This window comes from Scyliorhinus torazame, chromosome 21 (assembly GCF_047496885.1).
Source record: "Scyliorhinus torazame isolate Kashiwa2021f chromosome 21, sScyTor2.1, whole genome shotgun sequence".
Taxonomy (NCBI): domain Eukaryota; kingdom Metazoa; phylum Chordata; class Chondrichthyes; order Carcharhiniformes; family Scyliorhinidae; genus Scyliorhinus; species Scyliorhinus torazame.
Window position 1 is genome coordinate 15,562,051 of NC_092727.1, and position 72,089 is coordinate 15,634,139.

Below are 72,089 nucleotides of genomic sequence, written 5' to 3' on the forward strand. Positions count from 1 at the left end.
CTCCTAATTCAAGCATTTGAAAACCCTTCTTAATTTTTGACACCTCAGCAGCTCTGAATCAAAAAAAACCGTAACTCCAGCCAATCAAAGGACCTTACTCTTTACAACAATACTCCTCCCAGAACGAGACATTACCTCTTAAGATATTAATGTAAACCATGAACTGCTGACTATTCATCACATCTAAAGAGGAAGAATGTGCACGGTTACAGGGCGACGTTAGGGGAAGTGACAGGAGGTGCATTGTTCATTCAGAGAGGTAGCGCAGACAATGGGCTGAATGGCCTCCATCAGTGCTGTAACAATTCTGTGACTTATCCTCACATGAGCTTCGGGCTGGGTCAGCAATCTAGTGCGTACACAACATCCAAAGACCAGGACTGTCTTCAACCAATTGTCCTCAACGTACTTTCTGTTTAAAAATTCTTGTGAATGCAAAAGTGTTGAAGGGTTCACTTTATGTTTACAAAACTTGTAAAGAATGAATATCCTGCCTTTGTTTGTGTGGCAGTGGTTCACAGTTTTGGGGCCTTTATTAAAAATTGTTTTGTTTACTGTTATTTAATTTTACTACTTACTGTACAGCTTGATTTCTGTTGTAACAGAAAACCGTTCAAATATAATAAAGTCCAAACTTTGCGTCTATGAGACTGTTATCTTTAGCTCTCTGATCTTTCATCCCTCTTGCGGGTATTGCTGTTAAAACCCCAAATGCAGGGGCCCACTATCTAGATCCTCTCCCAGATATTCATTCTTAATGTGTGAACACACATAGTACATTTTGGCAGGATATTCGATCTTGAAGAGAAATCACACCCGATCCCAGAGACACACAGGGAGAAATAAAAACTCGACAGTCACCCAAGATTGGATTTTTTTAATAATGATCTTTATTCTTGTAACAAGTCAGCTTACATTAACACTGCAATGAAGTTACTGTGAAAATCCCCTTGTCATCACACTCCGGCGCCTGTTCAGGTACACTGAGGGAGAATTCAGAATGTCCAATTCACCCGACAAACACGTCTTTCGGGACTTGTGGGAGGAAACCGGAGTACCCACGCAGACACGGGGAGAACGTGCAGACTCCGCACAGTCAGTGACCCAAGCCGGGAATTGAACCTGGGACCCTGGAGCTGTGCAGCAGCTGTGCTAACCACTGTGCCGGCCACAGGAGCAAACTACAAATAGACTGAAACGTCCTCGAGATGAAACACCTGCAATTTTGCAACGATTTTAACATAAATCGAGGCTTATTTGTAAATGTCATGGGCCTTGGTTTTGTGTACATCCATGGTACAATGTGTGTTATGTGAAATTTTCCAGGAACCAATCAACGAACACTTCCTTCACACTCTGTGCGATTGCTGACAAACATCTTGGCAAATGTGTTCACCAGTGAACATCTGACTAATCAACAATTAACTCTATTGGATACAAGTGCCATTTAAATCACTAATTAAACTGACTATCTCCTTGTGCTGAGTGCACTACACAATGTGGTAGCAATAACAACATAGGTCAAATTTTGTAATAGCCACTTCAATTGGGTTTAATGTGGAGCTAGCTGATCTATGGCAATATAATTAGCTTCTACTTCCCCGATTAAAAAGGAGAAAAGTCAGCCACGTCTTTATTCCAAGTCGCTATGCAATGACCGTCTTAATTTGATACTTGTGCAGACAGTTTGACAGGAAGAATTTCACCCCGGCTACAATTCTGTTAAAGCAGTCCCAATTATTTTTTACACATGTTGCCTCTCAATATTATGGGATGCATTTTTACCTTTGCCAGCTGGGCAATAATATAGGGTGGGGTGGGGAGGGAGCGCTCCCCCAATCTCACCTCCTCCCAATTTGTATCCCCTATGGATCCATAAAGGGCACCCACTAGATCAGTGTTTTTCAAACTTTTTTTACCAACCAGTCAACCTTCGCAACCCACGCCGGCCGATCTGCGCGACCCACCATTTTCTCTTACCTTGTTTGTTGCTGACAAAAATGGAGGGAATGATCCCTTTAGCCCCAATTGTCCCTTTGGCCCCCCCCCAAACTTGGAAAAAAGGCTGCGCCCATCTAAAAAAAAACGCGGCCGCACTGCGCATGCATGCCCGATCATCGGTGCGCATGCACGTAGTTTTGCAGATGCGCACCGATCGGACACGCGTGCGCAGTGCGGCCGAATTTTTTAATCTGTTCCTGGCCATTTTGAAGGCCGCTCGCAGCCGGCATTATTAAAAGCAGGCTGTTGCGCCCGGATTTGCGCGATCGGGAGCGCCGCGACGGACGGCTCCGCGACCCTCCCAACATCCGCCCGCGGGTCGCGCCCCTGGACTTGGCAGTGCCTGCACTAGATTGACTGGGAGAGGGGTGAAGACAGGTCCAATTCTGTGTGTTAATGAAACTAACATTGGAAACTCACAGGACTCTGAACTGGACATTGAGAGATGGCAGATGGAGTTTAATCCGGACAAATGTGAGGTAATGCATTTTGGAAGGGCTAATGCAGGTAGGGAATATACAGTGAATGGTAGAACCCTCAAGAGTATTGAAAGTCAAAGAGATCTAGGAGTACAGGTCCACAGGTCATTGAAAGGGGCAACACAGGTGGAGAAGGTAGTCAAGAAGGCATACGGCATGCTTGCCTTCATTGGCCGGGGCATTGAGTATAAGAATTGGCAAGTCATGTTGCAGCTGTATAGAACCTTAGTTAGGCCACACTTGGAGTAGAGTGTTCAATTCTGGTCGCCACACTACCAGAAGGATGTGGAGGCTTTACAGAGGGTGCAGAAGAGATTTACCAGAATGTTGCCTGGTATGGAGGGCATAAGCTATGAGGAGCGATTGAATAAACTCGGTTTGTTCTCACTGGAACGAAGGAGGTTGAGGGGCGACCTGATAGAGGTATACAAAATTATGAGGGGCATAGACAGAGTGGATAGTCAGAGGCTTTTCCCCAGGGTAGAGGGGTCAATTACTAGGGGGCATAGGTTTAAGGTGAGAGGGGCAAAGTTTAGAGTAGATGTACGAGGCAAGTTTTTTACGCAGAGGGTAGTGGGTGCCTGGAACTCACTACCGGAGGAGGTAGTGGAAGCAGGGACGATAGGGACATTTAAGGGGCATCTTGACAAATATATGAATAGGATGGGAATAGAAGGATACGGACCCAGGAAGTGTAGAAGATTGTAGTTTAGTCGGGCAGTATGGTCGGCACGAGCTTGGAGGGCCGAAGGGCCTGTTCCTGTGCTGTACATTTCTTTGTTCTTTGTTCTTTGTCCAGTTTTCCTAGCTATTCCCAATGGAAAAATGTGGGAGAGCTCGCTATCCTTCATGCAAAACCTCACATTCAGGCACCAGAGTCTAGAATAGACTCTGGCGCCTGATCACTCAATGCAGATCAATCCGATGGTGACATTAAGCTACAAACAGGAAGTTATAAATTCTTCTTTCTCTCTCCCCAACATCACACCAATTTGCCTTAAATCCTTGTGAGAAAAGGGCCATTTGTCCCATCAAGTCTGCACTGATCCTGTGAAAGAGCACCCTACCTAGCCCCACTCCCCAACTGTAAACCCACCTAACCTACACATCCTTGGACACTGAGGGCAATTCAGCACGGCCAATCCACCTAACCTGCACGTCTTTAGACTGTGCGAGGAAACCGGAGCACCCGGAGGAAACCCACGCAGACACGGGGAGAACATGCAGACTCCACGCATTCCACACACATTCGCCTGAGGCCAGAATTGAACCTGGGTCCCCGACGCAGTGAGGCAGCAGTGCTAACCATCGTGCCACACAGAAGAACCTTACCTGGTCTTGCCTACATGTGACTCCAGAACATCAGGAATGCAGCTGACTCCTAAATGTCCTCAGGGATGGGCAATAAAATGGCCACAGCCCATGAACCATCATCTCAAAGCTATGGACAGCCAATTAAGTACTTTTGAGATGTGACTGTTGTAAAGTATTACACCTGGGAAGCACTTTGCCCTCCGGTTAGTCAAAGCAAATCAATCAGGGAATTTTAAGAGCCCTGAATATATTCTACATCCTTTCTAAATCGGATTGAAGTTACTTAGACTTATTAGTTCAGTAGCAAAACTGTTTTTAAATTGGCAGCTTTATTGGCAGTAATTCAAGGTTTATATTTGCTACAGTTATTTTGTGTAACCACATTTCCCTGAAGCTAAGCTGTTACATCTAACCTATCAGTTAGAGTTGTTCACTCTCCATCCATCCACCCCTCACCCACCCCCAATATACAACAACAACAAAGAAAAGAACACAGTTGAAGCCCTGGTTGGTCATTTTAGCTTATATTAACCAACAATAGTTCAAATACGTTTTTCATTTCGGTTCTTTTTTGGTTACTCTGTGCAGTAGGTCTTCAACCACAGTAACCAGCAGCTTGATGTCATCACTCTGCGACATGCGGTGCTCGCCACCCTTTCGCAGGATGACATCCACGTCGTCACTCGCGAGTTGTTCCGCGACCTTGATGGACGTCTGCCAAGGGACAACCTCGTCCTTCATGCTATGGATGAGCCGCACTGGGCAGGAGATGTCGATGCTGCTTTGTAGAATGCAGTGCTCCTCTGCCTCCTTTACAAAGCCATACTGAATGGCGTAGACGCCGCCCTCAATGTACCTGGTTTGCCTTGTATACACACCTGTCTTCGCAGCTTCCATTCTCGCCTGACGACGCAAGGACAGAGGATAAGCCAACACCAAAATTGACTGTGTACATCGAGTAATGACATCCATTTGTAACAAACTCAAAGTCAGATGGGTCAAATTGGGGGAGACAGTGGCGTAGCGGTATTGTCACTTTGCTAGTAGTCCATAGACCCATGCTCTGGGGACCCGGGTTTGAATCCCGCCATAACAGATGGTGAAATTTGAATTCAATAAAAATCTGGAATTAAAAGTCTTAACGGTGACCATGAAATCATTGGCGATTGTCATAAAAAACCATCTGGTTCACTGGTGTCCTTTAGGGAAGGAAATCTGCCGTCCTTACCTGGTCTGGCCTACATGGGACTCCAGACCAACAGCAACGTGGTTGACTCTTAAATGCCCTCGGGGATGGGCAATAAATGTTGGCCCAGCCAACATTCGATCCCATGAACGAACAAAAAATAAATAAAAGCAAAATACTGCCGGTGGATGCTGGAAATCTGATATAAAAACAGCAAATGCTGCTGAAACTCAACAGGTCTGGCAGCATCTGTGAAATGAAATGAAAATCGCTTATTGTCACAAGTAGGCTTCAAATGAAGTTACTGTGAAAAGCCCCTAGTCGCCACATTCCGGCGCCTGTTCGGGGAGGCTGTTACAGGAATTGAACCGTGCTGCTGGCCTACCTTGGTCTGCTTTCAAAGCCAGCGATTTAGCCCTGTGCTAAACCAGCCCCTAGAGTTGGATCTCTCCAGGGATACTGCCAGATCTGCTGAGTTTATCCAGCATTTTCTGTTTTTATTTCAAAATTAGACAGACTTCGGCACTGTGGAAACACTTAAACGCAACTTAAAGGAAAATATAGTCTCGGAGGGAGGATCTTTAATTCATACTGGCCAACCCTGACATTCATTGTTCTCAATCTTTATTGTATTCGAACAGGGCAAGAGGCGTTTTCAAATTAACATTTTTACGCACATTTCTTTCCCCCCCCCCCCCCCCCCCCCAATATAAAATGGGGTTGCACTGTACTTGGAATAATAACGCCTGGGAACAAGGAGGAACCGTGACGTGGGCTGATCATAACTCCCTGATGACCGGGATGGTGTTTCGTGTCCTTAAAAAATAACCAGAGTTGCAATAAAAGTACAAGGTTTTAATAAGTGACAGGAAGTGTTTCCGGCTTCAGAATGTGTAGCACGAACCCTGCAGGAGTGAGAGCAAAGCTTAAATACTTCGTCACAGCTCAGTCCAGGTCAGTAAGCACATGTGCCAGAAATATTCTCACACCTCAAGCCTGCATAATGTGAATTATGTACTAAAATTGTACGTTTAGAAAAAGTGTCAAGGGAGTGAGTGAGGCCGATAGACAGATAGACTATATTTAGAGTGGGGATGTAATTACACACAATAACAACAGAAGTGGCAGCGAAAACGGTGTCTTTGAAAAGACAATGTTTTGAGTACGCGTCCTTTGTCACAATTTCTAAAGACTTGTCTGTCTTGGCTCTTTACAGAGACAAAATAATTCCAGCAACTTCCCGCCCTTGTTTCAGATCTACATATTTTGTGACATTCCCTAAACACCCCCCACCCCACACTTTTTATTCACAGAACTATTTAAATGCAGGTGCACTTTCAATCTCCTACCTCTGAGGGGAGCTGGTTGAAAGCAGTTACAAAGTGATCCGCTGCTGTTGCTATGCCGACCACTCCAGCCACTCTCTCTGGCCTCTCGAGGCAAGCCAATAACATGAGCCAACCGCCCATGCTGGAGCCAACAAGGATCTGAAATATAGACGTTAAAAGGAGGAGGGTCAAGTCAGTTCGGACACAAACGTATCATTTAAAAAAAATAAATTTAGAGTACCCAATTATTTTTTTTTTCCAATCAAGGGGCAGTTTTGCGTGGCCGATCCACCTGGCCTGCACATCTTTGGGCTGTGGGGGGCGAAACCCACGCAGACACGGGGAGAATGTGCAAACTCCATGCAAACAGTGACCCAGGTCCGGGATTCGAACCCGGGTCCTCAGCGCTGTAGGCAGCAGTGCTAACCGCTGGGCCATCGTTCTGCCCACAACCATCATTTTAACCCACAAACTGGAAGATTTCAAAGAACCGGTGTACAAAATGCAGGTAGCCCCTGTTGAAAGTGCATTCGAATAACGCATTTTTATTTTAGCCTGGTTTATAAATTAGGGCGGTTCTCCGCATAGTGCCGCCTCCATTTTTTTTTTGAGCACCGTTCCTCCGTCTCTCCAGTCCTTTTGTAAAATCAAACTGCCTCTTCGCTGACCACTCACAGCCCACACCCCCACCACCGCTTCCATCCCTTCCATCTTGTAGCTGCCTCTCCCACCAGAGCTCCCATTTACCGCCTCTTGTCCCCTGACCCTTCCGTTCGTCGCTTCGTCCCGCCCGCCACCCCTGTCCCGAGCCCAGGAAGAGGGGTGGCGAGAGGGAAGGAAGCGAGTTAAGGAGCTGGAAGGGTGGCTAGCGGGAGGGCCGGGAGGGGCAGAAACGGCAAGCAAGTGATAAGTAGCAATAGATAGTAAGGTCGTAAGTTAGGATAAAGTTATTAAGAGAAATGTGGGGCCAATTAGGATCAAGGCAAGGCAATGTGTTTTTAGTGTAACGATTACAGGACCATTCTTGGTTGTGGGAAATTGATTTTCAGGAGTACTAAATGAAGGATAGCTGTATTGGGATTTCCACCCCCCAATACAAGTCTCTACTTTTTCTAAAATATGTCAATTTTAGAGTGAGGTGCACAAGATTAAGTAATACCACTAACCTAGTAGAACCAACTCTATCTAGACTATCTCTACACATATAGTTGGCAATTTAACAGGATGGTCCCGAAGTGTGCGGCAATTAAAAATTAATCTCCTGATGCACAAGTCGGAAGAGAAAACATGAACAGCGCAGTGGTTAGCACTGCTGCCTCACGGCGCTGAGGACCCGGGTTCGATCCCGGCCCCCTTTCCGCGTGGAGTTTGCACATTCTCCCCGTGCCTGCGTGGGTCTCACCCCCACAACCCAAAGATGTGCAAGGGAGGTGGATTGGTCACGCTAAATTGCCCCTCAATTGGAAAAAATCGAATTGGGTACTCTAAAATTTATATTTAAAAAACGAAGAGCATTACAAGAATCTCGAGTGTTGCCCGAAATCTTGCGAGGCCTTTTCTCACATTACAAATACCAATGAAGACAGCTTTATTTTTAAAAATTCGATCTGACATTTGCCAATGCCACTCCCCCCGCCAACTCTTTCCTTCTTAAAGCACCATTCCCTTAATTCTATAGTTGCTGGTTGCCCTCCGGCATTTCACCCAAGTTGCCAATCTACAACCTAAGAGCCCACATAGCTAATTTTCTAAATTTGTTCAATGGATATGGGCTTCGCTGGCTAGGCCAGCATTTGTCCATCCTCAAATGCCCTCGAGAAGGTGGTGGTGAGCTGCCTTCTTGAACCGCTGCAGTCCCTAATGAATAGGTACACCCATAGTGCTGTTAGGGAGAGAGTTCCAGGATTTTGACCCAGCGACAGATACATTTTCAATTCAGGATGGCGTGCGGCTTGGAGGGAACTTCCATGTGGTCGGGTTCTCATGTATCTGCTGCCCTTGTCCTTCTAGATGGTAGTGGTCATGGGTTTGGAAGTGAGTTCTTGCAGTGCATCTTATATATGGTACTGTGCCACTGTGCGTTGCTGGGGGAGGAAGTGAATGTTGGTAGAAAGGTGCCAATCAAGCGGGGCTCCTTTGAACTGGATGGTGTGGAGCTTCTTGAGCGTTGTTGGAGGTGCACTGATCCAGGCAAGTGGAGAGTATTCCATCACAGTTCTGACAGTGCATTATAGAATGTGGACAGGCTTTGCAAAGTCAGGAGGTGAGTTACCTGCCACAGGATTCTTAACCGCTGACCTCTTATGTCCACAGTATTTATATGGCTCGGGACTTCCAGTTGCGGCTTGTAGGTGGAGGTCGCATGTTTGGTGGCTCCTGCCAGAGCTGTTTTTATGGCCTTTTTAGCCCAGATTTCAGTGAAGATTTGTTCCTGAGGAGTTGTGGGGTGTCTTAGGGCACTTATAGAATGAAAAAAGGCGGCAAAAAGAATCTTGGGAAGAAGGCAGTGAGCGAACGTCCCCCACCATCCATGTCGAGGGGTGCAGCAGGAGGAAAGGTGGCGTAAGAGAGCCTGCCGGGTGGGGCGGTGCCAATTACGGTGGAGAAGATGACAGAGGTGATGGCTGGTGAGTTCAAACAGCTGTTCTCAAAGCATCAGATGGGATGATGGCCTTGCTTAAGGCGGTAAGAGAGGAGTTGGTGAGAACTTCGATGACAATGCGGGAGCAGGGAGAGAAAATGAAAGGGATGGAGGAGGCCTTGTCAGGGCATAGTGACCATTTCACCTCGGTGGATGAGGAGCTGCGCAGGGTGGTGGAGATTAACAGAGGGCTGAGAGTCAATGTTGAAGACCTGGAGAACAGGTCGCAAAAGCATAGCCTGAGGATCCTGGGTGTGTCCGAAGGGGTGAAGGGCTAGAGGCCTTCAGAATGGTATGGTGTTTATATGCTAGTCCAATTCAGTCTCTGGTCAATGGTCTTGCTGCATTTGGACATGGACTGCTTCATTATCTGAGCAACCGCGAATGGTGCTGCAAATTATGCAATCACCAACGAACATCCCCACCGGGGGGGGAGGGGGTGGGGGGGGGGGGGGGAATTGGTGAAGCAGCTGAAGGTGGTTGGGCCTAGGACACTACCCTGAGGAACACCCGCAATAATGTCCTGGAGCTGAGATGACTGACCTCCAGCCACCACAACCATCTTCCTTGGCGTCAGGTATGGCTCCACCCGCGGAGAGCTTTCCCCCTGATTCCCTTAGACTCCAATACTGCTAGGGCCCCTGGATGCCAGGCTCAGGCCAATGCGGCCTTGATGCTAATTGTTGTCGAGCGATGCGATTGAGCCTGATCTAGTCACTTTGGGGAAAAGATTGCAAAATAGCGATCAGGAGGAGGAGCCCATGGTTATTTCTCCTCACTCCAGCATGTGTATTGAAGCCAATTTAATAGTCCCAGGCTGCCCCAGCTGGCTCAGCGTGCCCTTGACTAGACACAACCAGAATCCTTTTGCTCTGTTTGTTGGCGAGGATAGCATATTGATAATATCCGGGTGGCACAAGTGTTTACCTCTGCTGCCTCACAGCGCCAGGGACCAGGGTTCGATTCCGACCTCGGGTGACGAGTTTGCACTTTCTCCCCGTGTCTGCGTGAGTTTCCTCGGGGTGCAGTCTAAAGGTGTGGAGGTTAGGTGGATGTTAAATGGCCCCAGGTGGAGTTTATGGGGATAGGGCAGGGGAGTGGGCCTGGGTAGGGTGCTCTTTCAGAGGGTCGGTGCAGACTCGATGGGCCGAATGGCCTCCTTCTGCACTGTAGGGATTCTATGATTCTACTGGACTAGCAATCCAAAATTCCAGACTAAAACCCCAACAGCTTGTGGAATTTAAAATCAATTAATTAATAAATCTGGCAGGGAATGCTAGTCTCATTAATAATGATCACGAAGCTAAGACCCAAACGTTTCACGAACGCCCTTTAGGGAAAGAAATCTGCCCGTCTTTAGCTGATCTGGCCCACAGCAACGTAATGCTCTTAATGCCCTCCAAAATGGCCGAGCAAGGCACTCGATCAAGAAGGCAGATTACCACCACCTACCTTGTCAAGGGTAATTAATGATGGGCGCTAAGCATTGACCTTGCCAGTGACACATCTCAAGAATTAAATTTTTAAAAGTTACGTCACACTGGGCAATGTCTTTGCTGCAAGAAAACTATTGCTCTATCAAACCAGCCAAAGTATTTCATTTCCCCTCAAAACGAGCTGGGTGATATTCATAGCCCTTCCCTGGAGTATATTCCTTCAAAAAGCCATAATAGCTGCTTCCGGCGTGTTATTAAATTGGCCGATTCACTGTTATTTGTGCACTCAGCCTGTCCCATCTGGGTAGCACAATGACGGTTCAGCACAGTGGCTGCCTATTTTGAGAATACAGGAATTTTTCACCATGCAGATTAAAGAGCAGCGTTGCACTGAAACCTGCGCTTCCCAGCCTCTGGCTAATAATTGACAGCGGCAGGAACGCAGCTTTAAGAATAACAGGTTTGGTAAACACGCGGGTCGAAATATGTTCGGAGTCACGCCGCACAGAGGGAGGCCTTTTGGCACGCTGTACCTGTGCAAACTCTTTGAAGAGCGATTCAATCAGTCCCATTCCCCCCGTGTCTTTCCCCCACAGTCCTGCAAATTCATCACCTTCACATATTCATCCAATTGCCTTTTTAAAGTTATAATTGAATCTGCTTCCACCATCCTTTCAGTGCGTAATCAGGACCTGGCTCAGTGTAAAAACAGCTTACCCCATACCGCTTCTGGCCCTTTGCAAATTATCTTCAATCAGATTCCTCGGGTCACCAGACCTTCTGCCGGTGGAAACAGTTTTGCCTTACCTATCACCTCATGGTTCTAAACACCTTGGGCGCGATTCTCCCATGCCGCGCCGTACCGGAGAACCGATGTTTACGCCAGTTTCCCGCGCGACGCCGGTCCGACGCCGTCCCGCCATTCTCCCAACCGGCGGGAACGGCTTCATCGTGGTCTGCGCCGCGCACGTCGGAGAATCCGCCGTGAGGGCAACCGAGGCGCTTCACACAGGCCCTCGCTATTCTCCGGCCCGGGTGCGCCGAGCGGCCGCTACGACACGACAGGTTCCCGCCGCCGCCGTCCACCCCTGGTCGCTGCCGGCGGGAGCTCTGCGGGAACGCTGGGGGGACGGCCTGTGGGGGGGGGGGCTCCTTCACCAGGGAGGGCCTTCGAGGGGGCCTGGCCCGTGATCGAGGCCCACCGATCAGTGGGCTGGCCTCTCCCCCCCCCCCCCCCCCCCCCCCCCCCGGGCCGGGCCTAGAATTTGTTTCTGCGAAATGGGAAACCTGCCATTAACATGTGCGATCAGGATCTCTAAATGAAGAGGCGTCCTCGTCTGGTAAACTCGCACATTCTCCCCGTGTCTGCGAGGGTCCCACCCCCACAACCCAAAGATGTGCAGGATAGGTGAATTGGACATGCTAAATTGCCCCTTAATTGGAAAAAGGAATTGGGTGGTCCCAAAAACTTTTTTAGTTGTCTGGTAAACTCTCCCCATCTTGAATCGGCCGATTGTGTGTGTGTGTGTGTGTGTGTGTGTGTGGTTGGTGGGGTGGGGGTGTCTTTGCTGTCTACTGAAATCTTGACTCTGTTGGACACCAGGGAACAAGTCACCTTTCAACCCTCCCGATTTCAGAATTACGGGATTGCATTGGAGGAGAGCTGGGGAGAACCTAAACCTACTGTACCCAAGGAAAATCCCTTTGCTCTGAATTTAGTTGTGGATGCCTAAAGGAGGGTGAACAATATAAAGAAGTGTTTGAAATAGATTATAACCAGTGTACACCAAAAAGCAATGTTTTTATTGTATAAAAAATATTGTTTCCTAAATCTCCAGCTCTGAAGAGCACAGTCCAGGGAGTTTCTAGGTATCGGGAGACGAAGGTGACGTAGTGGTAATGTCACAGAACCCGTAATCCAAAGGTCCAGGCTAATGTTCTGGGGTCCTGGGTTCAAATCCCAGACGATGAAATTTAAATTCAATTTATAAAAATCTGGAATTGAAAGCTAGTCTCAGTAATGGTGACCACAAAACTATCTTTGCTTGTTCAGGGAAGGGAATCTGTCGCCCTTACTCAGTCTGGCTTACATGTGACTCCAAAACTACAGCAATGTGGTTGACTTTTAACTACCCTCTGAAATGGCCCAGCCAGTCACTCATGTCGAGGGCAATTAGGGATGGACAAGAAATGCTGGTCTTACTACTGACACCTACATTCCACGTAGAGAACAAAGATTTTTAAAACTTCCGGTCTGTGACAGGGCTGCTATTAATTGTCCACATGACCCTCAGCGACAAGGTTAAAATGATTCAACACACTGATTGATGCACGATCAATGACTACTAGAGCGAGGTTGTAGTCCAACTGAAGGCTTTAATAAGCTAGAGTTTCCCCCAGTAGCTCAGGTTCAGAAAGAAGGCTGCTGGGGCGGCATGGGCTCTTATACCCCGCCTTGCAGGGCGGAGCTACCATACAGCTTGACCAATAGGAAACATACAATATCTACCAATGGTGTTCCAGCATTACCAGGTACTGTAATACCTCTACACAGACTACCACACTCACCCCCTGTTAAAAAAGAGTCCGGCGGGGGTGGTGGCTTTCTATTACAACATGGTAACGTGGTAGAAGTTATAGTTATGGAGGTACCGTAATACTTCCGTACAGCGTTTTGTCTTATTGTCGTATCTATTTACAATTTCACAATTAACTATATACACTTTAAAATGAAGCAATCTGTCGATCGGGGGGCCTGGTTGTCCTCTGCGATCGTCGAAGCTCTGCTGGTGACGCCGGTGGAGGCTCGGGCGTCAGTGACTCCGGGAGCGTGGTCTCGATCTCTGTGGCAGCTTCGACACACCTAGACGGCGCTGGTGGGGAAGCCAGTTGACCTGGGAAGGGAGCTTGTGAGTGGTGCGTTGGTGGGCGGGGGGGGGGGGGGGGGGGGGGGCCTAGGCAGGGCGGCGGAAGAACCGATCCTCCTGAGAAGGGGGTGGCTGTAAGGTGCACCGGTGGGAGGGAGGGTGGGACTGGTGGCTGGGGTGTGCGTGGGGATCCGGCGGGCGCCAGGTCTCGTAGGGAGACCGTATCTTGTCAGCCGTCGGGGTACGCCAAGTAGGCGTACTAGGGGTTAACGTGGAGAAGATGGACCCTCTCGACCAACGGATCCGACTTGTGCGCCCGCACGTATTTCCGGAGCAGGATGGTCCGGGAGCTGCCAGCCAGGTCGGGAGCGAGGTCCCAGAGGAGGACTTCCTGGGGAAGACAAGGAGATGTCCGTGAGGTGTTTGGTTGGTCGTGGTACAAAGCAGTGACCGGATGGAGTGGAGGGCATCCGGGAGGACTTCCTGCCAGCGGGAGACTGGGAGATTCCTGGACCGTAGGGCCAGTAGGACGGTCTTCCAGACCGTTCCGTTCTCCCTCTCTACCTGTCCGTTGCCCCGGGGGTTGTAACTGGTCGTCCTGCTCGAGGCAATGCCCTTGCTGAACAGCAATTGACGCAGTTCGTCGCTCATAAAGGAGGATCCCCTATCACTATGTATGTAAGCGGGGAACCCGAACAGCGTAAAGATGCTATGGAGGGCCTTGATGACGGCGGTTGTGGTCATGTCGGGGCAGGGGATGGCAAATGGGAACCGGGAGTACTCGTCAATCACGTTCAGGAAGTACGTGTTGCGGTCGGTGGAGGGGAGGGGGCCTTTGAAGTCCATGCTGAGGCGGTCAAAGGGATGGGAAGCCTTTATCAGGTGCGCTTTCTCTGGCCTGTAGAGGTGCGGTTTGCACTCCGCGCAGATTTGGCAATTCCTGGTGGCTGTCCTGACCTCCCCGATGGAGTAGGGCAGGTTGCGGGTCTTGATAAAGTGGAAGAAGCGAGTGACTCCCGAGGCAGAGGTCCTCGTGGAGGGCTCGGAGGCGGTCCACTTGTGCGTTGGCACATGTGCCGCGGGACAGGGCATCAGGAGGCTTGTTTAGCTTCCCGGTACGATACAAGATGTCGTAGTTGTAGGTGGAGAGTTCGATCCTCCACCGCAAGATCTTATTGTTTTTTGTCTTGCCCCGCTGTGCAATATCGAACATGAAGGCAACCGACCGTTGGTCCGTGAGGAGAGTGAATCTCCTGCCGGCCAGGTAATGCCTCCAATGTCGCACAGCTTCTACTATGGCCTGGGCCTCCTTTTCGACTGAGGAATGGCGGATTTCGGAGGCGTGGAGGGTGTGCGAGAAGAAGGCCACGGGTCTGCCCGCTTGGTTGAGGGTGGCCGCCAGAGCTATGTCAGACGCGTTGTTCTCGACCTGGAAGGGGAGAGACTCGTCGATGGCGTGCATCATGGCCTTTGCAATGTCTGCTTTAATGCGGTTGAAGGCTTGGCGGGCCTCTATCGACAGGGGAAAAACTGTGGATTGGATCAGGGGACGGGCCTTGTCCGCATAGTTGGGGACCCACTGGGCATAGTAAGAGAAAAACCCTAGGCAGCGCTTCAGGGCCTTGGAGCAGTGAGGGAGGGGGAACTCCATAAGGGGCGCATGCGTTCAGGGTCGGGGCCTATAACTCCATTTTGCACTACGTAGCCGAGGATGGCTAGGCGGTCGATGCTAAACACGCATTTATCCTTGTTATACGTAAGGTTAAGGATCTTTGAGGTCTGGAGGAATATTCGGAGGTTGGTGTCGTGGTCCTGCTGGTCGTGGCCACAGATGGTGACATTATCGAGATACAGGAATGTTGCCCGTAAACCGTACCGGTCAATCATTCGGTCCATCTCGAGCTGGAAGACCGAGACCCCGTTAGTGACTCCGAAGGGAACCCTTAAGAAGTGGTAGAGCCGCCCATCTGCCTCAAAGGCAGTGTACTTGCGGTCACTAGTGCGGATGGGGAGCTGGTGGTAGACGGACTTGAGATCCACCGTGGAGAAGATCTTGTAACGCACAATCCTGTTTACCAGGTCGGATATGTGGGGAGAGGGTATGCGTCCAGCTGCGTAAACCTGTTGATGGTCTGACTGTAGTCAATGACCATCCTATGCTTCTCCCCGGTCTTTACCACCACTACTTGAGCTCTCCAGGGACTGTTGCTAGCTCTAATGACTCCTTCCCTCAGTAGCTGTTGGACCTCTGACCTAATCAAGATCCGATCCTGGGCACTGTACCGTCTGCTCCTGATGGCGACGGGTTTGCAATCCGGGGTGAGATTCGCAAACAGGGAAGGCGGATCGACCTTGAGGGTCGCGAGGCTGCAGACAGTGAGAGGGGGTATAGGGCCGCCGAATTTGAAAGTTAGTCTTTGGAGGTTGCACTGGAAGTCTAACCCTAGGAGTGTGGCCGCGCAGAGGTGTGGAAGGACGTAGAGCCGGTAATTTTTAAACTCCCTTCCCTGGACCGTGAGGTTTGCTACACAAAACCCCTTGATCTCTACTGAGTGGGAACCGGAGGCCAGGGAGATTTTTTGATTAACGGGGTGGACGGGGAGAGAACAGCGCCTTACCGTTTCGGGGTGTATGAAGCTCTCCGTGCTCCCAGAGTCGATTAAGCAGGACATCTCGTGCCCGTTAATTAGTACCGTTGTTGTAGCAGTCGAGTGTTCGAGGCCGGGACTGGTGCAGAGTCACCGAGGCTAATCGTGGCAGCAGTTAAATGTTCTCTTCATGCGGTGTGTGGTCAGCCGAGCTGGGGTCCTGGGAGTCCATCCAAGATGGCGGCGCCCGGAGGCCGCACGTGGCCCTGGTGGAGGAGGATGGCGGCGCCCGCTGGCCGCATGGGGACCGTGGAGAGGATTGTGATGGTGGTCCGCATTCGCCACCGGAGACCGCAGCGACCGCCCGGGCCTGGCATACCGCCACAAAGTGGCCCTTTTTACCGCATCCCTTGCAGATGGATGCGCGGGCCAGATAGCGCTGCCGGGGGTGCTTGGCCTACCCGCAAAAATAGCAGCGGGGCCCCTCGGGGTTGCCAGGCCGTCTTGCAGCACAAGCTTGTGGGGGGATGGGCAATGTCTCAGGACCGGCCGTGGGGGGTTCCACGCTGCTCAGGGGGCTGCCGCGCGGTCGGGGACGTAAGTGTGGGTGTTTCAGGAGGCCACATCGAGTGAGCCGGCAAGGGCCCGTGCCTCCTTGAGGCCTAGGGTGTCTTTTTCCAGCAATCGCTGGCGGATTTGGGAGGACAGCATACCTGCGACGAAGCGTTCCGGATCACAAGTTCTGTGTGGTCGCTCGCCGAAACTTGCGGGCAGCTGCAGTTTCTCCCCAACACCAGGAGCGCACGGTAGAATTCTTCCAGCAATTCCCCAGGGATTTGTTGCCTCGTCGCTAGCAGATGTCGGGCGTAGACCTGGTTTACCAGGCGAATATAATGTCCTTTTAGCAGCTCCATTGCTGCATCGAAGTTGTCCGCGTCCTCGATGAGGGTGTAAATTTCTGGGCTCACCCTCGAGTGCAGGACTTGCAATTTCTGTTCTCCCGTGGGTGTGTTTTCGGCCGTTCCGAGATGTCCGTTAAAACAGCCAGTGCTTGAAGGTTGCCGCTGAGTTTGCCGCGCGGGGGCTGAGTTGCAGACACTCCGGCTTGATTCGGAGAGCCATTCTTTTAAATCTAGCTTATTAAGTTGATACACGATCAATGAACACTAAAGCGAGGTTGTAGTCCAACTGAAGGCTTTAATAAGCTAGATGTTTTCCCCAGCAGTTCAGGTTCAGAAAGAAGGCTGCTGGGGCGACATGGGCTCTTATACCCCGCCTTGCAGGGTAGAGCTACCATACAGCTTGACCAATAGGAAACATACAATATCTACCAATGGTGTTCCAGCATTACCAGGTACCGTAATACCTCTACACAGACTACCACACTGACCTCTTCCACACAATGTACAGACGGGTGAGGACTGGAGCATACTAGGCTGTGACAGACCAGTGGTTAAAACACTGCCAACGTCGCTGGCAAGGTTCACACTTAAATGATGAGCATCTCTTTTGCATGGATCAGATTGGAACTGAAAGGGAATCCAAGACGTTTTGTTCATTTCCCCAAGCTATTGGAAGGTCTCGGAGTTTCCCTCGTGACAGCATTTACTCTCCAGCTAAGGGTAGGCCATGGGCATTATTCTCCCATCATGGTATCATCCCATGATAGTGTTCTTTCAGTACTTTCTGGGTTGAAAATAGAGTCAGGTACATACGCAGAGGAATAATTACTTCTGAACAAACCATTAATATCCAAGGAATTGGAAACAATGCTCTATGGGTAATAACACTATCGTGTATTATTGGGTTTGCAAGGAGCACCAAGATCCCAGTTTCAATCCTTTGATTTTACTGGAGTTATCAGATACCAGCAGAGGTGCCAGGAGGGCAGTTGTAAGGCCAATAAGTAGCCTTTAATGTCGTAACAAATTCCCAGGAATGTCATCAGGCAGGTTTGACATTGACCCATATAAGATTATTAGAACAAGTGACCGAAAGCTTGGTTAAAGATTTTATAGAGGAGGTATAAAAGAGGAGCGAGTTGTAAGGCTTAAGAAGGGAACTGCAAGATACTCAGGGAGCCCCGGTAGTAATAGCTTTGTTGAGAATTTGGAGGCAGTTTCGCCAGCACTTCGGGTTGGGGGCAGGGTCAAGGGAAATGCCGATTCGGGGGAACTATAGATTTGAGTCAGGGAAGTGGGATGGAAATTTTCGGAGATGGGAGGAGAAAGGAATTAGGACACTAAAAGATTTATTTCTTGGGGGTCGTTTTACGGGATTGAAAGAGCTGGGAGCGAAGTATGGGCTGGAGCAGGGGCAAATATTTAGATACATGCAGGTTCGAGACTTTGCCAGAATGGAGATTCTGAGCTTCCCAGTAGAGCCGGCTTCCACATTGCTGGAGGAGGTGCTGACGACACAGGGGCTGGAGAAAGGGGTAGTATCGGCGGTTTACGGGGCTATTTTGGAGGAGGAGAAGGTGCCGCGAGAAGGGATCAAGGAAAAGTGGGAGGCGTATGGATTCTGGGTTCTGGTGTGAGGTGCTCCGGAGGGTGAATGCCTCCACCTCGTGTGCGAGGTTGGGGCTGATACAGCTGAAGGTGGTGTACAGAGCACACCTCACGCGGGCGAAGATGAGCCGGCTCTTTGAGGGGGTAGTAGATGTGTGTGAACGTTGCGGGGGAGGCCCCGCAAACCACGTTCATATGTTTTGGTCCTGTCCAAAGCTGGAGGATTACTGGAAGGAAGTTTTTAGGATAATCTCTAAAGTGGTGTACATGAAATTGGACCCGGGCCCTCAGGAGGCCACATTCGGGGTGTGGGACCAGCCGGGGTTGGAAACGAGTGCGGAGGCAGATGTTGTAGCCTTCGCCTCGTTGATCGCCCGAAGGTGGATCCTGTTAGGGTGGAGATCAACCTCCGTTGCGGGGGGACCTGCTGGAATTCTTAACACTTGGAAAAGGTCAAATTTGAACTGAGGGGAAGGATGGACGGGTTCTACAATTCATGGGTGTTATTCATTATGCACTTTCGAGAATTGGATCACATCGAACATTAGGGGGGTTGGGGGCTGGGAGGGTTGGGGGGAGGGGGGCTGTGTGTGTTAATGGCGACTATGGGTGATTCCTGATTCCTTTTTGTCATTGGTTTACGTTAACATGCGGGCCAATGTCTGGGGTTTGGTGGGAGGATGGGATTGTTGTTATTGATATGGGGATTGACATTACATTCGTTCCTGATTATTGCTTATTATTGGGTGTAAATTTGGGAGAAAATGTGAAAAAGGAGAATAAAAAAATGTTATTTTTTAAAACGGGAACTGCAGAAGTTAGGATTTCAATGGATGAAAGGAAATCAGGGATGGCCAGGAATTGGAGGAACGCAGACGTATTGATGGGTCGGCGTAGGTTACCGAGATGGGGAGGGGTGAGGTCATGGAATGGTTTGAACACAGGGACGAGAACCTTAACAATCTGCATTGAATATTGATGCTCACTATTCAGGCTTCGGACTAGTAATTAAGAGTCATCAATACTCTTCAAATTGTATCCCACTATGAATGATCACCTGCAATGCAAAAGATAAGGGAAGGGGAGGGGTGTCGTGTGTATGTATTTGGGGGTAGTGGTAAAGCATAAACAAATGATTGCTATTTCACAATTAACTTAGGCTAAAAGAAGTTAGATACAACTTGGTATAAGAGCAAAGATATCAGTGTAGTTATCAGAGTGGTTTGCAGCACTGACCTGAGGGCCTGTGGTGAGATTGTCCAAGACCGATAGCACATCATTCTTCCAATCTCGTAACAAGCAATCCTTGAATTCTCCTTCAGAACCACCACAGCCTGTGTAATCAAATCTAGGCAAAGAAGCACAGAATAGTCCAGGTGAGTGATTGACAGTCAAACAAAGTTCACATTTTAAGAGGTAAAGCTTGACATGAGCATGTCAGGGAAGGAAGTGGTGCACCGGTATTATCACTGGTGTAGTAACCTACAGACCCAGGATAATGTTCTTGCAACCCAGTTTCAATTCCCGCCGTGGCAGATGGTGAAATTTAATTTTTTTAAATTCAATAAAAAGTCTACCGATGACCATGAAGCCATTGTCGATAGTCGTAAAAACCCATCTGGTTCGCCTATATCCTTTAGGGCCGGCAATCTGCTGTTGTTACCTGGTCTGGCCTACATGTGACTCCAGATCCACAGCCTTGTGGTTGACTCTATGCCCTCTAAAATGGCCGAGCAAGCCACTCAGTTCAAGAGTAATTAGGGATGGGCAATAAATGCCCAGCCAGCTGTGGTGATATACATCACTGTAAGTACACAAAGGGTTAATGTACATACACTACACCTAGCTAGACACTAGAGGGAGCACCAGAGACATGACACACAGACAGTCAACCAATAGGTCAGTAAGATAGGACACGACCAATGGGCAGTCACGATACACACAGAGGTGACACTACCACAGGAGGGCATTACACCAACCCATATAAAAGGACACATCACACATGCTCAGTCTCTTTCCAGTGGAGACTCTCAGTGAGTATAGACACAGGGTTGATTCAATATCACACCCACCACGTGGATTGCAGCAGACTGGTTTGTCAGTCTGAGTAGCTATAGCAGGATTAACAGTAGCATCGAATCCAAGTAGGAGAATTGTAAATAGTTCAATAAATGTGTTGAGATTATCTCCACGAATGAACCTTCCTTTGTCAGAGTGCACATCAAGGAAGCAGCTTATGCTACGCCAAGAGCATAACAAGATATATTGAATCAACCCTGTGTACTCACTGATTGTCTCCACTGGAAAGAGACTGAGCATGTGTGATGTGTCCTTTTTATATAGGTTGGTGTAATGCCCTCCTGTGGTAGTGTCACCCCTGTGTGTATCGTGACTGCCCATTGGTCGTGTCCTATCTTACTGACCTATTGGTTGACTGTCTGTGTGTCATGTCTCTGGTGCTCCCTCTAGTGTCTAGCTAGGTGTAGTGTATGTACATTAACTCTTTGTGTACTTAGTGATGTATATCACCACACCAGCGACGCTGGCATCCCATTAAATCTTTTTTTTTTTTTTAATCCATATCAAGACTCTGGAACTTCTACATTTTACACTCCAACAGTGTTAATTTTCCATCAGTAAAATATGCAGGTTACTACAAAACAGCTGTGATGAGGTAATCTATTTGATCACATATGGAATTATATTAAAGTGGGTGGCCTGACAGTTCAATAGCAGTACAATACTAGACTCTCAGTGCAGAAGGGAGGATGCTGGACTTATAGTTTCATCAATGCCGTTGATCTTTTTCAGCGAACATCTTTGGGCAGATCACAAGTCCAGTTCCCTAGCCTCTTGGCAGTTCCCATTGTCAAGCTGGATTCTAACCTTAACTCGATAAATCAATCATCAAAGGCATTTTTCTTCCCAAATGATCCGGGGAGATCAAAAGGATGTTTATATCTCTACACTTCAAACGTTTGGTTGTATCACTTTGATGTGAAACCACTGTTGGGTTTGCAAAGGCTGCTCCGGAACTCCAGGTCTAAAATGGCCGTCACTCCCTTTACTGAAATCTAAAATGGCTGTTCAGAGACATTTCTGTTGTAGAGGCGGAGTACTCTCTTCATCGATGTGCGAATTAGATGACACACTTTAAATTATTGCAAGCAATTAATGTTATAATTTCCAAGTTGGAGACACTCGTGTTTTGAACAAGCTAAAGTTCCTGGCAATGCGTGTTTACCTGTTCATTGTGAACTTATTTACGCTATATGTGCTACAACTTACGAAAACAGCACAAAAATCAGCATCCTGACCTTCGCAACACGCCACGCACACACACAAGCATGCAAAACTACAAGTTATATGATTGAAAGTTACTTTCTGGTTATTTAGCTCTTTAAAAACCGGCCCGAGCTGGGGTCAGGACCCTCGGTAATCCCCGGCTGGGACCCTATTGTGTGCCGCCTTCTTCCTCGGGTCTCCTGGATCGTTACGCTGGCGACAAGGGAAAAGTAAAAGTGATTCTGGACAACTTTGCCCTAACAGAATAATCCGGTAACCAAACAAAACCAAAGGAATTCGAAGATGCCATTGTTCGGGAAGTTAAAGTCACACAATGCGGGCCTAGAGGATTGTGGTCAACATGCTGAAAGAAGGCGATATTTCTTTCTGGCTAGTGGCATAGATGCAGAAGACCGACAGAAGGTGATTCTCCTGATTTCCTGCGGGGCCCCAACATTTGGCACCATCAACGCCTCACTTACCTGGCAGCGAAGTCCTTCCACGAACTCATTGAACTAGCGACGAAGCACTATGACCCCAAACCATCTGTAATGCTACAAAGATATATTTAATGGAAATATTTGTAAGTGTCACTTTGGCAGTGCCAGGCTGCCAGTGCAACCTGGGCACCTTGGCTTTGCCAGCCTGGCAGTGTGACTCAGGCATCTTGACAGTGCCAGTCAGGCAAGGTGCCAGGGGTGAGTTAGGTTGCCATCCTGCACAGCCCCTGACCACCCAGGGATCTCCAATAGCCTGGAAGACCCCCTTCCACAGGTGCCGTTCGGCCTCGTCCATGTTTGTGTGCAGAGTGCTAAATGGCGCCATGTCAAGGTCTCCCAGGTGCGGACGTTAGTTCCAAGGCGCTGGGATGATCCGACGCAGACATATTTAAATGAGCCTACTGGCTGGGCAGGATCCAGACCGTGACGTCTTGCGAGATCCAGTTAGATCTCGTGAGGCGTCCAGTGAGTCGCAAATCCCACAAGAGGCCTCTCGCGAGATTTAACGGCCTCGTCGCGTCACTAAGTCGGGCACGACGAAGCCTGTTCGATCATGTTCGTGGATTCAATACGGCTGGGAGAATCCTTGGAGAATCGAACAGAATTCCTACCATGACTCCAAAAACCTAGCGGAACATTGTGAGTACGAACCGTCCCCCAGAGATGCTGAGAGATCAATTAGTATGTGGAATAAATCACTTGGAAACTCAGAGGAAACTATTGGCAGCACCTACCCTGGAGCTAAAAAAGAGCCATGGAAATGGCTTGATCTTGCAAAAACGACATAAAAGGGATCCAGGAACTCAAAGGTTATATCGATGACAGCATCCACAGTGTCAGGCGACTCCCATACAAGAGAACTATGCATCATAGGGATGGCGCTCACGTGACCCACCCGCATCCAAGTCAACAATCAGGTATAAGGTAACTTTATAGAAATGTAAATGGCAAGTGCACGACATTTTATGTTCATCTTTTGCAGTAGTTCTCGGCATCAGCAGGTGTTAAATTCCCTAGGAGATTGCCTTGACATGTATTAACTTTAATTCACATAGGAACCCTCCACAAACTGGTCCTATTGTAATACCAGACCTCAAGTGATTTGTGGCAGCCATCTTAAGCCCGTGCCTTTGCTTGCTTTTTAAAAGTCCTTTTAGAGCAGTTTGATGTACACCTGACCAGCCAATGAAATTAAAGATTAATTCCACACGTCACATCATTGTGACACCAGGCAGAGAGCAAAAGTTAGAGATTTTCATCTGTAATGGATTCAGTCCAGCATGACAAGTCATGTGAGCATCAAGGTAGTGTTGGTATAAAAAACAAAAGAACTAGCAATGCTCTCTGATGTTGGACAGCAAGAGGAGTAAGGAAGTGGCCCGGCGTGGTCGGTCATCTGATCCTGCCTCCCTTTGATGGGAAAGTGCCACTGGCTTCCCTCTCGGGTTAACTTCGGAAACGCACCATGCAGAGATCAGGAGCACAAACGTGTGTCTAGACCATTCCATGAATCTTCAGTACTTAAAGAAAAGCGGAATACTGCGGATGCTGGAAATCTCAACCAAGACTGGGGGAAAAAATGCTGGGAAAAGCCCGCAGGTCAGGAGACACGGTACGCAGTCCTGCCCTCCCAAGAGCTGCCGGCCAGTCAGAGACCAGGGCCCTTGCACCCAGCAGTACTATGGAGGAGATGGTGGTTGTGGATAAACACCACCCTCTGCCCCAAGGGTCCTAGGATTGGGGCAGCGACCCAGAATACAGACAAGTGCAGTTGTGTGTCAGTGTGTGTGTGTGGGTGTGTGGAGGGGGCGGGAATGTCTCACGGGGTGAGGCCAACTGAGAAAGGGTGGCCATGGGAATGTGCAGCAAGAGTTTAGGGGGGTGGGGGGGGGGGGGGGGGGAATAGCTGTCGGCAGCCATCCCCATGTCCACCCCCTCGATAATACGCAGATGTGAACAGATTGAGGGACAGTTCCTCCCTCACCAACCCTCCCTCCAGCTGACACACAGCCACACAGTTGTAGCAGCGGTACAGGCTTCACCGTGACAAGTCCACCTGGAGCTGGGAAGATTGCAGCGGAGGCAGGAAGGGGCCCTGAAGTAGTTGATAATTGGCCACTTAAAGGACACATGGTGGAGGAGGGGGGGGGGGGGGGGCGGAAAGGTGGACCATGGCCCTTGCCAAAGTTTATTTCTGGTGGAGGAGAGAAGGCCCCCAAACCAACCCACCTAATTTTCAAGCCCTCCCGTCTCCTTCCTCGCCTCTTACGCGTTGAGGCAGAAGATTCTGGGTTAACTCGGTTTCTCTCTCCATAGACGCTGCCCGACTTGCTGAGTTGGTCCAGAAATTTTTGTTCTCATTACAAGCTCCAGTTTAATTCCCCCAAACTATTAATCGTGCCAGGTTTCATCAGTCACTGAGACATAGGGGTTAAGTGCATGATGGGTAGGGTTTTGCATTTCTATTAAGCAGATATTCCCACGGAATTGTAACAAAATACAGAAACACAAAAAGGGAACAACAGATGTACACGAGTCTGGTGTTAAGAAATCCGAATCGGAGAATTTACAGTGCAGAAGGAGGCCATTCGGCCCATCAAGTCTGCACCGGCTCTTGGAAAGAGCACCCTACCCAAGCCCACACATTCATTCTATCCCCGTAACCCAACCCAACCTTTTTGGTCACTAAGGGCAATTTAGCATGGCCAATCCACCTGACCTGCACATCTTTGGACTGTGGGAGGAAACCGGAGCACCCGGAGGAAACCCACGCAGACACGGGGAGAACATGCAGACTCCGCACAGACAGTGACCCAGCGGGGAATTGAACCTGGGACCGTGGAGCTGTGAAGCAACTGTGCTAACCACTATGCTACCGTGCTGCCATTTTCCAGATGTCATTGTTTTAATTTGAAGTCTTTATAAGTGCACGCACATTACATTAGCATCATCTTTGGCTGCAGCTCAAGTACAAGGGGTGAAATGTCTGTCACAGCAAGAAGACTTGCAGTGCCTATTTCTCCTCACAATGAGCAGGCTCGCAATCTCTGCAAAGTGCAAGTTTAAAAATAAATAAATTTAGGTTGCCAATTCTTTTTTTTTTCCCCAATTAAAGGACAATTTAGCGTGGCCAACCGACCTACCCTAAACATCTTTGGGTTGTGGGGGGTGAAACCCACGCAGACACGGGGAAAATGTGCAAACTCCACACGGACAGTGACCCGGGGCCGGGATCGAACCTGGGACCTCGGCGCCGTGAGGCAGCAATGCTAACAACTGCGCCCTCGTGCTGCCTCCCTGTAAGGTGCACGTTCCCAAAACCGGGTATTCCCACGATTTGGGACTTCTCCTCCGCGTGCAGGAATGTAAAAAAAATATATCATGGAGGAAAACAGTCAGATTCCCATGTTCCTTGAAAAGCGGAACTGCATTCTCTTCAAGACCTAATATCTTTCACCAGGAGTTTAAGATTGATTGATATCTATTGTCACATGTACCGAAGTACAGTGAAAAAAGAATTTTTTTGCGGCCAGGAAAAGTACACAGTAGACAAAAGAATAATCAACAGAGTACATTGACAATGGTACACCAACAAATAGTGATTGGTTACAGTGCGAAACAATTACCAAACAAGAGCAGCGTAGGGCGTCGTGAATAGTGATGGATAAATGATGAACAACGAAGGTTCACCAGTCAAGCAGTGCACAAAGGTCAGCCTCTCCTACTCATCACCAGTCCCATTTCATCCTTTGGGCCTTCGCAGAGCTGTTGCTCTCTCACAAGCCTCAACAATTTCTTCAGCCACACTTTGAACATTGCAAATATAATCGAAAATACATTCTTCTTATGAAATACTCCCTTTGGTATTGTAATAATCCCACACATTTGGCACTATTTATGACACTAATAAAGATTATTATTATTAATTCATGCATGGGAGGTGTGTCGTTGGCATGGCCAGCATTTCCTGCTGGTGGTGATGAACCGCCTTCTTGAACCGCTGCAGTCCAGGAGGTGTAGGTACACCCATCGTGCTGTTAGAGAGGAGGGGAACTTGCAGGTGGTGGTGGTGTTCCCAGCACCTGATGCTCTCATCCCCCTGGTTGACAGAAGGGTTTGGAAAGTGCTGTTAAATGGTCATTGGTTACATTACTACCGCGACTATGTATCAAAGGTACTTCCTTAGCTGTGAAGTGCTTTGAAGTGTCCAGGATGGTGCTATATAAATGCAAGTTCCTTCGAGGCAAACAAGCACAGTGGATATCAGAGACAGGTTCGGGATCTCAAAATGTGAGTGCTTTGTGGAGAGGTTTGCACAATTTATACGGCAAAATCACAATCACGTCATCGCGTGCTTAATAAAAATAAACCCAAACCGCAAAAATCTCAATGAAAATATTTTTTTTAATAAAAGAAACCAATTAAAATTTAAGAAATGCCCGATATCTACTTCGAGTGAGTATTTACTTCAATCTGAACTTTAAAAGTTCAAATGCTAATCAGGATTATTTATGGAGCAAATATATTTTCTGCCAGTGCTTAGTAACAAATTCAATCGAACAGATCTGAGTCCAGAGGCCGAACATTGTGAGCAATGAGTGAAAAGCAGTTGAACAGATTGCCAATGATTGAAATGCAGAACATTTTGCAGAGTAAAGGCAGCAGGACATTATGTGAACTGTCTGTTCCTCTGCTTGCTGTTCTCTTTTATTTACATAATTGGTTACTTTGATGAAGCAAGTCAGCTGCAGGAACATCTGAATGTCAATGTTTCAGCTCAGTGAGCAGAGGCGACACAATCAAGTGAATCAATGATTTTATCATTCTGGGAGACCATATCAAGCCATCCATTTCCTTCCAATTAAAATATTTCAGAAAACAATTTTGTTATTCATTTATCTCAGGGTCTCTTTCGTGCCTCACAACCCCAGATATTGGAGCGCAATTGGCTGGTGATAATGCAGGGCCCTGCACTCTTGTAGGGGTGGGTCTAACAGCAGACAGGCAAGCTCCACGGCCTGGAAGCTAAATTTTGAGATGCAACTTTTCAAATTCTTCTAGTAAATTTTAATGAATCATCCTGAACATTAAAAAAAAAGCTAAACGTTCAGTGATTTCACACTGTGGATCAAACTCCACAAAGTCAATGTAAACAGCAAATATGGCAGCTGCATGCTGAGGGAATGGGGGAGGGGGTAACAACCCCACTACAATTTATATTTTCACAATCCGGGCAGCAAGGTGGCGCAAGTGGTTAGCACTGCTGCCTCATGGTGCCGAGGTCCCAGGTTCGATCCTGGCTCTGGGTCACTGTCCGTGTGGAGTTTGCACATTCTCCCAGTGTTTGTGTGGGTTTCGCCCCCACAACCCAAAAATGTGCAAGGGAGGTGGATTGGCCACGCTAAATTGCCCCCTAATTGGAAAAAATGAATTGGGTACTCTAAATTTATTTTTTTTAAAAGAAAAAAAATATATTTTCACAATCCTGATCTGTTCAGTATGAATGAAGTACAGATAAGGGCAGCCATTCAGCCCATCTATTCTGTCCATGCTCCATGTGATTTCTCGCACTGGTTTCAGCTGCCCGAGCAAGTCAGGGATGAATTTTCCAGTGTTCTTTTTATCCTGATTGACCCTGGGTTTTTCCTCGGTCCTCTGTCCCTCCCAGGGGATTACACGGCTGAGGGGGGGTTAAGAAGTGTCCCGCCATCGATACCCCGCCCCTCGTGTGGAGAGCAAGCTGACTGCACCAGATGGAGTGTTTTCACGTCCTTGAATTAAAAACCCGCAGTCCCCAGCGCAACGTCTAACCGCCACTTCCATGGCTGGTTTTGGCCTTCACCGTCCTATCCAGAAGCCCATTCCAGGAAATGGTCTTCATTTAACAACCGTCTGTGTTTACAACTGTGGGACTATACCTGACAAAGGAGTACCCAGCCGAACGACAGAAGTTCTCCAAGGCCACTGCTTTCTCTCCATTCATACTGGACATGTACCCTGACAGGAACACAACGCCAGGGTTCTGCGCTGAAATTCTGTGATAGGCCAAACGAGGCAAGGACAGCCTAGTAAGGAACTGAAGCGAAGACATCTCTCTGTAGCACAAAGAAAGAAGGCACTTGTTGCTGCTGCCACAGGAAATGTATTAATAATAATAATAATAATCTTTAATAGTGTCACAAGTCATCTTATATTAACACTGCAATGAAGTTACTGGGAAAATCCCCTAGTCGCCACATTCCGGCGCCTGTTCGGGTGCACTGAGGGAGAATTCAGAATGTCCAATTCACCTAACAAGCACGTTTTTCGGGACATGTGGGAGGAAACCGGAGCGCCCGGAGGAAACCCACGCAGACACGGGGAGAACGTGCAGACTCCGCACAGACTGTGACCCAAGCTGGGAATCGAACCCGGGTCCCTAGCGCTGTGAAGCAACAGTGCTAACCATTCTGTCGAGCCAAAAGTCCAAAGTATTTCTTTTGCCCAAAAGCTGGTGTCACTTCACGAAAAAACAAATTCTAATTATTTCAACAAAAATATTTCCAAATGAAAATCTGGACAATTAATCTCGAGCACCGGCCCGGGGTCACTGTCCGTGTGGAGTTTGCACATTCTCCCTATGTCTGCGTGGGTTTCACCCCCACAACACAAAGATGTGCAGGATAGGTGTATCCTTAATTGGAAAAAATAATTGGGTACTCTAAATTTATTTATTATTTTCAATTAATCTGAAGCAAGCTATTTGAATGTGGGGCCATTACAAGCTGAAACAGCAGTGTGCTTAACCACATACTTTACCTACAAGCTCATGGGAGCAGTAACATTATACTCTTACACAGAAGGTACAGCACAAAAACAGACCATCCAACCCAACAAGTCCATGTAATGTTTTGTGCCCCACCAGGTGTTATCCTCCTGCCTCCCACTGTCTGCCCCCTGTCCACATAACCATCAATTTCCTCCTCTCTCGCCAAAGGGTGAGCGAATATAAAAGTGGCATCCAAAGTATCTGCTCTGGTGATCGACCCAGCACAGAGATTGGGCTTGCTGGGATTGCCGTGGTTTGTGTCGACCATTCCCCGAGTGCCCTTGAGAAGGTGGTGGTGAGCTGCCTTCTCGAATCGCTGCACATGTGGCCTTTGGTGACTATCTGTGGAGTTTGCACATTCTCCCCGCGTCTGCGTGGGTCTCCTCCGGGTGCTCCGGTTTCGGTCTCCGGGTGCTCCGGTTTCCTCCCACAGTCCAAAGATATGCAGGTTAGGTGGATTGGCCATGCTAAATTGTCCCCTTAATGTCCAAAGGTTAGGTGGCGTTATGGGAATAGGGCAGGGGAGTGGGCCTGGATGGGGTGCTCTTTCGGAGACTTGATGGGCCGCACTGTAGGGATTCTATAGCCCCCAAGTCAGGAAGATTTGGTGTTTCCCAATTGGGGTCAACCTTCACAATTGCATCTTTTAGTTTGTTTACTCGGGTCCTTTATTCCATCTCAGTCTCTGTGGTCAATGCACCCTCTTTCTCTCCCCCCAACCCCAGTTGACAGCATTAACTTAGTCCCCATCTCCTCAGTGCAATTCAAGGTTTTGCATTTTTGCTGCCAGTGTGTTGCCAGCCCAGGCCCACCCAGCCCAGACCAGCCCAGGCCCGACCAGCCCAGGCCCACCCAGCCCAGACCAGCCCAGGCCCACCCAGCCCAGCCCAGCCCAGGCCCGACCAGCCCAGGCCCGACCAGCCCATGCCCACCCAGCCCAGTCCAGCCCAGGCCCGACCAGCCCAGGCCCACCCAGCCCAGCTGCTGTCAGCCCAGCCCAGCCCAGCAGCGCTGCTGTCAGCCCAGCGCAGCCCAGCCCAGTGCAGCCCAGCCCAGTGCAGCCCAGCCCAGCAGCACTGCTCAGCCCAGCCCAGCCCAGCCCAGCAGCGCTGCTCAGCCCAGCCCAGCCCAGCCCAGCAGCGCTGCTGTCAGTCTATCCCAGCCCAGCCCAGCCATCCGGCCCAGCCCAGCAGCGCTGCTGTCAGTCTATCCCAGCCGTCCAACCGCGCTGCTGTCAGTCCACCACAGCCCAGTCCAGCCCAGCCCAGCAGCGTTGCTGTCAGTGCAGTCCAGTCCAGCACAGTCCAGCCCAGCCCAGCCCAGCAGCGTTGCTGTCAGTGCAGTCCAGTCCAGTCCAGCCCAGCCCAGCAGCGTTGCTGTCAGTGCAGTCCAGTCCAGCCCAGCCCAGCCCAGCCCAGCAGCATTGCTGTCAGTGCAGTCCAGTCCAGCACAGTCCAGCCCAGCCCAGCAGCTCTGCTGTCAGTCCAGCCCAGCCCAGCCGCTCTGTCAGTCTATCCCAGCCCAGCCCAGCAGCGCTGCTGTCAGTCTATCCCAGCCCAGCCCAGCAGCTCTGCTGTCAGTCTATCCCAGCCCAGCCCAGCAGCGCTGCTGTCAGTCTATCCCAGCCCAGCCCAGCAGCTCTGCTGTCAGTCTATCCCAGCCCAGCCCAGCAGCGCTGCTGTCAGTCTATCCCAGCCCAGCCCAGCAGCTCTGCTGTCAGTCTATCCCAGCCCAGCCCAGCCCAGCAGCGCTGCTGTCAGTCTATCCCAGTCCAGCCCAGCAGCGCTGCTGTCAGTCTATCCCAGTCCAGCCCAGCAGCTCTGCTGTCAGTCTATCCCAGCCCAGCCCAGCAGCTCTGCTGTCAGTGCAGTCCAGCCCAGCCCAGCCCAGCAGCGCTGCTGTCAGTCTATCCCAGCCCAGCCCAGCAGCTCTGCTGTCAGTCTATCCCAGCCCAGCCCAGCAGCTCTGCTGTCAGTGCAGTCCAGCCCAGCCCAGCCCAGCAGCTCTGCTGTCAGTGCAGTCCAGCCCAGCCCAGCCCAGCAGCTCTGCTGTCAGTGCAGTCCAGCCCAGCCCAGCCCAGCAGCGCTGCTGTCAGTCTATCCCAGCCCAGCCCAGCAGCTCTGCTGTCAGTCTATCCCAGCCCAGCCCAGCAGCTCTGCTGTCAGTGCAGTCCAGCCCAGCCCAGCCCAGCAGCTCTGCTGTCAGTGCAGTCCAGCCCAGCCCAGCCCAGCAGCGCTGCTGTCAGTCTATCCCAGCCCAGCCCAGCAGCGCGGCAGCTCCCGCTGGGAGCCCCCAGGGGACAGACAACTTGCCGCTCCGGGTCGCAGAGGGGACAGACCTACCAGCAGCACCTGGGCCACAAGCGAAATAAAAGCAAAACTAACTTTAACCCTGATAAAGCGGAATCCCCGCTACGGGCAGGCAACAGGGACAAAAATACAGGACGCGTTTCTCCTGGCTGACTTCCTGCAACTCTCTCCCTCTTCAATCCTGTTTCCTTTTTCTTCACTTCCTGGTGTGGCATTTAGCTTTCTTAATCTGGATTCATCTGTTATTCATTCGCCCAACTCGTGAATTGTCTTTAATTGTGTTGCTGGAAATGCATTAAGACATTCATTTATTTACAAAAGCTTTGAAAATTTATTTTAATAAACTATTTAATTGCATACATTGAATTAAGCTCTTCATTCATTAATATGTTAACACATTCGCCCTTCCAGTTAATGCATATCTAATGAATGCTAATAAATGACATGTCACCCCTAAAGAATGGTGTTATATTTATTCAACACCTTTGAATGATATTTAATATTTTATTTCCGAGGTCTTCACCGTCTCCCAGTTAATTTGTTCTACATTTTTATTCTTGTTTAGGAAACAATGTTTTAACTTTTTCATAAGTTCATAGATATAGGAGCAGAATTAGGCCATTTGGCCCATCGAATCTGCTCCGCCATTCTATCATGGTTGATATGTTCCTCATAATAATCTTTATTGTCACAAGTAGGCTTACATTACGCTGCAATGAAGTTACTGTGAAAATCCCCGAGTCACTGCACTCCAACGCCAGTTTGGGTACACTGAGGGAGAATTCAGAATGTCCAATTCACCTAATCTGTTACCTACAATGCTACAGACCAAGAGCTGGATTGCAAAATCAGCCAGAGCATCTCCTCCCTAGAACACACGAACTAGGAGCGGGAGTCGGCAATTTAGCCTCCTGCCTAAACACCTTCAATGTGATCGTGGCTGATCCCATCTTGGCCTCAACTCCTGTCCGTTCTCCATAACTCTTTAACCCATTACCAATTAAAAATCTGTCTAACTCCTCCTTAAATTTACTCACTAATTTAAATTTAGAGTACCAAATTCTTTTTTCCAATTAAAAGGCCAATTAGCGTGTCTAATTCACCTACCCTGTATATCTTTGGATTGTGGGGGTGAGACCCACACAGACACAGGGAGAATGTGCAAACTCCACACAGTGACCCAGGGTCAGGATTGAACCAGGGTCTTCGGTGCCGTGACGCAGCAGTGCTAACCACTGCACCGCCGTGCTGCCGCTGGCATTTTGTTTAACATTTTGTTTATTCTGTGTTGATTCTCTTGTTTAATTAATCCTTGAAGGCATTATTTTTTAATGTGGAGATGTCGGCGTTGGACTGTGGTGAGCACAGTACGAAGTCTTACAACACCAGGTTAAAGTCCAACAGGTTTGTTTCGATGTCACTAGCTTTCGGAGCACTGCTCCTTCCTCAGGTGAATGAAGAGGTATTTTCCAGAAACATATATATAGACAAATTCAAAGATGCCAGACAATGCTTGGAATGCGAGCATTAGCAGGTGATTAAATCTTTACAGATCCAGAGATGGGGTAACCCCAGGTTAAAGAGGTGTGAATTGTCTCAAGCCAGGACAGTTGGTAGGATTTCGCAGGCCAGATGGTGGAGGATGAATGTAATGCGACATGAATCCCAGGTCCCGGTTGAGGCCGCACTCATGTGTGCGGAACTTGGCTATAAGTTTCTGCTCGGCGATTCTGCGTTGTCGCGGGTCCTGAAGGCCGCCTTGGAGAACGCTTACCCGGAGATCAGAGGCTGAATGCCCTTGACTGCTGAAGTGTTCCCCGACTGGAAGGGAACATTCCTGCCTGGTGATTGTTGCGCGATGTCCGTTCATTCGTTGTCGCAGCGTCTGCATGGTCTCGCCAATGTACCACACTTCTGGACATCCTTTCCTGCAGCGTATGAGGTAGACAACGTTGGCCGAGTCGCACGAGTATGTACCGCGTACCTGGTGGGTGGTGTTCTCACGTGTAATGGTGGTATCCATGTCGATGATCTGGCACGTCTTGCAGAAACTTATAGCCAAGTTCCGCACACATGAGTGCGGCCTCAACCGGGACCTGGGATTCATGTCGCATTACATTCATCCCCCACCATCTGGCCTGCGAAATCCTACCAACTGTCCTGGCTTGACACAATTCACACCTCTTTAACCTGGGGTTACCCCATCTCTGGATCTGTAAAGATTTAATCACCTGCTAATGCTCACATTCCAAGCATTGTCTGGCGTCTTTGAATTTGTCTATATATATGTTTCTGGAGCATACCTCTTCATTCACCTGAGGAAGGAGCAGCGCTCCGAAAGCTAGTGACATCGAAACAAACCTGTTGGACTTTAACCTGGTGTTGTAAGACTTCGTACTATTATTTTTTAAGGGAGTGGTTAAGCTGCAGATAAATAAAATAAAATATTGATATAACAGCAACCTATGACGGGGCATATAGAAAGAAAAATAATACTTGTATTTGTATAGTCTTATCAAGTTCAAACATCAGAAGGCGTTTCGCATAATTAATTGGTGCGTGGACAAACACAGCTGCCATTTTCCACAAGCAACATAATGCTAGGGGATACTTGACAGCCAATCAACTGAAAGACACCACCATCAACAATACAGCACTCCTTCATCACAACATTAGTGTTTGCCTAGTTATAGCCTGGAATTTGAATACGCAACCTTCTGAGTCAAGCTGACATGTACCAGATTAATATAGTATAAATAATACATTGCATTGTTTCGAATACAGAACATTTTTCCAGACCTTCTGTGCTGGGGAATATTTACACTGCAGGTTCTGAGGTAATATCGTTCCAATTCACAGTCCTGAATGTTATTTATTACGAAACCTAAATATGCCCGAAATAGCTCACAGCAAAATAACTTATCCACCACAAACTAAATTGCAAAGAGAAAACTGCACATTGTTCACAGATTCTTTAATGTCATTTCAGAATTGTCCGTTTCTTTAATTTATGATATTTAATGCATGGAAAATAAACGTATAATTGGGGCTGTTTTCAAAAGAACACAGATTAAGAGATGATTTGATAAAGGCGCTTATAATCATGAAAGAATGGGGCAAGTGTAGCCTTAGAGGTCTAGAATAACGGGACACAAACAGCTGGTTAATAGAAGCGAGTGGGCAGGAAAGTAGCACAGTGGGTAGCACAGTTATTTCACAGCTCCAGGGTCCCAGGTTCGATTCCCGGCTTGGGTCACTGTCTGTGTGGAGTCTGCACGTACTCCCCGTGTCTGCGTGGGTTTCCTCCGGGTGCTCCGGTTTCCTCCCCACAAGTCCCGAAAGACGTGCTTGTTAGGTAATTTGGACATTCTGGATTCGCCCTCTGTGTACCCGAACAGGTGCTGGAATGTGGCGACTAGGGGCTTTTTACAGTAATATTATTGCAGTGTTAATGTAAGCCTACTTGTGACAATAAAGATTATTAGTATTAGCAGTAGTAAGAGATTTAGGATGAAGAACAGGAGCTTTTTTTAAAAAACATTGAAAACTGTGAGGTTGTAAACTAAGTGCCTAAAGGTGACAACGTGGGTGGTTGGAGAAAAAGAGGACGATTTACTCATTTATTTTGCTGCTGTTTGTGGGAGCGTGAATTGTACAAATTGGCTGCTGCATTTCCAACATTCAAACATTGACTACAATTCAAAAGTGCTGCAATGGCAGCACAACACTTTGGGAAGTCATGGAGGTTAGGCTGTAAAAGGTGCTATATAAGTATCAGTTATTTTCTTCAACAAAGAACTGTGAACAAGTATCTTTGAAAATGGTGCTGTTGCCTCCTTAAGAAGTTTCCAATGCAGTTTGTGTAAGTTTGAGTTTGGTCCTAATTAGTAATGTATTGTCACTGGGGTGGTATCCCACTACAGCAGATGCTGAAATTTGAATTCCATAAAAATTTGGAATTACAAGTCTAATGATGTCCATGAAACCATTCACGATTGTGGTGAAAATCCATCTGGTTCACTAATGTCCTTCCTCCCTTCAGGGAAGGAAATCTGCCATCCTTACCTGGTCTGGACGTGACTCCAGATCCACAGTAATATGGTTCACTCCTAAATGGTCTAGCAAGCACCTCAGTTGAAGGGCAGTTAGGGATGGGCAATAATTGCTGGCCTCGCCAGTGCCACCCATACCCAATGAATAAAAAAAACTGAACCCCAGTTGTAATATGAAAGTTACTTCCTCACCCAAAGAACAATAGTGTGTGGAATCAGCAGGGAAGGCATTAGAAGTGAAGAGAATAGAAGGATTCAAAGTCAGTTACCATAGACCATAAGACATAGGAGCAGAATTAGGCCATTCAGCCCATCGGGTTTGCTCTGCTATTCAATCATGCTGATATTTTCTCAGCCCCATTCTCCTGCCTTCTCCCCATAACCCCTGATCCCCTTATTAATCAAGAACCTATCTATCTCTGTCTTAAACACACTCGGTGATTTGGCCTCCACAGCCTTCTGCGGCAAAGAGTTCCACAGATTCACTAACCACTGGCTGAAGAAATTCCTCCTCATCTCAGTTTTAAAGGATCGTCCCTTCAATCTGACGCTGTGCCCTCTGGTTCTAGTTTCTCCTACAAGTGGAAACATCCTCTCCACGTCCACTCTATCTAGGCCTCTCAGTAGCCTGTAAATTTCAATCAGATCCCCCCTCATCCTTCTAAACTCCAACAAGTACAGACCCAGAGGTCTTAACTATTCCTCATATGGCAAGCTCTTCATTCCAGGGGTCATTCTTGTGAAACTCCTCTGGGCCCTTTCCAAGACCAACGCATCCTTTCTTAGATACGGGGCCCAAGACTGCTCAGAATACTCCAAATGACCGGAGCTTTATACAGCCTCAGAAGTACATCACTGCTCTTGTATTCTAGCCCTCTCGACATGAATGCTAACATTGCATTTGCCTTCCCAACTGCCGACTGAACCTGCACGTTACCAGCAGAAAATAGAGATTAGAATCAATGGTGAGAATGCAGGAAAATGTGAGTCGACCCAGGAAAAGGTGAAGATTTCTTGCCCTTAAAACCTGGTCTGAAAATCTCTTCCGTCTCTGCATGTTGGAAACAAATGCCTGGGAGTGACGTATTGTCAGGTGCTGCCCTTGTATATTGTCAGTGTGGTTCAAGAAGGCAAGTACAGCTCAAAGATCTTTCACTGTGAAACATTCCAGTGCAGATGATGCAGTGAACCGTACACTGACAAAGGGCAGGGACATCACGGTTGCCTGACAACTTGAGGGCTGATCATCCTAGACAGAAATGCAATTAGGCTTTCAAAGTATGCACACTTTCAAATTCTTCTGACCATGGTCATAAAAACATTCTCAGGATCTGCATTATTCACAGGCTGGTGAAAATGTGCTTTGGGGTGGGAAAATGCACGGAATTTTGAAAGAATGTTGGATGCAAAAGCTCTGTAAAATAAAGCAACAAAAGTCATTGTTTAGTAGTTCAGCTTAGCTTATTTTAGACAACTGGCATGGGGGAGACGGCAGCGGTAACATCAACGGGACCAATAATCATAGAATTTACAGTGCAGAAAGAGGCCATTCGGCCCATCGAGTCGGCACCGGCTCTTGGAAAGAGCACCCTACCCAAGGTCAACACCTCACCCTATCCCCATAACCCAGCAACTCCACCCAACACGAAGGGCAATTTTGGACACTAAGGGCAATTTACCATGGCCAATCCACCTAACCTGCACATCTTTGGACTGTGGGAGGAAACCGGAGCACCCGGAGGAAACCCACGCACACACGGGGAGGATGTGCAGACTCCGCACAGACAGTGACCCAAGCCAGAATTGAACCTGGGACCCTGGAGCTGTGAAGCAATTGTGCTATCCACAATGCTACCGTGCTGCCCCTATCCAGGGGTTAGGCTAATGATCTGGGGGCAAAGGTTCAAATCCCACCATGGCCATTTTAAATTCACTTTAAATACAATTAATAATCTGGATTTGAAAAATCTAGGGATACATTATCCGTCCCGTTCGCCAAGGGAATGACCATGGGCGGGGTGGAAAGTTTTGTGGGCCATTTAAAGGCCCATTGACCTCGGGTGGAAATTTCCGGTCTCGGGTGGGTCCAACTGGAAAGCCCCGCCCCGGGACTCGATTATGGTGACGATTGTCAATTGTCATTAAAACCCCCATCTAGTTCATTAACGCCCGGTATGGAAGCGCTATCCCTACCTCCAGAGCCATGACAATGATGTTTTCTCTTAACTGTCCTCTGAAATGGAGTGGCAAGTCATTCAGTACAAGGGCAATTAGGGACGGGCCTTCCCAGTGATGCCCACGTTCGTGATGGAATAACGAAAAAAATGTTCAAACTTCTATCATTTAAGATTGCTCTTGTAACATTATTCTGGAATACGTTCTGATAGTAGGACAGCTAATATGTGGCTTATATATCTTCCGGCACAGAAAGGGTTTATAGTCACCAGCATTCCCCCGCCATGTTCCCCCAGTGACTTTGCACACCATCTGGGATGTTAATAAGTTGCACGGAGGACAAAAGATCCCACGTTCTGACAATGGGCTGTGCCAAGATAACTGAATTCAGTTGGAGTGGGATTTGGATACTACAGTTACATCCTTGGGAGCGTTCTCACTCTGGGTTGCCGTTGCCAAGTGTCCATGTGTGAATTGGATCAGATAGGGAGAGGACTCAGCTCCATGGTGAAATAGGCCGTCAACACTCGCCCCCCCGAGGTATTGGAAAAGGTTACCATTGCACCAAGCAAGGTTGTTACACTCCAGGAGATAACGGTCGAAAATACTGAGCATCTTGGTGATTAGGGTTCCTGCATTAGAGATTGTACAAATCTTCCATCTAATCACATAGTAATCATACGATCTTCAAATCTCTGAGAGTTACCCCATCTAATAGAAAGTCAAAGGTGTAACATTTTTAAAAGTATGTTTTCACAACTTTTATGTTACACATTTCAGTTTGTACAATTATTTTACAGGTTTCACAGCCACACACAGTGTTTGGGAAGGTAACCCCCCCACCCCCCACCCCGCTCTACTGATTGCTGGCTACGTACAGGTCCAGAATAAGATGGTGAACGGCTTCCATGTCTTGTGGAAGCCCCCCTCCGACCCGCGGATGGCGAATTTTATCTTCTCCAGTTGGAGGAATTCCGACAGGTCGGCCAGTCAGTCCGTGGCTTTGGGTGGTGTCGCCAATCGCCAGCCGAGCAGGATTCTTCAGTGGGTGATTAGGGCAGCAAAGGCTAGGGCACCGGTCCCCCTCCTCACAAATAATTCTGGCTAGTCTGATACCCTGAAGTCTGCCATTTGTGGACCTGGCTCCACCCTCACCCCCACCACCTTGGACATCGCCTCGAAAAAGATTGTCCAGAATCCCACCAGTCTGGGGCAGGCCCAGAACATGTGGGTTTTGGTTGGCCGGGCCTCCCTGGCACAGTTCACAATTGTCTTCCACCTCTGGGAAGAGCCTGTTCATTCGGGTTCTGATCGGGTGCGTTCTATGTACCACCTTTCACTGCATCAGGCTCAGGTCAGCACATGTGGAGGGGGAGATTGCCTTAGTAGTGCTTCGATCCAAACTCACCTCCCCACCCCCCAACTTCAATGGCGAGTTCCTCCTCCCATTTCTCCTTCATCTCATCCAGGAGGGATCGTACCTCCTCCAACAGTTGCCCTTATAGGTTCCCACAGTTCCCCTTCCCTAGGTCAACCACATCCAACAGTTCGTCAACCGGTGGGCGGCTGGCTTTGTCTCCATGATCGTAGAAAAGCTCCCGTGTCTGGGGGAGTTGGTGCACTGCTTTCCTTGTGGAGAGCAGATCAAAGTCCATTTGTAACTTTTTCCTCTCCGGCAGTAATTCGACAGTTGGGGATGTGGCAAATCATCGGTCAGCTTCCGCGACTGCCGTTGCAGTGAAATAGTGCTCCCTGCCCTGGAAGGTCACCCAGATGGGTACAACATGCCAAATTTTACACTGTTCATATCAAGGGCTGCCTTGGCTCTGTTGAACTCTGCCAGGAACTTGGCCAGGTCTGCCCCAATGCCTTGATACACCTGGACTGGGTGTCCCTCCCAGTTGCAGGATTTTGTCTCACTGGCCCAGTTCAAGATTCTTTCCTGTTGCTGGTATCGGGGCAGCTTTGCAATGATGGCTGTGGTGAACCTATTGTTGCTGCTATTCACCACTGTATTGCATTGTACTGTATTGTATTATGTCGATGCCCTTGTGGGCTCCGCCTATGGCTCCGCCCCCTCGGGGGAGGTATATAGATCTGCAGACTGTAGGCAGCACTCAGTACAGAGCAGTCGCAGGCAGGCACAGATCTAGCTTATTAAAACCACTGCTCACTTCTACTAATCGTCTTGTGTGAGTTGATGGCCGCATCAATGGCTCTCGGCTGTTTCCCCGGCTTTGGGTTTTGGCCGGAGTGACCTGTGAGCTCTGTCTATTTTTGGGGGTTTTGGGAAGCTGCCTCGTCCCACCAAGTTACCCAGCATTTGGACCATGTACTCCGTAGGGTTCCTGCCTTTGGTCCCCTCTGGTAGGCCGACTATACGGGAGTTCTGGCATCGTGATCCATTTTGCTGATCCTCGACCTTATCCTTTAGTGTCCCCTGCGCCACCACCAACCTTACAACTTGAATCTGTTCCTAATGTGGTCGTCCAGTTGCTCTGATCCATCAACTCTTTCTCCAGCTCCTTGATTGTAGCATCCTGCATCTCCAGCCACCTCTCCGTCTTTACTAGGGCCGACAATAAGGTGATCAGTGCCTCCGCCACGGCCACCTTCACCGTTGCCCTCATGTCGACCATAATGGCCTCCTTGAGTTTTTAGAGCTCCTGCGTGAGGAACTTCCTCCATCTGCTGTTTGCGGCGGGTGAGGGGGGGGGGGGAGCTCTGCGTGCGGCCTGGTGGCTCGCCTCGCTCAGGTGTGGCTGGGGCATCGCTGTCCCTCTTAGAATTTACAGTGCAGAAGGAGGCCATTCGGCCCATCGCGTCTGCACCGGCCCTTGAAAAGAGCACCCTACTTAAGCCCACACCTCCACCCTATCCCCGTAACCCAGTAACCCCACCTAACCTTTTTGGACACTAAGGGGCAATTTAGCATGGCCAATCCACCTAACCCGCACATCATTGGATTGTGGGAGGAAACCGGAGCACCCGGAGGAAACCCACACAGACACGGGGAGAACGTGCAGACTCCGCACAGACAGTCACCCGAGGCCGGAATTGAACCTGGGCCCCTGCAGTTGTGAGGCAGCAGTGCTAACCACTGTGCCAACAGTGCTTGACATCTCCTCATCTTTCCTATCCCGGCTTTTGTCGCTGCCTCTGCCGTCTTTTTGGCCTCTCGAATTGCTGCCGCTTGGCATGGCTCTTCTTGTTGGTGTAGTGGGTTATTTTCAATTTAAAGTGCCTGATTCCAGCATTCAGGAGGAGAGCCACCTTTCGTGCATCCGCTGAGCACATCCTCAACACCGGAAGTCGCCGTAATAAAACTTAAATCATCTTTATTAAATCATTTTTATTAGGCATGAGTTTCAGTGTTTATATTTGCTTTTACAACTCCTGCTTCTACCAGTTTATTTTGTTGCAGCAAATATATTTCAGTTAATCTTTAACAATAATGACAGCACATTTATTCACAACACAAAGGCAGTGTTGCAATCCCTGTTTTTCCTTGCTTAATGCGAGGGACTGTTTGGAGTTAGAGGCGGGTAGGTGAGTGTGACACTCAACTACTGGATTGAAGAGTTAGGAAGAGATTTAATGAGTGATGGCAGCTACATTGGCTTTTCTTCATATGTTTTCCCCCCGGAAAAGATTGCACGCTAACACAGTGGTTAGCACTGTTGTTTCACAGCGCCAGGGTCCCAAGTTCGATTCCTGGCTTGGGTCACTGTCTGTGCGGAGTCTGCACGTTCTCCCCGTGTCTGCGTGGGTTTCCTCCGGGCGCTCCAGTTTCCTCCCACAAGTCCCGAAAGACGTGCTGTAAATTGGACATTCTGAATTCTGCCTCAGTGCACCCGAACCAGGCGCCGGAGTGTGGCTTCTAGGGGATTTTCACTGTCACTTCATTGCAGTGTTAATTTTAGCCTACTTGTGGCAATAATAAAGATTATTATTATTGCACTAGCTAAGGTTGTCATGCTGTGCTAAGTGTCTCTTCTTTCAGCCGATCTGGGGAGCAAATAAGAAATGAAAACAATTTCATTCACAAATCTACCTGCTTTCATACATGAAAAACACGTACAGGTGAAAATTGTGTACATTTTTCGCAGGGCACAATTATGTTTAGTATACAGTAAACTGACCACCAGAGGGCGTCAAACTAGTTTATTTTCCATTGCTGCCATTTTGAAGGGATAATGCAATTGGACATTCTGAATTCTCCCTCCATGTACCCGAATAGTCACCAGAGTGTGGCGACTAGCGGCTTTTCACAGTAACTTCATTGCTGTGTTAATGTAAGCCTACTTGTGACAATAAACATTATTATTATTATAAGGTACCCTCTAAAGATACTTCACCTATGTTTGTGAATAGAGGTGGCTACAATGATTGGCAACACAATGACATGATCGGTGATTTAATATGAGTTTTTACAATATATTTGTTCATAGGGTGTAGGTATCGCTGACACATGATTATTGCCCACTCCCTAATTGCCCTTGAGACGGTGGTGGTGAGCTGTCTTCTTGAACAGCTGCAGCCCATGCATTGTAGGTACACATGTCGTGCTGCTGGGGAGGGAGTTTCAGGATTTTGACCCAGCGACAGTGAAGGAACGACGATATAATTCCAAGTCAGGGTGGTGTGTGACTTGGAGGGGACGTACAGGTGGTGGTGTTCCCGCGCATCTGCTGCCTTTGTCCAGCCAAATGATAGATGATTGGAACGTATGCTAGAAAGAGCCTTGGTGAGTTGCTGCAGTGCATCTTGCCGATGGTACACACAGCTGCCAATGTGTGCCGGTACGGGGGAACGGGGAGGAACTGAATGCTTAAGGTGGTGGATTTGTCCTGGATTGGGTCAGGGCTGCTTGAGTGTTGTTGACACTGCACTCATCCAGGGAGAGTACGCCATCACAATCCTAACGTGCCTTGTAGATGGTGGATAGACTTTGGGGAGTCAGGTGCCGAGTTACTGTTAAGATCCCAGTTGATGTTATAACTGGATGGGAAGATTCCAAAATGGAACCCTGTCTCAAAAGACCGAAACTTTTACTTTATTTGTACAACATGGAGGAACAGAGTTACAAGACTGCTAATTAGTATTAACAACAAGAAAAAAACATTTATTAAACAGGAAAAGTAGGATTATCTTACAAAACTCTTTTTCCCCCCTTAGTTTAACGAATACACACCAATTTAAAGATCAACATGGATTACAAAAGCGTGGCACGGTGAGGCAGTGGTTAGCACTACTGCCTGATGGCCCCGAGGTCCCAGGTTCGATCCCGGCCCTGGGTCACTGTCCGTGTGGAGTTTGCACATTCTCCCCGTGTCAGCCTGGGTTTCGCCCCCACAACCCAAAGATGTGCAGTTTAGGTGGATTGACCACGCTAAATTGCCCCTTAATTGGAAAAAAAAATAATTGGGTACTCTAAAATTTATTTTAAAAAAACATGGATTACAAAGTATATCTTCAGCTACAATGAAAGAGAAAATGCTGGAAAATCTCAGCAAGTCTGTCAGCATCTGTAGGGAGAGAAAAGAGCTAACATTTCGAGTCCGATGTCTCTTTGTCAAAGCTTTGTCAAAGATCTTTGGACTCGAAACGTTAGCTCTTTTCTCTCCCTACAGATGCTGCCAGACCTGCTGAGGTTTCCCAGCATTTTCTCTTTCATTTCAGATTCCAACATCCACAGTAATTTGCTTTTTTTTCTTCAGCTACAATGGTCCCATTCACACAAAGTCCCTTTTAAACACACAGGTTGGCTCTGAACCCGAGTTAGTGGGCCGGGATTCTCCGCCGGCGTGATTCCCCGTTATGCCGGCGCCCCGGGGGTTTCCCGACGGAGTGGGGCTGCCCCACAATGGGAAACCCCATTGACCGGCCGGAGTAACGGAGCATCCCGCCGGCGGGTCGGGGCAAAAATGTGGCGTGGCGGGGCGGGACGGAGAATCCCGCCTCGTGTTTATGGTTTTCTTCCCAGAATCCCCCCAGTTGATTGTAACATGAGAGTTTCTAAACTCCACTCCCAAAATCATGCTTTAAAATGTCCTCTCATAATTCTGTTTTCACTTATCGGTTTGCATTTCAAAATCCAGTCCAGGTTTTACAAATGACACTTGTAAACAAAGATTGTGGTCCACTTTTAACAGTGAATCCAGTCAAGGATTTTGCACCACTCCTTTTTCGACTTCCTTTGTTATAACTGTATACACAAGCTCTTAGATTCAGCCACTGATTTCCATAGTTCCACAGGCTGCAGTAAAATCCCACAAACCTGAAAATCACTTCAGATATCTTTCTGGCATCTCAGCCTTCTCCTCAACTCTGTCTGTTATTACTGAGCAGTGCTCTGTTCTAGTACCTTTAACCTCAGATGGCTTGGAAGCTTCTCTTTGTTTCTCTAGTTTCTTTAATCAACCGCTCTTCAGATCTCTGCACTTGTTTTCTTAACCATTACTCCATGGTATGGCTTTTCTTCTAATAAAGCTGAGGGAGATGTTGCCTCTCGAGCCTTCTTAACCAACTGCTTCTAGCGGAGCTGTGAGAGTTGCCTCCTCTCTCACCACCCATCTCCAACTGCAATCAAATTAGCTAAAGTAGAACTCTCTTTAGCCCTCTCGAAGCACAATAAAATCACAGTTGGAATTGAAACCAACCGCTACACATACAAACACCTTTGTCCACAATGAACATAACTATGGGCTTTATCCTTCCAGGCACAGAAATATTAAATTAAACCCACTTAAAATTATATATTTTTTCTAATATTTGCCAATACAAATATAAATCCCTTAAAACTGTCTTTATTTCCCTAACAGTTACTCCCTGGATAATTCCCAGCTTCTGATCTGCTCATGTAGCTATAGCATTATATGACTGGTCCAGTTCAGTTTCTGGTCAATGGTACCCCCCAGGATGTCGATGACTGTTGGTTGAAACGATTAACAATTCAGTGATGTAGTTGATGGTATAATGATATAACAGGTGATGTAATGATATGACTCGGCTGCTGAAAGAGTGACCTTTTTAGAGCCAGCAATCCGACACAGAGTACATTTTTCAGAGTGTCTGGGCCTAGCTCTCCAGGAATGTAGCTTCCCTAAATTCATAGTGAATTAAACCTGGCGCTGGTTTAGCATAGGGCTAAATCGCTGGCTGTGAAAGCAGGCCAGCAGCGCGGGTTCAATTCCCGTACCAGCCTCCCCGAACTGGCGCCGGAATGTGGCGACTAGGGGCTTTTCACAGTAACTTCATTTGAAGCCTACTCGTGACAATAAGCGATTTTCATTTCATTTCATTTCATCCCTTTAACCACTGAAATACAATGTTATGTCTCTCTGATAAATAGTCTGAACAAAGTTGAAATAAAACAGAAATGTATGTTTCACAATCACTTCACCCCAGCCACAGATGAATATTGTTCAGAGTGCATGTGCCTCACCAAGAGCGGAAGGTGAAGGGATTCAGTCAAAAGAAAATCCGTAATTGTTTTTCTTGATAATTCTGAGCCCGGTTTTGATAAACATTCATCGGCTTTTAGCCTTGAATAAGGTGCTGCATGAAAACACATTTCTTTAGCTAACTCTGGGAGAAAGGGCGGCACGGTGACGCAATGGTTAGCACTGCAGCCTCACCGTGCTGAGCACACGGGTTCGGTCCCGGCTCTGGGTCACTGTCTGTGTGGAGTTTGCACCCCGTGTTTGCGTGGGTCTCGCCCCCACAACCCAAAGATGTGCAGGGTAGGTGAATTGGCCACGCTAAATTGCCCCTTAATTGGGAAAACAAAAATTGGGTACTTTAAAAAAAATTTAAATTCTGTTTGGGAGAGGGCAATGTTCATTACTGCTTAACACCAGTCTCAAAGTATAACATCACACCTAAATCACACCTAATTCCCTTCCTAACAGCACTGTGGGTGTATCTACGCCACATGGTATGCGGCTCACCATCATTTTGTCAAGGGCAATTAGGAAGGGGCAATAAATGCTGCCATACCAGTGATGCACAAAGCCTGTGAAAGAAAAGATGTGTGTGTGGGTTACAGGTGTGTGAAGTGCCATCTGTGTTGCAGTCACACATGGCATCAGGCCACACATCTACAGAGTTCCATTTCATTCAACAATATCAGGAATTAATGCGAGTTACGATCTATGTCAGTGTTAATAACTCAACAGAAAGAATGAACATAATGAAATGTTTACTACAGCTGTTCTAGGAAAATAGGAATGGGGTAAGACTCTCAAACCTGTTCTGTTACTCAATGAGATCATAGCTGACCTGTCACCTTCCTCCCTGTACCCAAAGCCCCCAATGTCTTTGGTAACAAAGTACGAAGTCTTACAACACCAGGTTAAAGTCCAACAGGTTTGTTTCGATGTCACTAGCTTTCGGAGCGCTGCTCCTTCCTCAGGTGAATGAAGAGGTCTGTTCCAGAAACACATATATAGACAAATTCAAAGATGCCAAACAATGCTAGGAATGCGAGCATTAGCAGGTGATTACATCTTTACAGATCCAGAGATGGGGTAACCCCAGGTTAAAGAGGTGTGAATTGTGTCAAGCCAGGACAGTTGGTAGGATTTCGCAGGCCAGATGGTGGGGGATGAATGTAATGTGACATGAATCCCAGGTCCCGGTTGAGGCCGCACTCACGTGTGCGGAACTTGGCTATAAGTTTCTGCTCGGCGATTCTGCGTTGTCGCGGGTCCTGAAGGCCGCCTTGGAGAACGCTTACCCGGAGATCAGAGGCTGAATGCCCTTGACTGCTGAAGTGTTCCCCGACTGGAAGGGAACATTCCTGACTGGTGATTGTTGCGCGATGTCCGTTCATTCGTTGTCGCAGCGTCTGCATGGTCTCGCCAATGTACCACGCTTCGGGACATCCTTTCCTGCAGCATATGAGGTAGACAACGTTGGCCGAGTCGCACGAGTATGTACCGCGTACCTGGTGGGTGGTGTTCTCACATGTAATAGTGGTATCCATGTCGATGATCTGGCACGTCTTGCAGAGATTGCCATGACAGGGTTGTGTGGTGTCGTGGTCACTGTTCTGAAGACTGGGTAATTTGCTGCACACAATGGTTCGTTTGAGGTTGCGCGGTTGTTTGAAGGCAAGTAGTGGGGGTGTGGGGATGACCTTGGCAAGATGTTCATCCTCATCAATGACGTGTTGAAGGCTGTGAAGAAGATGACGTAGTTTCTCCGCTCCGGGGAAGTACTGGACGACGAAGGGTATTCCGTCGGTTGTGTCCCATGTTTGTCTTCTGAGGAGGTCGGTCCGGTTTTTCGCTGTGGCGCGTTGGAACTGTCGATCGATGAGTCGAGTGCCATATCCCGTTCATACGAGGGCATCTTTCAACGTCTGTAGATGTCTGTTATGCTCCTCCTCGTCTGAGCAGATCCTGTGTATACGGAGCGCTTGTCCATAGGGGATGGCTTCTTTAATGTGTTTAGGGTGGAAGCTGGAGAAGTGGAGCATCATGAGGTTATCCGTGGGTTTGCGGTAAAGCGAAGTGCTGAGGTGACCGTCCTTGATGGAGACAAGTGTGTCCAAGAATGCAACTGATTTTGGAGAGTAGTCCATGGTGAGTCTGATGGTTGGATGGAACTTATTAATGTCATCGTGTAGTCGTTTCAGTGATTCTTCGCCGTGGGTCCAAAGGAAAAAAATGTCATCGATGTATCTGGTGTATAACATCGGTTGAAGGTCCTGTGCGGTGAGTAGGTCCTGTTCAAACTTGTGCATGAAGATGTTGGCGTATTGGGGTGCGAATTTGGTCCCCATGGCTGTTCCGTGCGTCTGGATGAAGAACTTGTTGTCGAAGGTGAAGACGTTGTGATCCAGAATGAAGCGGATGAGTTGCAGAATTGCATCTGGAGATTGGCAGTTGTCGGTGTTGAGTACTGAGGCTGTTGCAGCAATGCCGTCGTCATGGGGGATGCTGGTGTAGAGTGCCGAGACGTCCATTGTGACGAGGAATGTTCCTGGTTCAACTGGTCCATGGGTGCTGAGTTTCTGTAGGAAGTCCGTCGTGTCGCGACAGATGCTGGGTGTACCTTGTACGATGGGTTTCAAGATGCCCTCGATGTAGCCAGAGAGGTTCTCACACAGGGTCCCATTGCCTGAAATGATAGGGCGGCCTGGTGTGTTGGCCTTATGTATTTTTGGGAGGCAGTAGAGATCTCCAATGCGGGGAGTACGTGGGATGAGAGCACGTAGGGTGCTCTGAAGATCTGGATCCAAGGTCTTGATCAGTCTGTTAAGTTGGCGGATGTGTTCCTTGGTCGGATCTGCGGGTAACTGTCTGTAGTGTTCTTGGTTGTTCAGTTGTCGGTATACTTCTTTGCAGTAGTCCATTCTGTTCAGTACGACAGTGGCCCCCCCCTTTGTCTGCTGGTTTGATGACGATGCTGTGGTTGGTCTTGAGAGCGCGGATGGCATTGCGTTGTGCTTGGGTGACGTTCGGGGTTGTCTTGTGAATGCGACTGATGAATCTGGCATTGACGCGATTCCTGACGGCTTGAGCATACATGTCGAGTCTAAGGCAGCGGCCTTCCGGAGGGGTCCAATTCGACTCTTTCCTCTTCGGTTGCCGCACCGCAGATCTCTCGGTCTGCTGTTCCGGTTCATTGGTAGTCTGCTTGGGTTCGCTGTTGGCCTCTTGGGGTCTGTGGAAGAACTTCCGGAGCCTCATTCGCCTGATGAATTCCTCCGTGTCTGCCGCGAGACTGATGGGGTCCATTTTGGTGGTGGTGCAGAAATTAAGCCCTCTGCTGAGGACTTCGATTTGGTCTGGTTGAAGGGTGTAGTCTGACAAGTTGACAATAGATTTCCCTGTATTGTTTTCTACTGTGACACCGGGGGTGGCTTGGTTGCTGCCGGTGGTGATGCCAAGTTTCTCAAGCTTTCTGTTCTTGGTATGCATATAGGTGGCATAGTATTGTTGTCTCATCTGTTTGGCGGTGTTCCGCAGCTGGTCTGCTGCATCCTGAGCGCAAGTTGAGAATATGGCCTCTATCTTGGTTTCCAGGTTGCGTCGTCTGCTGTAGAGCTGGCGGACGAGGTGGTTGAGGAGTGTGAGAGAGGTGCGACGGCAGAGTCTCTCAGCGAAGTCTGTGTTGTAGGTCGACTTGAGTGGGTTTGTGATCTGTAGCCCTTTCGGGATCTTGTCTGCTTTCTTGCATCTTTGTAGAAACGTAATGTCAGTGTCTATATGCGCGATCTTCCTGGAGATCCTCTCCACTTTGAGCCGGCAGTTTGCGGTGTCGATGGTAGCCATGATGTGGATATGCCGGCGTTGGACTGTGGTGAGCACAGTACGAAGTCTTACAACACCAGGTTAAAGTCCAACAGGTTTGTTTCGATGTCACTAGCTTTCGGAACGCTGCTCCTTCCTCAGGTGAATGAAGAGGTCTGTTCCAGAAACACATATATAGACAAATTCAAAGATGCCAAACAATGCTAGGAATGCGAGCATTAGCAGGTGATTAAATCTTTACAGATCCAGAGATGGGGTAACCCCAGGTTAAAGAGGTGTGAATTGTCTCAAGCCAGGACAGTTGGTAGCCAGGACATCTCCCACCATCTGGCCTGCGAAATCCTACCAACTGTCCTGGCTTGAGACAATTCACACCTCTTTAACCCGGGGTTACCCCATCTCTGGATCTGTAAAGATTTAATCACCTGCTAATGCTTGTATTCCTAGCATTGTTTGGCATCTTTGAATTTGTCTATATATGTGTTTCTGGAACAGACCTCTTCATTCACCTGAGGAAGGAGCAGCGCTCCGAAAGCTAGTGACATCGAAACAAACCTGTTGGACTTTAACCTGGTGTTGTAAGACTTTGTACTGTGCTCACCCCAGTCCAACGCCGGCATCTCCACATTTTGGTAACAAAAGATTATCAATTGCAGTTTTAAAATTAATGATTGATCTAAAATTATCTGCCATTTGAGGGATAGAAACTTCTATCACCCTTTAAATGTTCAAGTGTTCTTAAATGTTGCTCCTGTAAGTCTGGCTCCAATTTTTAGACCATGTTCTCTCGTCCTAAATTCCCCAACCAGCGGAAGTAGTTTCAACCTCATCAGTTCCCTTTAGCATCTTGAAAACTTTTATCAAATCGCTCCTTAATCTTCTAAATTCCAGGGAATATAACACTTGCGTGTGCCATCTCTGTTTGTAATTTAACCCTTGGGAGTCCCACTAAATTTCCCCACCTGCCAAATGCCAATAGAAGGCAGAGAGTAGCAATGGAAGGATGCTTTTCCGATTGGAGGGCTGTGACTAGTGGCAATCCGTAGGGTTCAGTGCTGTGACCTTTGCTTTTCGTAGTATATATAAATGATTTGGAGGAAAATGTAACTGGTCTGATTAGTAAGTTTGAGGACGACACAAAGGTTGGTGGAATTGCGGATAGCAATGAGGACTGTCAGAAGATACAGCAGGATTTAAATCGTTTGGAGAGTTAGGCGGAGAGATGGCAGATGGAGTTTAATCCGGACAAATGTGAGGTAATGCATTTTGGAAGATCTAATGCAGGTAGGGTATATACAGTGAATGGTAGAACCCTCAAGAGTATTGACAGTCAGAGAGATCTAGGTGTACAGGTCCACAGGTCACTGAAAGGGGCAACACAGGTGGAGAAGGTAGTCAAGAAGGCATACGGCACGCTTGCCTTCATTGGCTGGAGCACTGAGTATAAGAATTGGCAAGTCATGTTGCAGCTGTATAGAACCTTACTTAGCCCACACTTGGAGTATAGTGTTCAATTCTGGTCGCCACACTACCAGAAGGATGTGGAGGCTTTAGAGAGGGTGCAGAAGAGATTTACCAGGATGTTGCCTTGTATGGAGGGCATTAGCTATGAGGAGAGGTTGAATAAACTTGGTTTGTTCTCACTGGAACAAAGGAGGTTGACGGGCGACCTGATAGAGGTCTACAAAATTATGAGGGGCATAGACAGAGTGGATAGTCAGAGACTTTTTTCCCAGGGTAGAGGGGTCAATTATCAGGGGGCATAGGTTTACGGTGCGAGGGGCAAGGTTTAGAGGAAATGTACGAGGCAAGTTTTTAACACAGAGGGTAGAGGATGCCTGGAACATGCTGCCGGAGGAATGGGTGGAAGCAGGGACGATAGCAACATTTAAGGGGCATCTTGACAAATGCATGAATAGGATGGGAATAGAGGGATACGGACCCCGAAAGTGTAGAAGATTGTAGTTTAGACGGGCAGCATGGTCGACGCAGGCTTGGAGGGCCGAAGGGCCTGTTCCTGTACTGTAGTTTTCTTTGTTCTTTGTTCTAATATATGACTTTCCTAAGGTGTGGTGTCCAGAACCTCTCACAGTACTCCAGGTGTGGTCTAACCAAGATCTGGTATGGCTGAAGCATGACTTCTCTGCCTTATATAACAATAATAGCCTTGTTTCCCAATCATCAACCCTCCGCCTTGGAGTAACCTCTCAAGATTCATGAATTCACTCAAAGAATAGGCAAACCCTTCACGATAGCGAAGTCAGAAGTAAAAAGGTTCATTACTTTTGCAGCCAGCAGGTAATAGAATTTTCGAGTCTTCTCGTCAGCGATGACTCACTAACGAGTATGATCGTCCACCTAAGGAACTCCCGTGTTACTGGTCGTGGGTTCTGTGGGTCCTTGCGTGGCTGATGGCCCCATCATTGGGCCACATCTCCGGCCGCACTCTTGGCAGGTGTTTCCGGGAGGTGGGGTCGGTCCTTGGACCCATTTCTGAGTCAGTCACCAGAGAAGCTCAGTAAGGAGGGATTGAGGAATTAAGGCTGAATGAAGAAAAACACACAGTTTTGCAAAACCATTCCCATTCTTGATATTCCACACGAGCACTAATTGAGGATCAAAAGGAAATGATTTGCGTCTTAGAATTGTACTGGTTGGAAACTCCAGGATGATCATCTCCTGAGGGAACTGCTTTTAGTAAAAGAGGATATAGATCATATTCCCCCACTTCTTCAGAAAGTGTTCCTTTATACTGTAAAACCACATTAATCATAAATAAAATTATGTTTGGAGATATATTATTGTTAAACAATATCCCATCGTACTTTATGGATTGGTTCCAATGATGTCACAGTGACCAGTGTTTTTTCCCCGGAATATGGTAACATTACGATCTGGAGGAGACCATTCAGGGACCGTGGGGCCATTAGGAACTGGAAGAGGTCATTCAGGAACAATGGTGTGTTCAGGAACTGGAGGAGGTCATTCAGGATCCATGGGAACATTACGAGCTGGAGGAGGTAATTCAGGAATCATGGAGTCATTATGATCTGGAGGAGGTCGTTCAGGAACCATGGGCTCATTATGATCTGGAGGAGGTCATTCAGGAACTATGGGGTCATTACAACTTGGAGGAGGTCATTCAGGGACCATGGGGCCAATAGGAACTGGAGGAGGTCATTGAGGAACCATTGGGTCATTACGATCTGAAGGAGGTCATTCAGCCCCTCAGTTCTACTTCAGCATTCAATTAACTCGGGCTGGTCTGTAGCTCAATTTAAAAAATATTTGTTCACAGGTTGTGGGCTTTGCTGGTTCGGCCAATATTTATTGCCCATCTCCAATTGCCCTTGAGAAGATCGTGATGAGCTGACTTCTTCAGCCACTGCAGTCCATGTAGTATAGGTACACCCACAGTGCTGTTAGGGAGTTCCATGATTTTGACCCAGCGACAGTGAATATACCATTTAGATTTAGATTTATCGTCAGTGTACCGCGGTACAGTGAAAAGTATTGTTCTGCGTACAGTCCAGGCTGTTCGTTTCATACATGAAAAACAAAGGACATCCGATAAATACACAATGTAAATACACAGACATAGACATGGGGTGAAGTATACGGAGTAGTGCTACACAGTAGAGAAGATGCAGGGAGACATCAGTTCAGTCCATAAGAGGGTCATTTAGGAGTCTGGTGACAGTGGGGAAGAAGCTGTTTTGAGTCTGTTCGTGCGTGTTCTCAGACTTTTGTATCTCCTGCCCGATGGAAGAAGTTGGAAGAGTGAGTAAGCCGGGTGGGAGGGGTCTTTGATTATGCTGCCCGCTTTCCCCAGGCAGCGGGAGGTGTAGACGGAGTCAATAGATGGGAGGCAGGTTTGTGTGATGGACTGGGCTGTGTGCACGACTCTCTGAAGTTTCTTACGTTTTTGGGCCAAGCAGTTGTCATACCAGGATGTGATGCAGCCAGATAGGATGCTCCCTATGGTGCATCTGTAAAGATTGATGAGAGTGAATGTGGACATGCCGAATTTCCTTTGTTTCCTGAGGAAGTGTAGGCGCTGTTGTGCTTTCATAGTCATCGCGTTGACGTGGGTACACCAGGACAGATTTTTGGTGATGTGCCCACCAAGGAATTTGAAGCTGTTAACCATCTCCACCTCAGCACCGTTAATGCAGACAGGGGTGTGTACAGTACTTTGCTTCCTGAAGTCAATGATCAGCTCCTTAGTTTTGCTGACATTGAGGGAGATTGAGGGAGAGATTGTTGTTGTTACACCACGCCACTAGGTTCTCTCCCTGCCTCCTGTATTGTGACTCATTGTTGTTCGATATCCGACCCACTACAGTCGTGGCATCAGCCAACTTGTAGATTGAGTTGTTACCCCCGACCCTACAAAAATCTATTTCAGTCTTGAAAACTCCAACTGTCCGGGTGGCCGTCCTCGAGAAGGTGGTAGCGCGCTGCCTTCTTGAACTGCTGCAGTCCATTGTCCCAGTGTCCCACACTTTTGAGGGAGGGAGTTTGAAACTTTTACATTCCTTCTTGTGAAAAAATGTTTCCTGATTTTATTCCTGAAAGGTTTACTCTAATTTAAATGATTTTCTTAATTCCTCCGCTAGAGGAAATACTTACTCAGGATCTGCCCTTTAGAGTATTTAAACACTACACTCAGTTCATCCCCTAATCTTCTATACTCAAAGGAATGCAAACTATGTTTATGCAAGTTGGGCAGCACGGTAGCACAGTGGTTAGCACAGTTGTTTCACAGCTCCAGGGCCCCAGGTTCTATTCCCGGCTTGGGTCACTGTCTGTGCGGAGTCTGCACATTCTCCCCTGTTAGTGTGGGTTTCCTCCGGGTGCTCCGGTTTCCTCAAACAGTCCAAAGATGTGCAGGTTAGGTGGATTGGCCATGATAAATTGCCCTTTGTGTCTGAAAAAGGTTAGGTGGCGTTATGGGGATAGGATTGAGGTGTGGGGGTAGGGTGGAGGTATGGGCAAAGGTAGGGTACTCTTTCCAAGGGCCTGAGCAGACTCGATGGGCCAAATGGCCTCCTTCTGCACTGTAAATTCTACGATTCTATGATAAGTCGTCCTCATGATTTTACACTCGAAACCCCAGTATTAATCTGGGCAAATCTGCATTACATCTCCAAGGCCAAATTATCCTTCTTGAAGTGTGATGCTGAAAACCGAAGGGGTCTGACCAGGGCTATCTGCATTGGCATTTTTCCATGGTTCACCTTGAGGTAATTCCAAAGACAACTAAATACATATTAAATCATGAAAGCAATGAGAGTGTGATTAAATATCGTCATCTCCATGGAAGACCCAAACTCATTATGGAGAAGACATCATAGTGAACAGTGTTGTTTGGTTCCTTTCCCACTTCCATTCTGATCTTTAGTTCCCGCTTTCAGGGAATTTTGTTTGCCTGGTGACGGATATCGTCAATGAGCGCTTGTCGCCCACGATTAATGACGACTTCAATCTCAAGTCCATTTGTCATTGTTAACTCAGTGTGTGGTATTATTATACATGAAGGCAATGCAAGGGTTAATGAAATGTATACAGACAGCCACGAGAGGGAGCTAGTCGTATGAGTATATGACGCTGAGCCTTGTGGGTCAGAAAAAGAAGACAGAAGGACAGATGATGCATTAGAGAGGGAGCAGTTGTGTACTTGAGAGTTCTGCAGTTCAAGATAGCATAGATTAATACAGTAACCTTTTACTTTAGGAATGTGAACAAATGTTAGTTAGTAGTGTAATAAATTTACAGTTTTGTTCGTTAACAAAACTTGTTGTTCTTTGTTCAACGCGACGCATCCAAGGCATCCGGTAAAGCAAAGCAGAGAACAACACACAGTGTTGCAAACCAAGTTGCTCATTTAATCCCGGCAGTGGCCTGTACAAGTGAAACACTCCTAGCTTCTCTGTGCCTTACTGAAGCAGACCCATGCCTTTCGATACTGAATTTGAAAATGGGGTGGGCTCTTTCATAAAATTGGCTATTCTTTCCTCTTGCCTTTCAGTGAGTCTCGTCATTAAGTACACTTATGCGTATTCTTAGATGCCGCCCTGGGGGAACGGTCTGATGATGTAAAGGAACAACTCGATTGGAGGCAGTTTATTTGGCTGTGATCGCTGTTATCTCCTCCCACCAATTCTCTCCCTCTGCCCTGTTCCACTCCAGAAGCTCAGCGCTTGACACCCTCGGTCACCTTAACTCATTCCAGCACACAAAATATTGGAAACATTTCAATCCGCTGTTAATTTCATAGAGATGTTACATTTCACAGGAATAAAAGATTTTCACGTTGGAATAAACTCGGGAATACATGATAAATGGCAGGACCCTGGGAAGCACTGAGGATCAGAGGGATCATGGTGTGCATATACATCCATCCCTTAATGTAGCAGAGCAGCCTGGAACTGTATAAAATGTAGGTGAGGCCACAGCTTGGGTGCAGTTCAGGAATCCACATTATAGGAGGGATGTGATTGCACTGGAAAGGGTGCAGAGGAGATTCACCAGGATACTACCTGGGCTGGAGAGTTTTAGTTATGAAGAGAGATTGGATAGACTTGGTTTGTTTTCCTTGCAGCGGAGGAGACTGAGGGGGAACATGATTGAGATGTATAAAATTACAAAGAAAGTTTTCCCCTTGGTGGCAGGATCAATGAGCAGGGAGCATAGATTTAAGGTAAGGGACAGGAGGTTTAGAGGAGGTGTGAGCAAAAACCTTTTATCCAGAGGGTGGTGGGAGTCCGGAACTCGCTGCCTGAAAGGGTAGTGGAGGCAGAGACCCTCGTAATGTTTTTAAAATATTTAGCTGTGCACTTTGCGAACCCAGGGTATACCCTTGGGCCAAGGGCTGGAAAATGGGATTAGAAATGCGAGGTGGCTGTTTTTGACTGGCGCAGACAGGGGACTTTTCTGTGCTGTATGACTCTACGGGACTCTCCCGCCCCGCCCGCCGCTAGAAGGCCACGAGCGAGACGGCGACAATGGAAAAATCCATTGACCCCGGATGGGATTCTCCGGTCGCCGGGCAAACGCGGCCGGAGAATCCCGCCCCGTGACGCTATTCTGTTGGAAGACAGTCCGCAATAAACCCAGATCATGGATGGCATAAAAATAAATCCTTTTCGGAGTCACCATCAAGAAATGAAGTATGGAGCTTGCTTCCACACTGATAGCTGCTGGTAAAATAAAACATCCAAAAGCTGGAATAGAACCCCATGCTTAACACTGAAAGCTGCACATCTCGAGTAGAAACTGATACCAGACAATACTTTCATGTTTTTAATTCCCACCTTCAGGTGCCAGTGGTAAACCACTGACTGTTTGACTTTTCTAGGTAATGACATCACCTGAACCTTTCGATCAGAATCGTGGCTTGACACACTCCAGTCTAGCCATTGACACACTCCAATCTAACCGTTGACACACTCCAGTCTAGCCGTTGATACACTCCAGTCTAGACGTTGACACACTCCAGTCTAGCCATTGACGCACTCCAGTCTAGCCGTTGACACACTCCAGTCTAGCCAGCCATTGACACACTCCAGTCTAGCCATTGACACACTCCAGTCTAGCCGTTGACACACTCCAGTCTAACCGTTGACACACTCCAGTCTAGCCATTGACACACTCCAGTCTAGCCGTTGACGCACTCCAGTCTAGCCGTTGACACACTCCAGTCTAGCCGTTGACACACTCCAGTCTAGCCGTTGACACACTCCAGTCTAGCCATTGACACACTCCAGTCTAGCCGTTGATACACTCCAGTCTAGCCGTTGACACACTCCAGTCTAGCCGTTGACACACTCCAGTCTAGCCATTGACACACTCCAGTCTAGCCATTGACACACTCCAGTCTAGCCATTGACACACTCCAGTCTAACCGTTGACACACTCCAGTCTAACCGTTGACACACTCCAGTCTAGCCGTTGACACACTCCAGTCTAGCCGTTGACACACTCCAGTCTAACCATTGACACACTCCAGTCTAGCCATTGACACACTCCAGTCTAGCCATTGACACACTCCAGTCTAGCCGTTGACACACTCCAGTCTAACCGTTGACACACTCCAGTCTAGCCGTTGACACACTCCAGTCTAACCATTGACACACTCCAGTCTAGCCATTGACACACTCCAGTCTAGCCATTGACGCACTCCAGTCTAACCATTGACACACTCCAGTCTAGCCTTTGACACACTCCAGTCTAGCCATTGACGCACTCCAGTCTAACCATTGACACACTCCAGTCTAGCCTTTGACACACTCCAGTCTAACCGTTGACACACTCCAGTCTAGCCTTTGACACACTCCAGTCTAGCCATTGACGCACTCCAGTCTAACCATCGACACACTCCAGTCCAGCCATTGACACACTCCAGTCTAGCCGTTGACACACTCCAGTCTAGCCGTTGACACACTCCAGTCTAACCATTGACACACTCCAGTCCAACCATTGACGCACTCCAGTCTAGCCATTGACACACTCCAGTCTAACCGTTGACACACTCCAGTCTAACCGTTGACACACTCCAGTCTAACCGTTGACACACTCCTGTCTAACCATTGACACACTCCAGTCTAACCATTGGCACACTCCAGTCTAGCCGTTGACACACTCCAGTCGAGCCATTGACACACTCCAGTCTAGCCGTTGACACACTCCAGTCTAGCCGTTGACACACTGCAGTCTAGCCGTTGACACACTCCAGTCCAACCTTTGACACACTCCAGTCTAGCCGTTGACACACTCCAGTCTAGCCGTTGACACACTCCAGTCTAGCCGTTGACACACTCCAGTCTAACCGTTGACACACTCCAGTCTAGCCGTTGACACACTCCAGTCTAGCCATTGACCCACTCCAGTCTAGCCATTGACACACTCCAGCCTAGCCGTTGACACACTCCAGTCTAGCCATTGACGCACTCCAGTCTAGCCGTTGACACACTCCAGTCTAGCCGTTGACACACTCCAGTCTAGCCCTTGACGCACTCCAGTCTAGCCATTGACGCACTCCAGTCTAGCCATTGACACACTCCAGTCTAGCCATTGACACACTCCAGTCTAGCCGTTGACACACTCCAGTCTAGCCGTTGACCCACTCCAGTCTAGCCATTGACACACTCCAGTCTAGCCATTGACACACTCCAGTCTAACCGTTGACACACTCCAGTCTAGCCGTTGACACACTCCAGTCTAACCGTTGACACACTCCAGTCTAGCCGTTGACACACTCCAGTCTAACCGTTGACGCACTCCAGTCTAGCCATTGACACACTCCAGTCTAGCCATTGACACACTCCAGTCTAACCGTTGACACACTCCAGTCTAGCCGTTGACGCACTCCAGTCTAACCGTTGACACACTCCAGTCTAGCCGTTGACACACTCCAGTCTAGCCCTTGACGCACTCCAGTCTAGCCATTGACGCACTCCAGTCTAGCCATTGACACACTCCAGTCTAGCCATTGACACACTCCAGTCTAGCCGTTGACACACTCCAGTCTAGCCATTGACACACTCCAGTCTAGCCATTGACACACTCCAGTCTAACCATTGACACACTCCAGTCTAACCGTTGACACACTCCAGTCTAACCGTTGACACACTCCAGTCTAGCCGTTGACGCACTCCAGTCTAGCCGTTGACACACTCCAGTCTAGCCATTGACACACTCCAGTCTAGCCATTGACACACTCCAGTCTAGCCATTGACACACTCCAGTCTAGCCATTGACGCACTCCAGTCTAGCCATTGACACACTCCAGTCTAACCGTTGACACACTCCAGTCTAACCGTTGACACACTCCAGTCGAGCCGTTGACACACTCCAGTCTAACCATTGACACACTCCAGTCTAACCGTTGACACACTCCAGTCTAGCCGTTGACACACTCCAGTCTAACCATTGACACACTCCAGTCTAGCCATTGGCACACTCCAGTCTAGCCGTTGACACACTCCAGTCTAACCATTGACACACTCCAATCTAGCCATTGACACACTCCAGTCTAACCATTGACACACTCCAGTCTAGCCGTTGACACACTCCAGTCTAACCGTTGACACACTCCAGTCTAGCCATTGACACACTCCAGTCTAACCGTTGACACACTCCAGTCTAGCCATTGACACACTCCAGTCTAGCCGTTGACACACTCCAGTCTAACCGTTGACACACTCCAGTCTAGCCATTGACACACTCCAGTCTAGCCGTTGACACACTCCAGTCTAGCCGTTGACACACTCCAGTCTAGCCGTTGACACACTCCAGTCTAACCATTGACACACTCCAGTCTAGCCATTGACACACTCCAGTCTAGACATTGGCACACTCCAGTCGAGCCATTGACACACTCCAGTCTAGCCATTGACACACTCCAGTCTAGCCGTTGACACACTCCAGTCTAACCATTGACACACTCCAGTCTAGCCATTGACACACTCCAGTCTAGCCATTGACACACTCCAGTCGAGCCATTGACACACTCCAGTCTAGCCATTGACACACTCCAGTCTAGCCGTTGACACACTCCAGTCTAGCCGTTGACACACTCCAGTCTAGCCGTTGACACACTCCAGTCTAGCCATTGACACACTCCAGTCGAGCCATTGACACACTCCAGTCTAGCCGTTGACACACTCCAGTCTAGCCGTTGACACACTCCAGTCTAGCTGTTGACGCACTCCAGTCTAGCCATTGACACACTCCAGTCTAGCTGTTGACGCACTCCAGTCTAGCCGTTGACACACTCCAGTCTAGCCGTTGACACACTCCAGTCTAGCTGTTGACGCACTCCAGTCTAGCCATTGACACACTCCAGTCTAGCTGTTGACGCACTCCAGTCTAGCCATTGACACACTCCAGTCTAGCTGTTGACGCACTCCAGCCTAGCCATTGACACACTCCAGTCTAGCTGTTGACGCACTCCAGCCTAGCCATTGACACACTCCAGTCTAGCCATTGACACACTCCAGTCTAGCCGTTGACGCACTCCAGTCTGGCCATTGACACACTCCAGTCTAGCCGTTGACACACTCCAGTCTAGCTGTTGACGCACTCCAGTCTAGCCATTGACACACTCCAGTCTAGCCATTGACACACTCCAGTCTAGCCATTGACACACTCCAGTCTAGCTGTTGACGCACTCCAGCCTAGCCGTTGACACACTCCAGTCGAGCCATTGACACACTCCAGTCTAGCCATTGACACACTCCAGTCTAGCCGTTGACACACTCCAGTCTAGCTGTTGACACACTCCTGTCTAACCATTGACACACTCCAGTCTAGCTGTTGACGCACTCCAGTCTAGCCGTTGACACACTCCAGTCTAGCCATTGACACACTCCAGTCTAACCGTTGACGCACTCCAGTCTAGCCGTTGACACACTCCAGTCTAGCCATTGACGCACTCCAGTCTAGCCGTTGACACACTCCAGTCTAGCCGTTGACACACTCCAGTCTAGCCGTTGACACACTCCTGTCTAACCATTGACACACTCCAGTCTAGCCATTGACACACTCCAGTATAGCCATTGGCACACTCCAGTCTAACCATTGACACACTCCAGTATAGCCATTGGCACACTCCAGTCTAACCATTGACACACTCCAGTCTAGCCGTTGACACACTCCAGTCTAACCATTGACACACTCCAGTCTAGCCGTTGACACACTCCAGTCTAGCCGTTGACACACTCCAGTCTAGCCGTTGACACACTCCAGTCTAGCCGTTGACACACTCCAGTCGAGCCATTGACACACTCCAGTCTAGCCGTTGACACACTCCAGTCTAGCCGTTGACACACTCCTGTCTAACCATTGACACACTCCAGTCTAGCCGTTGACACACTCCAGTCTAGCCGTTGACACACTCCAGTCTAGCTGTTGACACACTCCAGTCTAGCTGTTGACGCACTCCAGCCTAGCCATTGACACACTCCAGTCTAGCCGTTGACACACTCCAGTCTAGCCGTTGACACACTCCTGTCTAACCATTGACACACTCCAGTCTAGCCGTTGACACACTCCAGTCTAGCCGTTGACACACTCCAGTCTAGCCGTTGACACACTCCAGTCGAGCCATTGACACACTCCAGTCTAGCCGTTGACACACTCCAGTCTAGCCGTTGACACACTCCTGTCTAACCATTGACACACTCCAGTCTAGCCGTTGACACACTCCAGTCTAGCCGTTGACACACTCCAGTCTAGCCGTTGACACACTCCAGTCTAGCTGTTGACGCACTCCAGCCTAGCCGTTGACGCACTCCAGTCTAGCCATTGACACACTCCAGTCTAGCCGTTGACACACTCCAGTCTTGCCATTGACACACTCCAGTCTAGCCATTGACACACTCCAGTCTAGCCGTTGACACACTCCAGTCTAGCCATTGACACACTCCAGTCGAGCCATTGACACACTCCAGTCTAGCCGTTGACACACTCCAGTCTAACCGTTGACACACTCCAGTCTAGCCGTTGACGCACTCCAGTCTAGCCATTGACACACTCCAGTCTAGCCGTTGACACACTCCAGTCTAGCCATTGACACACTCCAGTCTAGCCGTTGACACACTCCAGTCTAGCCGTTGACACACTCCAGTCTAGCCATTGACACACTCCAGTCTAGCCGTTGACACACTCCAGTCTAGCCATTGACACACTCCAGTCTAGCCGTTGACACACTCCAGTCTAGCCGTTGACACACTCCAGTCTAGCCGTTGACACACTCCAGTCTAGCCGTTGACACACTCCAGTCTAGCCGTTGACACACTCCAGTCTAGCCATTGACACACTCCAGTCTAGCCGTTGACACACTCCAGTCTAGCCATTGACACACTCCAGTCTAGCCGTTGACACACTCCAGTCTAACCGTTGACACACTCCAGTCTAGCCGTTGACGCACTCCAGTCTAGCCATTGACACACTCCAGTCTAGCCATTGACACACTCCAGTCTAGCCATTGACACACTCCAGTCTAGCCGTTGACACACTCCAGTCTAGCCGTTGACACACTCCTGTCTAACCATTGACACACTCCAGTCTAGCTGTTGACGCACTCCAGCCTAGCCGTTGACGCACTCCAGTCTAGCCGTTGACACACTCCAGTCTAGCCATTGACACACTCCAGTCTAGCCGTTGACACACTCCAGTCTAGCCGTTGACGCACTCCAGTCTAGCCATTGACACACTCCAGTCTAGCCGTTGACACACTCCAGTCTAGCCGTTGACACACTCCAGTCTAGCCATTGGCACACTCCAGTCGAGCCATTGACACACTCCAGTCTAGCCGTTGACACACTCCAGTCTAGCCATTGGCACACTCCAGTCTAGCCATTGGCACACTCCAGTCGAGCCATTGACACACTCCAGTCTAACCATTGACACACTGCAGTCTAGCCATTGGCACACTCCAGTCTAGCCATTGGCACACTCCAGTCGAGCCATTGACACACTCCAGTCTAACCATTGACACACTCCAGTATAGCCATTGGCACACTCCAGTCTAACCATTGACACACTCCAGTCTAGCCATTGGCACACTCCAGTCGAGCCATTGACACACTCCAGTCCAGCCGTTGACACACTCCAGTCTAGCCATTGGCACACTCCAGTCTAACCATTGACACACTCCAGTCTAGCCATTGGCACACTCCAGTCGAGCCATTGACACACTCCAGTCTAGCCGTTGACGCACTCCAGTATAGCCATTGGCACACTCCAGTCTAGCCATTGACACACTCCAGTCTAGCCATTGACACACTCCAGTCTAGCCGTTGACACACTCCAGTCTAACCATTGACACACTCCAGTCTAACCATTGACACACTCCAGTCTAGCCATTGGCACACTCCAGTCGAGCCATTGACACACTCCAGTCTAGCCGTTGACGCACTCCAGTATAGCCATTGGCACACTCCAGTCTAGCCGTTGACACACTCCAGTCTAACCATTGACACACTCCAGTATAGCCATTGGCACACTCCAGTCTAGCCATTGGCACACTCCAGTATAGCCATTGGCACACTCCAGTCTAACCATTGACACACTCCAGTCTAACCATTGACACACTCCAGTCTAGCCATTGGCACACTCCAGTCGAGCCATTGACACACTCCAGTCTAGCCGTTGACGCACTCCAGTATAGCCATTGGCACACTCCAGTCTAGCCATTGACACACTCCAGTCTAGCCATTGACACACTCCAGTCTAGCCGTTGACACACTCCAGTCTAACCATTGACACACTCCAGTCTAGCCATTGACACACTCCAGTCTAACCATTGACACACTCCAGTATAGCCATTGGCACACTCCAGTCTAACCATTGACACACTCCAGTCTAGCCGTTGACACACTCCAGTCTAGCCATTGACACACTCCAGTCGAGCCATTGACACACTCCAGTCTAGCCGTTGACACACTCCAGTCTAACCATTGACACACTCCAGTCTAGCCATTGACACACTCCAGTCTAGCCGTTGACGCACTCCAGTATAGCCATTGGCACACTCCAGTCTAGCCGTTGACACACTCCAGTCTAACCATTGACACACTCCAGTATAGCCATTGGCACACTCCAGTCTAGCCATTGGCACACTCCAGTATAGCCATTGGCACACTCCAGTCTAACCATTGACACACTCCAGTCTAACCATTGACACACTCCAGTCTAGCCATTGGCACACTCCAGTCGAGCCATTGACACACTCCAGTCTAGCCGTTGACGCACTCCAGTATAGCCATTGGCACACTCCAGTCTAGCCATTGACACACTCCAGTCTAGCCATTGACACACTCCAGTCTAGCCGTTGACACACTCCAGTCTAACCATTGACACACTCCAGTCTAGCCATTGACACACTCCAGTCTAACCATTGACACACTCCAGTATAGCCATTGGCACACTCCAGTCTAACCATTGACACACTCCAGTCTAGCCGTTGACACACTCCAGTCTAGCCATTGACACACTCCAGTCGAGCCATTGACACACTCCAGTCTAGCCGTTGACACACTCCAGTCTAACCATTGACACACTCCAGTCTAGCCATTGACAGACTCCAGTCTAGCCGTTGACACACTCCAGTCCAACCATTGACACACTCCAGTCCAGCCGTTGACGCACTCCAGTCTAGCCGTTGACACTCTCCAGTCTAGCCGTTGACGCACTCCAGTCTAGCCGTTGACACACTCCAGTCTAGCCATTGACACACTCCAGTCTAGCCGTTGACGCACTCCAGTCTAGCCGTTGACGCACTCCAGTCTAGCCGTTGACACACTCCAGTCTAGCCGTTGACGCACTCCAGTCTAGCCGTTGACACTCTCCAGTCTAGCCGTTGACGCACTCCAGTCGAGCCGTTGACACACTCCAGTCTAGCCGTTGACACACTCCAGTCTAGCCGTTGACACACTCCAGTCGAGCCATTGACACACTCCAGTCTAGCCATTGACACACTCCAGTCTAGCCATTGACACACTCCAGTCTAGCCGTTGACGCACTCCAGTCGAGCCGTTGACACACTCCAGTCTAGCCGTTGACACACTCCAGTCTAGCCATTGACACACTCCAGTCTAGCCGTTGACACTCTCCAGTCTAGCCGTTGACGCAATCCAGTCTAGCCGTTGACACACTCCAGTCTAGCCGTTGACACACTCCAGTCTAGCCATTGACACACTCCAGTCGAGCCATTGACACACTCCAGTCTAGCCGTTGACACACTCCTGTCTAACCATTGACACACTCCAGTCTAGCCGTTGACGCACTCCAGTCTAGCCGTTGACACACTCCAGTCTAGCCATTGACACACTCCAGTCTAGCCGTTGACACACTCCAGTCGAGCCATTGACACACTCCAGTCTAGCCGTTGACACACTCCAGTCTAGCCGTTGACACAATCCTGTCTAGCCATTGACACACTCCAGTCTAGCCATTGACACACTCCAGTCTAGCCATTGACACACTCCAGTCTAGCCGTTGACACAATCCTGTCTAGCCATTGACACACTCCAGTCTAGCCATTGACACACTCCAGTCTAGCCATTGACACACTCCAGTCTAGCCGTTGACACACTCCAGTCTAACCGTTGACACACTCCAGTCTAGCCATTGACACACTCCAGTCTAGCCGTTGACACACTCCAGTCTAGCCGTTGACACAATCCTGTCTAGCCATTGACACACTCCAGTCTAGCCATTGACACACTCCAGTCTAACCATTGACACACTCCAGTCTAGCCGTTGACACACTCCAGTCTAGCCATTGACACACTCCAGTCTAGCCATTGACACACTCCAGTCTAGCCGTTGACGCACTCCAGTCTAGCCGTTGACACACTCCAGTCTAGCCATTGACACACTCCAGTCTAGCCATTGACACACTCCAGTCCAACCTTTGACACACTCCAGTCTAGCCATTGACACACTCCAGTCTAGCCATTGACACACTCCAGTCTAGCCATTGACACACTCCAGTCTAGCCATTGACACACTCCAGTCTAGCCATTGACACACTCCAGTCTAGCCGTTGACACACTCCAGTCTAGCCGTTGACACACTCCTGTCTCGCCATTGACACACTCCAGTCTAGCCATTGACACACTCCAGTCTAGCCGTTGACACACTCCAGTCTAGCCATTGACACACTCCAGTCTAGCCGTTGACACACTCCAGTCTAGCCATTGACACACTCCTGTCTAGCCATTGACACACTCCAGTCTAGCCATTGACACACTCCAGTCTAGCCGTTGACACACTCCAGTCTAGCCGTTGACACACTCCAGTCCAGCCGTTGACACACTCCAGTCTAGCCGTTGACACACTCCAGTCTAGCCGTTGACACACTCCAGTCTAGCCGTTGACGCACTCCAATCTAACCGTTGACACACTCCAGTCTAGCCGTTGACACACTCCAGTCTAGCCATTGACACACTCCAGTCTAGCCATTGACGCACTCCAATCTAACCGTTGACACACTCCAGTCTAACCGTTGACACACTCCAGTCTAGCCGTTGACACACTCCAGTCTAGCCGTTGACACACTCCAGTCTAGCCGTTGACCCACTCCAGCCTAGCCGTTAACACACTCCAGTCTAGCCGTTGACGCACTCCAATCTAACCGTTGACACACTCCAGTCTAACCGTTGACACACTCCAGTCTAACCGTTGACGCACTCCAGTCTAACCGTTGACGCACTCCAATCTAACCGTTGACACACTCCAGTCTAACCGTTGACACACTCCAGTCTAGCCATTGACACACTCCAGTCTAACCGTTGACACACTCCAGTCTAGCCATTGACGCACTCCAGTCTAACCGTTGACGCACTCCAGTCTAACCGTTGACACACTCCAGTCTAACCGTTGACGCACTCCAGTCTAGCCGTTGACACACTCCAGTCTAACCATTGACACACTCCAGTCTAGCCATTGACACACTCCAGTCTAACCGTTGACACACTCCAATCTAACCGTTGACACACTCCAGTCTAGCCGTTGACACACTCCAGTCTAACCGTTGACACACTCCAGTCTAACCGTTGACGCACTCCAGTCTAGCCGTTGACACACTCCAGTCTAGCCGTTGACACACTCCTGTCTAACCATTGACACACTCCAGTCTAGCTGTTGACGCACTCCAGCCTAGCCGTTGACGCACTCCAGTCTAGCCGTTGACACACTCCAGTCTAGCCATTGACACACTCCAGTCTAGCCGTTGACACACTCCAGTCTAGCCATTGGCACACTCCAGTCGAGCCATTGACACACTCCAGTCTAGCCGTTGACACACTCCAGTCTAGCCATTGGCACACTCCAGTCTAGCCATTGGCACACTCCAGTCGAGCCATTGACACACTCCAGTCTAACCATTGACACACTGCAGTCTAGCCATTGGCACACTCCAGTCTAGCCATTGGCACACTCCAGTCGAGCCATTGACACACTCCAGTCTAGCCATTGGCACACTCCAGTATAGCCATTGGCACACTCCAGTCTAACCATTGACACACTCCAGTCTAGCCATTGGCACACTCCAGTCGAGCCATTGACACACTCCAGTCTAGCCGTTGACACACTCCAGTCTAGCCATTGGCACACTCCAGTCTAACCATTGACACACTCCAGTATAGCCATTGGCACACTTCAGTCTAACCATTGACACACTCCAGTCTAGCCATTGACACACTCCAGTCTAACCATTGACACACTCCAGTATAGCCATTGGCACACTCTAGTCTAACCATTGACACACTCCAGTCTAGCCGTTGACACACTCCAGTCTAGCCATTGACACACTCCAGTCGAGCCATTGACACACTCCAGTCTAGCCGTTGACACACTCCAGTCTAACCATTGACACACTCCAGTCTAGCCATTGACAGACTCCAGTCTAGCCGTTGACACACTCCAGTCCAACCATTGACACACTCCAGTCTAGCCGTTGACACACTCCAGTCTAGCCGTTGACACTCTCCAGTCTAGCCGTTGACACACTCCAGTCCGACCATTGACACACTCCAGTCTAGCCGTTGACACACTCCAGTCTAACCATTGACACACTCCAGTCTAGCCATTGACAGACTCCAGTCTAGCCGTTGACACACTCCAGTCCAACCATTGACACACTCCAGTCCAGCCGTTGACACACTCCAGTCTAGCCGTTGACACTCTCCAGTCTAGCCGTTGACGCACTCCAGTCTAGCCGTTGACACACTCCAGTCTAGCCATTGACACACTCCAGTCTAGCCGTTGACGCACTCCAGTCTAGCCGTTGACGCACTCCAGTCTAGCCGTTGACACACTCCAGTCTAGCCGTTGACACACTCCAGTCTAGCCGTTGACACTCTCCAGTCTAGCCGTTGACGCACTCCAGTCGAGCCGTTGACACACTCCAGTCTAGCCGTTGACACACTCCAGTCTAGCCGTTGACACACTCCAGTCGAGCCATTGACACACTCCAGTCTAGCCATTGACACACTCCAGTCTAGCCATTGACACACTCCAGTCTAGCCGTTGACGCACTCCAGTCGAGCCGTTGACACACGCCAGTCTAGCCGTTGACACACTCCAGTCTAGCCATTGACACACACCTGTCTAGCCGTTGACACTCTCCCGTCTAGCCGTTGACGCACTCCAGTCTAGCCGTTGACACACTCCAGTCTAGCCGTTGACACACTCCAGTCTAGCCATTGACACACTCCAGTCGAGCCATTGACACACTCCAGTCTAGCCGTTGACACACTCCTGTCTAACCATTGACACACTCCAGTCTAGCCGTTGACGCACTCCAGTCTAGCCGTTGACACACTCCAGTCTAGCCATTGACACACTCCAGTCTAGCCATTGACACACTCCAGTCTAGCCGTTGACACACTCCAGTCTAGCCATTGACACACTCCAGTCGAGCCATTGACACACTCCAGTCTAGCCATTGACACACTCCAGTCTAGCCGTTGACACACTCCTGTCTAGCCATTGACACACTCCAGTCTAGCCATTGACACACTCCAGTCTAACCATTGACACACTCCAGTCTAGCCGTTGACACACTCCAGTCGAGCCATTGACACACTCCAGTCTAGCCGTTGACACACTCCAGTCTAGCCGTTGACACACTCCTGTCTAGCCGTTGACACACTCCAGTCTAGCCATTGACACACTCCAGTCTAACCGTTGACACACTCCAGTCTAGCCATTGACACACTCCAGTCTAGCCGTTGACACACTCCAGTCTAACCGTTGACACACTCCAGTCTAGCCGTTGACACACTCCAGTCTAGCCGTTGACACACTCCAGTCTAGCCATTGACACACTCCTGTCTAGCCATTGACACACTCCAGTCTAGCCATTGACACACTCCAGTCTAGCCGTTGACACACTCCAGTCTAGCCGTTGACACACTCCAGTTCAGCCGTTGACACACTCCAGTCTAGCCGTTGACACACTCCAGTCTAGCCGTTGACACACTCCAGTCTAGCCGTTGACACACTCCAGTCTAGCCATTGACACACTCCAGTCTAGCCGTTGACACACTCCAGTCTAGCCATTGACACACTCCAGTCTAGCCATTGACACACTCCAGTCTAACCGTTGACACACTCCAGTCTAGCCATTGACGCACTCCAGTCTAACCGTTGACGCACTCCAGTCTAGCCGTTGACACACTCCAGTCTAGCCGTTGACGCACTCCAATCTAACCGTTGACACACTCCAGTCTAGCCGTTGACACACTCCAGTCTAGCCGTTGACACACTCCAGTCTAACCGTTGACACACTCCAGTCTAGCCGTTGACGCACTCCAGTCTAGCCGTTGACACACTCCAGTCTAGCCGTTGACACACTCCAGTCTAGCCATTGTCACACTCCAGTCTAGCCATTGACACACTCCAGTCTAGCCGTTGACACACTCCAGTCTAGCCGTTGACACACTCCAGTCTAGCCATTGTCACACTCCAGTCTAGCCATTGACACACTCCAGTCTAGCCGTTGACACACTCCAGTCTAACCGTTGACGCACTCCAGTCTAGCCGTTGACACACTCCAGTCTAGCCGTTGACGCACTCCAATCTAACCGTTGACACACTCCAGTCTAGCCGTTGACACACTCCAGTCTAACCGTTGACACACTCCAGTCTAGCCATTGACGCACTCCAGTCTAGCCATTGACGCACTCCAGTCTAGCCATTGACACACTCCAGTCTAGCCGTTGACACACTCCAGTCTAGCCATTGACACACTCCAGTCTAGCCGTTGACATACTCCAGTCTAACCGTTGACACACTCCAGTCTAGCCGTTGACACACTCCAGTCTAGCCGTTGACACACTCCAGCCTAGCCGTTGACCCACTCCAGCCTAGCCGTTGACACACTCCAGTCTAGCCGTTGACGCACTCCAGTCTAGCCATTGACACACTCCAGTCTAACCGTTGACACACTCCAGTCTAGCCATTGACGCACTCCAGTCTAACCATTGTCACACTCCAGTCTAGCCATTGACACACTCCAGTCTAGCCATTGACACACTCCAGTTTAGCCATTGACACACTCCAGTCTAGCCATTGACACACTCCAGTTTAGCCATTGACACACTCCAGTCTAACCGTTGACGCACTCCAGTCTAGCCGTTGACACACTCCAGTCTAGCCGTTGACACACTCCAGCCTAGCCGTTGACACACTCCAGTCTAGCCGTTGACACACTCCAGTCTAGCCATTGACACACTCCAGTCTAGCCATTGACACACTCCAGTCTAGCCGTTGATACACTCCAGTCTAACCGTTGACACACTCCAGTCTAACCGTTGACACACTCCAGTCTAACCATTGACACACTCCAGTCTAGCCGTTGACACACTCCAGTCTAGCCGTTGACACACTCCAGTCTAGCCGTTGACCCACTCCAGTCTAGCCATTGACACACTCCAGTCTAGCCGTTGACACACTCCAGTCTAGCCGTTGACACACTCCAGTCTAGCCGTTGACACACTCCAGTCTAGCCGTTGACACACTCCAGTCTAACCGTTGACACACTCCAGTCTAGCCGTTGACGCACTCCAGTCTAGCCGTTGACACACTCCAGTCTAGACGTTGACACACTCCAGTCTAGCCGTTGACACACTCCAGTCTAACCGTTGACACACTCCAGTCTAGCCGTTGACGCACTCCAGTCTAGCCGTTGACACACTCCAGTCTAACCGTTGACACACTCCAGTCTAACCGTTGACACACTCCAGTCTAGCCATTGTCACACTCCAGTCTAACCGTTGACACACTCCAGTCTAACCGTTGACACACTCCAGTCTAGCCATTGTCACACTCCAGTCTAACCGTTGACACACTCCAGTCTAACCGTTGACACACTCCAGTCTAGCCATTGTCACACTCCAGTCTAACCGTTGACACACTCCAGTCTAACCGTTGACACACTCCAGTCTAGCCGTTGACACACTCCAGTCTAACCGTTGACACACTCCAGTCTAACCGTTGACACACTCCAGTCTAACCGTTGACACACTCCAGTCTAGCCGTTGACACACTCCAGTCTAGCCGTTGACACACTCCAGTCTAGCTGCTGCTCTCTGCAAATTATACACCAGCTGCCATTTTATCGAATTTTGACACATTGACACACTCCAGTCTAACCGTTGACACACTCCAGTCTAACCATTGTCACACTCCAGTCTAGCCATTGACACACTCCAGTCTAGCCATTGACACACTCCAGTCTAACCGTTGACGCACTCCAGTCTAGCCGTTGACACACTCCAGTCTAGCCGTTGACACACTCCAGCCTAGCCGTTGACACACTCCAGTCGAGCCGTTGACACACTCCAGTCTAGCCGTTGACACACTCCAGCCTAGCCGTTGACACACTCCAGTCTAGCCGTTGACACACTCCAGTCTAGCCGTTGACACACTCCAGTCTAGCCATTGACACACTCCAGTCTAGCCGTTGACACACTCCAGCCTAGCCGTTGACACACTCCAGTCTAGCCGTTGACACACTCCAGTCTAGCCGTTGACACACTCCAGTCTAGCCGTTGACACACTCCAGTCTAGCCGTTGACACACTCCAGTCTAGCCATTGACACACTCCAGTCTAGCCATTGACACACTCCAGTCGAGCCATTGACACACTCCAGTCTAGCCGTTGACACACTCCAGTCTAGCCGTTGACACACTCCAGTCGAGCCATTGACACACTCCAGTCTAGCCGTTGACACACTCCAGTCTAGCCATTGACACACTCCAGTCTAGCCGTTGACACATTCCAGTCTAGCCGTTGACGCACTCCAGTCTAGCCATTGACACACTCCAGTCTATCCGTTGACGCACTCCAGTCTAGCCGTTGACACACTCCAGTCTAGCCATTGACACACTCCAGTCTAGCCGTTGACGCACTCCAATCTAACCGTTGACACACTCCAGTCTAGCCGTTGACACACTCCAGTCTAACCGTTGACACACTCCAGTCTAGCCATTGACACACTCCAGTCTAGCCATTGACGCACTCCAATCTAACCGTTGACACACTCCAGTCTAGCCATTGACACACTCCAGTCTAGCCATTGACGCACTCCAGTCTAGCCATTGACACACTCCAGTCTAGCCGTTGACACACTCCAGTCTAGCCATTGACACACTCCAGTCTAGCCGTTGACATACTCCAGTCTAACCGTTGACACACTCCAGTCTAGCCGTTGACACACTCCAGTCTAGCCGTTGACACACTCCAGCCTAGCCGTTGACCCACTCCAGCCTAGCCGTTGACACACTCCAGTCTAGCCGTTGACGCACTCCAGTCTAGCCATTGACACA

At 49.0% G+C, this 72,089-nt stretch overlaps 1 protein-coding gene across 3 annotated transcripts; it reads right to left on the minus strand.

Annotated features, from left to right (window-relative positions):
* Positions 1-862: 862 nt before the first annotated feature.
* LOC140398190 (palmitoyl-protein thioesterase ABHD10, mitochondrial-like) lies at positions 863-31,426 on the minus strand. 3 transcript variants are annotated; one of them, XM_072486545.1, is made up of 5 exons: positions 31,328-31,426; positions 28,054-28,230; positions 19,587-19,698; positions 6,330-6,467; positions 863-4,697 (listed from the first exon to the last, which is right to left on the minus strand). In XM_072486545.1, the coding sequence occupies exons 2-5, from the start codon at positions 28,224-28,226 to the stop codon at positions 4,350-4,352; spliced, it is 771 nt and encodes a 256-aa protein (XP_072342646.1). In that variant the 5' UTR covers positions 28,227-28,230; positions 31,328-31,426; the 3' UTR covers positions 863-4,349. The 3 variants fall into 3 exon arrangements, with proteins under 3 accessions (XP_072342646.1, XP_072342645.1, XP_072342647.1); XM_072486544.1 differs by having other exon boundaries at positions 31,286-31,406; XM_072486546.1 differs by having other exon boundaries at positions 31,334-31,398.
* Between the last annotated feature and the right edge of the window lie 40,663 nt (positions 31,427-72,089).

What these genes read in the sequence shown, in the direction of transcription:
- LOC140398190 (XM_072486545.1), bottom strand. Translation starts at nt 28,226, where the DNA reads ATGTCTTCGCTTCAGTTCCTTACTAGGCTGTCCTTGCCTCGTTTGGCC. An exon ending in GCTGGGTACTCCTTTGTCAG is followed by an intron (nt 19,699 to 28,053) that starts GTATAGTCCCAC and finishes TTCTTTGCCTAG; the next exon opens with ATTTGATTACACAGGCTGTG. An exon ending in ATCTCACCACAGGCCCTCAG is followed by an intron (nt 6,468 to 19,586) that starts GTCAGTGCTGCA and finishes TCTATATTTCAG; the next exon opens with ATCCTTGTTGGCTCCAGCAT.